The following is a 68,997-nucleotide window of genomic DNA, read 5'->3' on the forward strand; positions in this document are numbered from 1 at the left end:
CTATACCAAACAGTGTGGTTTGGCAATGCTGACCTTTTGTTTACTCTTTCTCTCTTAAAACTAAATGTACTGACACCACTTTTCTTATCCTTTCTGCCTACCCATCCCAAAATAATAATAATATAAATATTGTTTAATGCTTATATTACAGTTAAAAGAAATTCATTTAAATTCATCTAGGCTCCTGCCTAAATCTCGCCTAGGCGTCTAACTACCAGGCCCCAGTTTGCTGCCTAACTAGCACATAACATTTTTTAGAATTTAATCCTAGCAAATTTTAGCTTCTTACATGGCTTTGATATTATCGCTTACAACAACTTTGGTAGAGAGACTGTTTTATGTTATGAATGTTGACTCAAAACTTTTCACTCTTTAATGTAAGCTTCGATTGCACTTTTTTGAATTTTGCCCCTCCCCTTGACAAATCCTAGCTTCACCACTGGGTGCGAACGACGGATGGAAGATGATTTGGAGGGGGGTGGTTATGGGATATGGGATATGGGTTTCGGGGGGGGGGGGTTAATGGGATCGGGGTTCCAAGTTTTCTGGTTTTTTTTTTTTAAAATTTTTTTTTAGGTTCATGGCATGGGGGTGGGGTGATGAGATTTTGATTTTCTAACTTTTTTTTTTAATTTAGAAGATTAAGGTTTTTTTTTTTTTAAAAAAAAAAATTTATTTTTTTGCCACGTGGCACACATTTGGCAGCCATGTTAGCACTTAATGGATTAATGGATGGAAAATGTAACGGAAGTATTATTTTGAAATAAAATAGTACGTGAGGTATGAAAGTAAAATGTTTTAAAGATGTTGTATGGGGTTGTAATAGACCTCAAACCTAAGGAGTTACTATGTAATTTACCCTAGAATTTTTCATGCAGCATTTTGTCCATCTTTGTCCACATGAGAGGTTGAGTAAAAAAAGTAGTCATGTTGTCCCTCCTAACACCATATCCGTAACCAATTCACCCTTCCTCCCTTTTGTTTGCTTGAAGTTAATTATGAGTTAGACAAAATGAGTTGTTTGGCCTCATAAATATTCTCAAGTGGACGAGCTGAAAATTTTGAAAATCTAAACGGTAGGACGAATTTAGCTAATTATAAAAGTTCAAGACATAATTAGCTAAAGTTAAAGTTTATAGGAGAAAATCATAGCGCCTTACAAGTTTAAGAGGCAATTAGCAAACGCGTAAAATACTTAACGCATAGTTAGAATCCACATAACTAGAAATAAAACTACAAAGTAGAGTTTGATCAAGGCTTCAAGGACGCTTAAGTTCAATTTTAAGTGTCACTAATATTAATAAGGGTAGAAACTTCATTTTCCAACTCCATAAGGGCCTGAAACCTATGTGGCATTCCTCATTTACCTGTGTTGATGCACAAAATCAGTGGGGACTTTGGTACAACAGAAAATGTTAAGTTTGTGACCTTCGCTGGATTGCTCCGGTCACTAGTGTGAATAAATATGTAAATGGATAGGGACAGGGAAGCAAACACAAGATGTACGTGGTTCACCCAGATTGGCTACGTCCACGGAGTAGAGGAGTTCTCATTAATTGTGAAAGATTTACACAAGTACATAGATTCAAGCTCTCCTTTAGTCTAGTGAATGATTTAGTACAAATGACATTAGGAAATATTATGAGAGAATGATCTCTATTTATAGAAGAGAGTTTCTAGTTTCATTCTGACATTGACACGTGTCGTGTTGTGATTGGCTTCTGATGTTGACATGTATCGTGCTATGATTGGCTTCTGATGTTGACATGTGTCGCGCTGTGATTGGCCTCCTGGTTGGAGGGAAACTCTTTTGGGTCCTTGACGGTATAACGTTGACCCGTGCTCATTAGTTTCGGGATTGGTCAAGTATGGTACAAACAATGCTCCCCTAAGTTCCCGAGTGAGGGAAGCTCCTCGGTTGGGGACTTACAAGATCCAAGCTATTGAGTAATCACGAAACTTCTAAGAACCGAAGTGTGGTATCATTTTCACTTGCTTTATCTGTCTCATATGTAGATGTGGCATCTTCTCTAGAAGTACTTTTCCTCCATCCAGGGGTGGCATTTTTAAACGATGAAGATGCACAAGGTAATGTATCAATTTTACTTGAAGCTTACTTGTAGTTTCAGGCTTGGTTAAGTGCGATACAAACCCTATAGTAGGAGTCCCCCAAGTCGACGAGCTAGGAGATTTGCCGAATGAGGTAACAGACAAGGTAAGCAATCAGACTTCTAAGTAAGCAACCTGGATCGGAGGTTCGACTTCGGCTTTCTGTTGGTTGTTCTCCTTCTTCTTGTGTCATAAACAGCAACAAGGATAAGGAAAAGTAAATGGAGAAGAGATGATATGAGATACTTTTGCTTTTGAAGAAGTAACTTTCCGCATGCTTATTCTTGAACTAGGCTGGAGGGTTTTCTGGTTTCATTCAGAGTATAAGGCCGACTCAAGAATTTGAGGGTCAAAACAAGTCCATCAAATCTAGAGTACGTTCGACCCTGATGATATGGGATACTTTTGCTATTGACAAAGTAATGGATGTATCGACACGTGTTTTATTACGCTTGTCTCCACATGCTTCCTTGTATCATTTTCACTTGCCCTATCTGTTCCTTAGGCAGATGTGGTATCTTCTCTAGAAGCATAAGATGTTGAAGATGAGTACTCGAGAGCAATGAGAGGTAAGTAGTCAAGTAAGGGGTACCAGGCAGTCAGTTCCTGACTGGAAGCTTGATTCCAAGTGCTGACTGATTGCTCTCTTTCTGCTTGTCTTGTAGGTAAGAACAAGGCCAAAGGAAAAGACAGGGAAAAAGCATGATATGAGATATTTTTTCTTTTAACCTTGATGATATGAGATACTCTTGCTTTGGTGTGGCTTGTTTGCAGAGGTATTATTAGGGGGAAAAGAAGCTGAGTATTTCGAGAGACTTTGCTCAGAGTGCCCTCTCGGATGTGAAGAAAAGTTGAGCCTTTTTTTTATTTGCAGATTTGCCTGGTTGTGGAGGATGAAGGTCGACATATATAGGAATTGTCCCAACAGCAAGTGGTAACGCTGTTCTTTTACCCTTTTCGGTCATAGCAATATAGTGGGAGCTGCAAGATTCACGTGTTTTAACTTTGTCAGAGTACTTTGAAAAAGTGGTATGTGGTATCTGGAAAGTTGATGTTGCGTGTGAAGATTGCAGACAAGCTTTATCCAAGGAAATCTAGCTCTCGAAGTTCCGAGAACGGTGCCTCTTCGATTTTTGAGAAAGCAATCATGTTGAGAGTCTGGTCTTGAGATTCGGAGAGCGGTGCCTCTTCGATTTTTGAGCAAGTAATCCTGTTGGAAGTATGGCTCTCGAGATTCGGAGAGATGTGTTTATTTAATTTTTGAGCAAGTAATCCTGTTGGGAGTCTGGCTCTCGTGATTTGGAAGGCGGTGCCTCTTCAATTTTTTAGCAAGTAATCCTGTTGGGAGTCTGGCTCTCGAGATTTGGATATCGGTGCCTCTTCAATTTTTGAGAAAGCAATCCTGGTGGGAGTTTGGCTTTCGAGATTCGGGGAGCGGTGCCTCTTCAATTTTTGAGCAAGTAATCCTGTTGGGAGTGTTTTCTTGATGTGAGTAAAGGTTGGGCATTTTTGACAGTCTGCCTTGCCACAAAGCACGGAGGTTGACACACACAGGAACTTTCCAGTTATCAAGCAGTGGTGCTGTTCTTTTACCCTTGTGGGTAATGGTAGGGTAATTGAACCTTCAAATTTTATGTGTCTAAACTTTGTCAGAGATCTTTGGCAAAGTTATCTATGGTACCTGATGAGCTGTTGTTGTGTGGAAAGTGGTGCCTCTTCGGAATTTGGAGAGTGGTGCCTCTTCAATTTTTGAACCAATGGCCCTGTTGCCTTTTCTTTTATAAGGGCACCAATTGTGTGCAAGAAGTACATTCAGAAAGTTATTGCTTGTAGGAATTTTCCCCTTACTTCAGAGATTTATTGCACCTCATTTCTCTTTCATCATTTCTAAGAATGTCTAGCCCATCTGACCGTCATTTTGACTTGAACTTTGGTGAAGAGGCAGCCATGCCTTCTCAAGACAACATATGGTGCCTATCCTTCTTATCCCCTACTGGTCATCTTACCGTTGGAGACTCTATGATGAAGAATGATATGACTGCTGCGGTGGTGGCCAGGAACCTTCTTACTCCTAAAGATAACAGACCACTTTCCAAACGGTCTGATGAGTTGGCTGTTAAGGATTCTCTGGCTCTCAGTGTTCAGTGTGCAGGTTCTATGTCTAATATGGCCCAACGCCTATTTGTGCGAACCCTCCAAGTTGAATCATTGGCGGCTGAAGTGATAATCTCAAACAGGAGATCAGAGGGCTCAAGCATGAGAATAAACAGTTGCACAGGCTCGCACATAACTATGCTACAAACATGAAGAGGAAGCTCAACCAGCTGCAAGAATCTGATGGTCAGATTTTACTTGATCATTAGAGGTTTATGGGTTTGTTCCATAGGCATTTATTGCCTTCGTCTTCTAGGACTGTACCGAGTAATGAAGCTCCAAATGATGAACCTTCGGTGCCTCCTCCTTCTGGGGTTCTGCCTAGTACTGAGGCTTCGAATAATCATCCTTTGGTGCCTCCTCTTTCTAGGGCTCTGCCGACTGCTGAGACGTCTCCTGAGCAACCTTTGTGAAGGCTCCCTCTTGTTTGTTTATTTTGATTCATGTAGATGTTCATATTTGTAACTTATTGGAGATATCAATAAACAAGTTTTGCTTCATTTTAACGTATTGTGTTAAATACACCAAGGCCTTCTTTACTAAGTTCTTTGAATTTTTCATTTTGTTGAAGGTTGTATGTTGAAGCTTTGTGAGGGAAGCATGTAAGTTGAGGTAGTGCTTCCTTAATTTCCCGAGTGAGGAAAACTTCTCTGTTGGAGACTTAAAAAAATCCAAGTCACTGAGTAGTCATGAGACTTCCGAGTATCGAGGTACAGTAGCATATGGTAGGAGTCCCCCAAGTCTCTGGTCAAGGGAGTTGACGAAAGAGGTGTCTTGTTAGTAGCAAGTTTTCAAAGTAACAAAACTTCACCATTTTCCTTTCTAAGTGGTAGCCCAAAACCTCTCATTCATATATATTTGTTATGAAAGTTGTTATGACCAAATAAGAGGAGGCCTAGATAATTTTTTTTTTTAATTTTCAAATTTTTTTTTTTGAATTTTCAAATTTTCGAATTTTTGAATTTTTGAATTTCCGAATTTTTGAATTTTTGAATTTCCAAATATATATATATTTTAAGCTTTGTAGGTGAAGCTTTAAGGTTGAAGCTTTGTTGGGTACCATGAATTGATTTTGCTTCACACTATCTTGATCAAGATAGTGTGAAGCTTTTGTAGGTGAAGCTTTTGTGTTGAAGCTTTGTAGGTGAAGCTTTTGTGGTGGGTGAAGCTTTTGTTGGTGAAACTTTTGTGGTGGGGGAAGCTTTAGTGGGTGAAGCTTTTGTGGTGGGGAATCTTTTGTGGTGAGTGAAGCTTTTGTGGTGGGGGAAGCTTTTGTGTGTGAAGCTTTTGAGGTGGGGGAAGCTTTTGTGGGTGAAGCTTTTGTTGGTGAAGCTTTTATGGGTGAAGCTTTTATGGGTGAAGCTTTTGTAGGTGAAGCTTTTGTGGTGGGTGAAGCTTTTGTAGGTAAAGCTTTTATGGGTGAAGATTTTGTAGGTGAAGCTATTGTGGGTGAAGCTTTTGTGGGTGAAACTTTTATGTTGAAGCTTTGTATGTGAAGCTTTGGAGTTGAAGCTTTTGTTGGGTACCATGAATTGATTTTGCTTCACACTATCTTGATCAAGATAGTGTGAAGCTTTTGTAGGTGAAGCTTTTGTGTTAAAGCTTTGTAGGTGAAGCTTTTGTAGGTGAAGCTTTTGTGGGTGAAGCTTTTGTGGTGGGTGAAGCTTTTGTGGTGGATGAAACTTTTGTTGAATTTCCCTTTTTTTTTTTGGGAAACTAGAAATTTGAAAATGTGGGAGAGACAACATATACAAATTTTGCTTCCACACTGTTGAGCAATAGATTGTGATGCAAGCCACACCTTGTAGTAGTCGAAGGTTTGGATGAACCATATAAATTGAATTTGCTTCGAACAGTTTTGAATCCTCATACCTCGGGGTAAGGCCTATCCAGACACGTGCTTGACCCACTATGTTAACTGCCTAGGGTCGGGGATTATCGTGGCGATACCCTTAGTTATCGTGGTAGTGTCCTTTACTCATTTTACTAAAATGAGACTGGTGAGGATGTAAATCTTTCCTTTTTCCCTGAGATTGATATGTCTGTTGACTTGTTAAGTAAGGCAGAGGGAGGCACCACTGCCGTTTGGAAGGTTGAGGTCTTCTCATTTGGTTGGATCTGGCTTCCACTCCCTACTTGCTGATAAGGGGTGGCTGGAGGGGTTTCCCTTGATATGTCCTTGCCTCAGCGGAGGCATGGTTGTAAACTTGTGCCATCACCTTAGAGTGAGTCTTCCAAGTGTTGGCATTGATCATGTACTTGAAGAAACAATCACGTAGGCCTGCCATGAAGGCTTTGAGGGCAGTCTTGTCGTCTGCCTCGGCACAACAGGAATACTCATGGTTGAAGCGGCCAGCATACATACGTAATGACTCGTCTGGCTTCTGGCGAATAGTGTATAAGTCATTCGCAGAGTGCAAGCGATCGGTCTGGAAAATGTGTTGAGAAACAAATAGTTTCCTCAATTCCTCAAATGAGTCTACTGTCTCAGGTGGAAGACGGCAATACCAGTTTAGAGCTCCGCCAGAGAGGGTGGAGGGGAAGAGAAGACATCGCTCTTCGTCGGTGTGCATCCAGTATGCCATGGTGACTCAAAGAGGTTAAGGTGTTCAATCGGGTCCTCCTTTCTAGTATAAAGTTGCAAGCCAAGCTTCTGCTTTGCCTTTGCTTGGAGAAGGGGTGTCGAGGATTCTTCTTGTAAGAAGGCCAGGCCTAGGTTGGTTCCAATCAGGTATCTCAGCTTGTCGTTCGGCCTTCAACTTGTTTACTTCCTTAAGGAGCTGTAAGACAAGAGGGTTCTGAGTGTAGTCATGTACCACTAGAGCTTTCTTTCGTAAATCTCCATCTCCTCTTGGAAGTAGGAAGGTTTGATCAAGAGCATGTGATTTTTCCCTGGACTTGCCGTACTGACTTCCAAGGTATGTCTGTCGGAACATCTTTGAGTCCCCTATACCTTCGTGTTTCTTTAGGACTTGTTGCCCCTGCCCCAAATTGGTAGCTGGCCTGGGGCATGTGAGTGGATCGAGTCTTTCAGAGACCCTCGGGTCATTGATTTTCGAGCTTACATGGATGGGATTGTCTCGACGTTGCTTTAGGAAGTCTCGACAGTCGCGAAAGACAGCTTTCGATCCTTCCAGTCCTTCTGTAAGGAGGTGTCTTCCTCCACTCCTCCTGCTTCGGGTCGAAGCAGCTGGGTTGAGAGAAGTCTCATGTTGGTCACCATTTCGATGAGTAGCTCGCTCCTCAACAGGAATACCCATGTCGAGGGAAAATGACCTTCCGTGTTGGGGGGCACCCAGTTGATGGTTGACTTCACGGGGTGATGAGCTCGTGTGTTTTAGTGTATCTAGCCTTGTGGAGCATCTCGAAGACCTTCTCATACTGCTATTAGAGGATCTCATTATTCATCGCTATCTTGTTATTCTGAGCCTTCAGCTTAACGACTTTAGCCTGAAGAGCAAACTTCTTTTGTTCCTTCTTTCGTTGCTTCGCACCAGGTGCAAGAGGGGTGTCATTTTGTGTGTTGTGGCTTCCTTCGCTCCCCATGTTGGAAAGGGATGCCTGGTCAAAAGAGAGTGTACGAATGATGGAAACCAGCTTAACAAAGTTGAAAAGAGTGGGAATAAATGTCGTTCCCACAGATGGCGCCAAATGTTAATGCACAAAATCAGTGGGGACTTTGGTACAACAGAAAATGTTAAGTTTGTGACCTTCGCTAGATTGCTCCGGTCACTAGTGTGGATAAGTATGTAAATGGATAGGGACAGGGAAGCAAACACAAGATGTATGTGGTTCACCCAGATTGACTACGTCCACGGAATAGAGAAGTTCTCATTAATTGTGAATGGTTTACATAAGCACATAGGTTCAAGCTCTTCTTTAGTCTAGTGAATGATTTAGTACAAATGACATTAGGAAATATTGTGAGACAATGATCTCTATTTATAGAAGAGAGTTTCTAGTTTCATTCTGACATTGACACGTGTCGTGTTGTGATTGGCTTCTGATGTTGACATGTGTCACACTATGATTGGCTTCTGATGTCGACACATGTCGCGCTGTGATTGGCCTTTTGGTTGGAGGGAAACTTTTTTGGGTCCTTGACGGTATAACGTCGACTGGTGCTCAGTAGTTTCGGGATTGGTCAAGTATGGTACAAACAACCTGACTTTAATTAATAAGTACACCCCATTTACCAAGATCAAAATCAAAATTAGCTTTTTATAATGATTAAAAAGCTATATTGATCTTCAATTTAGGGCAGTTTGGGATTGCTGAGCTTTTTTTTTTTTTAAAAAAAAAAAAAGCTTTTATCTTGCTTTAAGAATAATTAGCTACAAAATAAAGCAATTGAGTATTTGATAAAATGTATTTAAAACTGTTGTGAGTATGAAAAACAGTGTAAAAGTATTTGGTAAATTTTAATGTAAAAGTGATATAATTGTATCTAATAACAAAACTGGAAATGATAGTTGGGCGACGACGACGACAACGATGGCAAGGTCAATGGTTGTGATGGTGATGGTGGTGGTGCAAATAAAGGGATGTGGTGGTTGGGCTATAAAGGTAACAATGGTGGTAGGTGTTGAAAATGTGCCCTAACGCCAATCATATGATGATACTTTACGGACATTTCACATGTTAAACTAATCTAGTTTAATATAAAGGGCAAAGATTATTGTTTAAAGCTGTCTCATATAAATGTTATATGCTTAAATGATAAGTCCAAGGAATATGTAATTAGAAGAATGTGATTTAAAGAAGTTAGATTCATGAGACCATTCTCTTTTGTATACATATCCTAAACGTTCTTGATCATAGGATTGCTAATTGGGCATTGACAGTCCGTTAAGATCCAATATGCTGTGTCTTCTCTTAAAGAGAGTGATTGGTCTCGAGTCATTGGTGTGACTGACACCAAGAGAAGCATGTAGGTGCTCAATAGAGAATAAGTCTACTGAACGCGATCAACGAGGAGTTCTCATACTCATGTCACATAAGAACTCATGGTTGAGATAATGCAAAGTAGTCATTTGACCTAAAGCATCATAGTTGTCTTGTGGTTAGGTCATTGATCTTTGACTATATCAAAGTCACTCCGTCAAAGGGTGTCTATGGCATAGTTAGGGTTAAGCCACTTAGCCATGGAGGCAAGTGAATGCACAACAAGGGATCTTTAACCTTCAAACCATTTGAGGGAGAATACTCTGTGATATGATTAAGAATCTCTGGCCAGAGTATGAATAAGATTTAGGAATTCGTTCCAAATCACATTCAAGGTAATCATATAAGTAAGATAATCACATTAGATAGTAGACATGAATAAACTATCAAGCCAAACAATGTGGTCAATCGTATTGTATTAGAGAAAGACCGTATTGCATTGTAATCCTAAACTGAATAGGTTCTCCACCTCTTCTGATTAGCTTGGGTAGCCATGACATACTGCTAGGTGTCACTCATGGTTTGTGGAAGCCCTAAAGGTGTATAATCACTAAAGGGAGAATTGAAAGCAAGTTTCAATTCATGATCAATTTGAAGAGTTCTAATAGCCCACTGCCTCGCTAAAATGAACCTAATGGATCATACACCGTGTAAGGTAGAGATTGAAGAAACAACAGAGATAAGTAAGGATAATTAAATAGTCTAATTATTTATGGCTAGGATTAATTAATATGTTAATTAATCAAACGAATAAGTTCATTTTAGCTTTTGAGTAATTATTGGACCTCAAGGCCTATTGGGCTTTAGAACCATCAAGCCCATTAACTTAAGTTGTATGACAACTTAATGACTAAAGACTCAAAAAGGCCCAAACAGCCCAAAGCCTTTAGACGGCCAGCCATATCATGAATGAAAGGATTTTGGTTCTTTTTGTCACTTAAGTGAAGTGACTATATAAAGGACTTTATAGCCAAAATTCATTAGGGTTCTCCCTTGAGGAAATTGGAGAGAACAAAAGCCCTTATTTTCTCTCTAAGAGGCCGGCCCCCTTGGAGGGGATTTACTAGTATCAATCCTCCACCAAGGTCACTCATCTCTTCCTCAATGCTCTCCTTGGTGTGGAAACTTAGAGGTTCCATTTCTTGGGAACTTGGAGAATCCATTTCTTCATCCATATCCAAGAAGTCATGGAGCCAAGAAGCAAAGTTCCTCCATCCACATCCATGGAGACAAGGAGCAATGAGACTAAGGAAAGAAGGCCCTCACATGGGTGAATATCCTTTGCTAAGCAAAAAGGTGCTTCAAAGGTATAAAAGTTTCTCAACTCTTTTCTTTAAGATTTGAGTTGAGTATTGGTTCACCACAACTACTAGGCCTTGAATTTCATGGGTAAAGTTTTGTTGAGTGCATACAAGCATGATTCCGCCTTTAATTGTTAATTGCATGCATAGATGTTGCTCAAATGAACAAATTATTTCCTTCAGTAGGGGCAGCGATAATGGTGAAGTGCAATTATGGTTGTGGTGGCAGTGGTGACGGTTGTGTTTATGGTGGTGGTGGTGGTAGTAGCAATGGTGGTGACAACATGGGTAGTAGCAATTGTGGTTGTAGTGGTAGTGGTGGGGTGGGTATGGTTGTGGCGGTGGCACGATTGTGGTGTGGTGGTGGTAATGACAATGATGTTGCAAGTGGTTATGGTTTGTAATAGTGTCATTTTATCTCTTAGGATAAAATGTGTTTACATGGAAAAATAATGTTAGTTTTTAAATTAATAAATGTATTATAGGTATTAAAAATATTAAGTAAAGGCTCAACTCAACTTTTTATTAAAGCAGCTTTTAAAATTAGCCTACAAACTGCTTTTAAAAACTGTTGTTTGAAGGTCATTACTTTTAAAAACTGCTTAGTACTACGGTCTAGTGGTATTCATCGTCACTTGTAATTGAGAGGTCTTAGGTTTGATTCTTGCCAAAGGCGAATTTGAACTACATTATTGCTAGCCTATTGTGAGGCTAAGGTATCCCTTCCCCCTTAGTGTAGATAATTCAAAAACCTTTTTTTTATTGCTTAACCTTATCTTGGTAACTTCACCTGTGTAAGTTTATCTTACATTGCCGGTCCCAAGCCCGGATAAAGGAGGAGGGGGATGGCGTCAGGTAGTCGACATCCAGCACTCCTAGGTTACGTCGAATCCTTATGAAAATGAATCCAGAACGAAATCGCGTTAAAGCTAGGGCGTCACCCATAAGTGGTGCGCTATGTGGCCCGAGCACAATGATAAATGAGCAAGGGTCGTTGTATCCCCATTGGCACCCGGATGCAGTGTTAAATGAGCAAGAGGGTCATATAAACTTCTTTTTTAAGGACTCCACTTAGAGTTTTTTGGAAGCATATGCTCATATCAACTTTACACAGGGTACACAAAAGAAGTACTTTGATCCTATTAGATGGGGAAGGGTGAAGAAGCTAGGACAGAAAGGTACAGTTCAAGAGAGTAGAATGCGTTTAGGAACGTGGAATATAGGAACCTTAACAGGAAAATCTATGGAAGTAGTGGGAGTTATGGTGAGGAGAATGATAAGTATTATGTGCCTACAAGAAACTAAGTGTGTTAGTCTTAAGGCAAATGATCTAGAAAACTCAGGTTTTAAACTTTGGTATTTGGGCACAAATAGAACGAGAAACAGTGTTGGCATCATCGTGGACAAGACCTTGACACAAGATGTTGTACATGTCAAAATTGTAGGAGATAGAATTATGGCAATCAAGATTGTAATAGGACAAGAACTCATCAATGTGATTAGTGCGTACGCACCTTAAGTAGGGTTGGATAAGAGTTTGAAGGAGAAATTTTGGGAAGATCTTGGAGACTTGGTGCAAGGAATTGCTCTGACGGAGAAGGTATTTATAGTAGGAGATTTAAATGGATACGTGGGCAAGGAGACAGGCAACTATGGAGGTTTTCATGGTGGCCATAGTTTGGGGGAGAGAAACGAGGATAAGGAAGCCATCTTGGATTTTGCAATAGCATATGATCTCTTCTTAGCCAACATCTTCTTTAAGAAGAGAGAAGAACATATGATCACCTATAAGAGTGGGTCGGCAAAAACACAAATAGATTTTCTTCTAATAAGGAAAGGGGATCGTATAACTTGTAAGGATTGCAAAGTTATACCGGGAAAGAGCTTGGCTAATCAACATTGCTTGTTGGTGATTGATGTACATATCAAAAGAGAGAGAAAAAAGAACAATACCTGGAAGTGCCCAAGGACTAGATGGTGGAATCTAAAAGGAGAAAAGCAAGCCATTTTCAAAGAGAAAGTAATCACCCAATGTGTGTGGGATAGAGAGGGGGAAGCTAGCCAAAGGTGGGATTCCATGGCTAGTTGTATTCGAAAAGTAGTAAAAGAGATATTAAGAGAGTCTAAGGGCTTTGCTCCATACTAAAAGGATTCTTGGTTGTGGAATAAGGAGGTACAAACAAAGGTGAAGGCTAAGAATGAATGTTATAAAGCCCTATACAAAGATAAGACCGATGAAAATGGTGAAAGGTATAGAATAACAAAGTAGGAGGTAAAGAAAGTTGTGAGAGAAGCTAAGCTAGCGGCTTATGATGATATGTATAAGCGACTAGATACCAAAGAAGGTGAGTTGGATATCTATAAACTAGCTAGAGTAAGGGAAAAGAAGACAAGGGACCTAAACCAAGTAAGGTGCATCAAATGAGGGTGGAGAAGTTCTTGTTACAGAGAACGCGATCAAAGACAAATGGAGAGGTTATTTTCATAATCTTTTCAGTGAAGGACATGAAATGAGTACTTTTTTGGGGGAGTTGAGTAACTCAAAAGAGTGTAGAAACTACTCATTTTACTGGCAAATTAGGAAGGAAGAAGTGGTTGTAGCTTTGAAAAAGATGAAACATAGAAAAGCAGTGGGCCCAGATGATATACCAATCGAAGTGTGGAAAGTCTTGAGAGAGACGGGTATAACATGGTTCACAGACCTTTTCAATAGGATTTGAAAACGAAGAAGATGCCAAATGAGTGGCGAAAGAGCACTTTGGTGTCTATCTACAAGAATAAGGGCAACGTACAAAATTGCATGAACTATAGGGATATTAAGCTAATGAGTCATATAATGAAGCTCTAGGAGAGAGTCATTGAGCATAGATTGAGGCAAGAGACATGAGTTTCAGACAACCAATTCGGGTTCATGCCAGGATGCTCAACCATGGAGGCAATCTATCTCTTACGAAGATTGATGGAAAGATATAGAGATAGGAAAAAGGATTTACACATGGTCTTTATAGATTTGAAAAAAACGTATGATAGGGTTCCAAGAGACATTCTTTGGAGGATTTTAAAGAAGAAAGAAGTACGAGTAGCATATATCCAAGCTATAAAGGATATGTATGATGGAGCAAAGACTGTCGTAAAAACTTATGAAGGACAAACCGAAAGCTTCCCTATAACTGTTGGGTTACATCAAGGCTCATCCTTAAGTCCTTACCTTTTTACATTGGTAATGGATGAGTTAACGAAACATATTCAAGATGATATTTCTTGGTGTATGCTTTTTGCAGACGATATAATGTTGATAGATGAAACTCAGGAAGGGGTAAATGTAAAGCTTAACCTTTAGAGAGAAGTGTTGGAATCTAAAGGTCTTCGTCTAAGCCGATCAAAGATAGAATATATGGAGTGCAAGTTCAGTGCAAATGGAGGCCAAAATGAGTGAGGGGGTGAAGATCGGAGATCAAGAAGTACCAAAGAGCGACCGCTTTCGCTACCTATGATTTATCTTACAAAAGAACGGATAATTAGATAGAGACCTCAACCATAGAATACAAGCTGGATGGATGAAGTGGAAGAGTGCATCCGGCATGTTGTGTGACCGTCGTATGCCACTGAAGCTCAAGGAAAATTTTTATAGGACGGTAATAAAGTCGACGATGCTGTATGGCACGGAATGTTGGGCGGTGAAGTATCAACACGTACACAGAATAGGTGTCACGGAGATGAGGATGCTTTGTTGGATGTGTGGGCACACAAGAAAGGATAAGATTAGGAATGAGGATATCTAAGGTAAACTAGGAGTAGCCGAAATTGAAGGAAATATGAGAAACAATCGGTTACAGTGGTTTGGACATGTGCAAAGAAGGCATACGGACGCTCCGGTTAGAAGATGTGACTACATGACAGAGGTCCAGGGCTGAAAGGGTAGAGGAAGACCTAGGAAAACTTTGGAAGAGACTCTAAGAAAAGACTTAGAGTACTTGGATCTAACGGAGGACATGACACAGAACCGAGCGCAATGGCATTCTAAGATTCATATAGCCGACCCCACTTAGTGGGAAAAAGCTTTCTTGTTGTTGTTGCTTAACTTTATCTTGGTAAAAAAAATGGTAATGCCAAATTGGGCCTCAATACTGTTAATATGAAGAAATATAGAAGCCATAAGATGCAAAGTTATGAGAGAGAGTGACAGAGAACAAAGAGAGAGAGAATTCAGTATTATTTTTCTTAATCAAGAAGTTATTACAATCATCTATTTTTAACATATTACATAACAACCTAACTAACTCATTTCTTCATCAATTGACATGTGTCTCAATCTAGACATTCCATACTCTTCATTCCCTAACATGCCCCCTCAAACTCATGTTTAAAAGGACCAAGCATGAGGTTGGAACAAAGAGTATTAAAGAGTGGAGTATTGAGTCCTCTGGTGCTGCACGGGATTGAATGACAAGGCTATAGCCGATAAGTTGTCACAAAAGATCATTGGAGAATAAGGTAATTGAGCTTGTAAAACTTGAAGAAGTTCCTGAATCCAATCCAATTATGTAGCAGGGGTAGACATAGCTGCAACCTAGCAATTAAGAAGGAAGAAATCATTCTCAAAATCCAAGATAAATGCTTCTGAAAGAAAACTTGGGGCCTCCACCTTGGTTAGTAATTAGCATATGGTACGCTAGCTTAAGGTCAACAATACTTGCATGATCATATAGCCTACTCGAGGTATGCATTTCGTCAAGTTTTCCAATGGTCCGACTGGAATGGAAATCTTCAAGGATGTGTTCCTATTTTGAGTCCTATTTGGATTCCCTAGATTTAGGTTCTGTGACGAGATGTTACAGCTTCATATAGTTCATTCGACTTGCATCCAAAGTTGAGTAAAAAATGTCACCAGCACCCTTAGTTGCAACCTCGTAAATGACTTCTTAGCCAAAATTTGATCCAAGTAATTCCCATGCACTTGTAAATGACTTCTTTGCCAAAATTTGATCAACTAGCTTTTCAACCAGCCCACTCTGGACTACCAACACTTGCCTTCAAACGGCAGTATCCTTTTTACCGCCCTCAACTAAGTGGAGGCTATCATCAGGATTCATATTGACTTCATCTAATTGCAAATGATCTAAGCACTGAGATGATGGCGTCAATGGAGTATGGTTGTGTGAATCAGACAACTTAATAGATAAAATAGCTTTCTTAGTATTGCCACCATTTCCACCTTATCCTCAAACATGTTTTCTATTCTTTCCTTATCAGCTCCTTCACTAGTTGTGTAGTTAATCACACCATGTTCTATTGGAATATAATCTCCCTTCCTACCATAAACAATTTTCTATGAACAAATTTGACATGTAGTACTTCTAGGTGGTGGATAATTAGGATATGAAGATGGAAGTGAGCCAAGAACTCCTGGTGAAAATTGAGGAAAAGAGTGAGCCAAGAACTCCTGGTGAAAATTGAGGAAAAGACTTGTAGGTATTAAATCTTGGACCATTATTGTAATGGAACCACCCTTTACCACGATTCTTAGACTAAAAATTTCTATAAGCACCATTATAACCACCAACATTATTACCATAGCTTGACTGACCACCAATATGACCATTGTAAACCCCATTATCATATAGCTAGATTGGCATGAACTAAAATTAGATTGAGCATAATAACCACCAATGAAACCAGCATATAACTAAGAGCTAGAGAGAGGAAAGAGAGAACCTTATGTCTGACAGTCACCAAATTTAGTTACCATAGTAGACATAAGGGGTGCCACAGAAGCATAATCCACAATGGCTTCCTCAGCGAGCAATTGTTGACGAAAGTTCTTGAGTGAAATAACACCCTCACACCTTCACACCCTCTGATTACACATTTAAATGTGTTGTATGTTGCAGGGAGTCCATTCAATGCAATGAGCATAAAGTCTTCATCAACAAGTGTGACACCAAGAACAGAAAGTCTATCCCTTGCTTCTTTAATTCTTCGAAGAAACTGGGAAATTGAATCTGATCCTTTCTTCATGTTGTAAAGAAAAGTATGTAACTTAATTATACTGGTTTTTGTACTTGGTAAGAAAAAATGGTTTTTGAGACGAACCCATATCTCCCGAAAGTTTTTCAAGGCTAGCAAATGAACCATTTGGGAATACTAAATGTACATAGGTTGCTACATACTAAGGATGACACAAATTTGATCCGTTAACGAATCCCATAATGCCATCGCCTTCAAACAGCAACTGCAACAGAAAGTGCCATTGAAGGTAATTGGTCTCATCCAACTTGATAGAAATGGATATAGAGACTGAAGAAATCAAACAGTAATTGGCGATTGCAAGATTTGCAACTAATTCCAACAAAGAACTCAGCAACCACCACGAAAAAGAATCAAAGCAGTAGAATAACATAGGATCGGAGTTGGTGATTAGCCTAGTCCAGCGATGATACCATGTTAATATGAAGAGAAGCCTTAGGAAGCAAAATTATGAGAGATAGTGGCAGAGAACAAAGAGAGAGGATTTAGTATTATTTTTCTTAATCAAGAAGTTATTACAATCATCTATTTTTAACATATTACACAACAACCTAGCTAACTCTTCTCTTCATCAATTGACATGTGTCTTAATCTAGACCTTCCATACTTTTCATTCCCTAACAAATATAACAAGGGCATGTTTAATTGGCTTCCCTAAGTATTATTGGATTGGCTAAGACTCTTAGTCCGTGTTCGGTGCAAGCAGGGACTGTGTTTAGTATATATCTGGTACTATCCATGATGGCCGTGAATTTGACTGCATAGATAATCCATAGGTACGGATTTTGAGCTTGATTATCTTGAATTCTATTGAGCAGGTGCATTTAAACAAACATGCAAACATTGTTTATAGTATTGCAATTATTCATATTTTGCAGTTATGGCTAGACCTGACATTCGTGTCGTGCTTCTCGTGTTCGTGTCGTTTTCGTGTCATACATGATAACTTAATGGGTTGTGTCGTGTAATACCCGTTAAAGTAAACGGGTAATATGACCCAATCCGAAATCAACTCGTTAATATTATCAGGTAATATGACCCGACCCGTTACCCGTTAAGAAAAATATATTTTAAATCAATAAAAATGAAAATGAAAAACATAATTTGACCCAAAAAATTGTAAAACATAATACTAAATTAGTATATACATACTAAATTTCGGAGTTGACCCCTTAATGAAAGTTGTAAAGCTTTTCATTACGAGTGATTACATTTTTCACACGTCTACAATAATTATTATTATTAATTTTATTAATTTTTCACTCAAATAAAAAACACTGTTCATGAGATTTGGAGGATTTTAAAAATCTAAACGATTATGTAACCATTGTCTAAGCGTTGAGGATGCAATTATGAACGTTTATTATACCTTCACATCTTTCAGACTTATACATTAATGATTATGAATTTGGTTTATTTTGAACTCCCTTAAAAATACTATTCATGAGAGTTTGTATGGTTTTAAAAATTCAAACGATCATATACCCATCCTCAAAGCGTAGAGGATGCGACTACTAGTGTTTGCATTTTTTTTTCATATTTTCCGCACATGTAAATTATTTATTATAATTTTTTTAATGTGTTTGGTATTTTTAAATTACTTGATATTTTTATTTTTAATGTGTTTTATGATTTTTATTCTCAATCTTTGCCTATAATATACTATAAAAATAAATAAATAAAACTTAAATTTTAAAATTTATATAGAATAATAATTAATAAACAATATACATATTCATTATATCTATTGTATTTTATAGTAAGTTTTTCTTTAGTAGTTTTAAAAAATTAAAATCATCCAAATAACTTTTTTCTTATCGTGTCGAAACAGGTTACCCGCGTGTCACTTTCGTGTAAACCTGTTAAGGACCCGTTATTAACGGGTTATTATTGTGTGACCTAATAATAACCCGATTAGTTATCGTGTTGATCCGAAACCCGTTATTTTCGTGTCGTGTTAACGAGTCGTGTAAGAAATTGCCAGGTCTAGTTATGGCTTATTTAGTGTCCTCATCTTGGGTCATCACTCATCATCAATGATAGAAATTCAAGTGCAGTTGTTTGTCAGTGCTCAGGACTTTTCATAATACTGCAATTTTTTTAAAGTTTCGGGGAAATAGTTTTTCCTTGGTTTCACTCTCACACAATGAAAGGAAAAGCCTGAAAGAGTCCCCCTCAGTGGTGGCTAATAGGTTTATATGGGTAGTGGCATGGTGCTTTCAAAGAAGTGGTTTATGACATTTAAAATTAATAGTAGTGGTACCTAAGTTTGTTCACCATCAATCATTTTGGTTTGTGAAAAATCTTCATTGACTTGAAGAAACCACGACTTCATCGGTAGGATTGTTTGACAAAAATGCCCTCAAAGAGATTTTCCATTAACATTGAAGTATTCTAACTCAGTGGCAATGAAGGTGGATGTAGCTGATTCATCATGGTTGACACACCTCGACCCGGAATGACCACCTAGACTCCGAATCGAGTTGTGTTGGTCGACACCAAGAGGGTGACGAGCCATAAAGTATAGTGATATGGACAATATGAATAAATATAAACCTAAAGTGCCTAAATATAAGAGCGCGCTTGTGAGCGGGAATGAACCCATTTCACACGTGATGTCAGAGCATAAGTAAAGTACAGTAAAGTAGGATGAGAATTATACCATCAAAGGTAATCTCTAGTACCAAGATTTTCCAAGAATCCACGTTGATAAGAAAGCTCAGCTACTAAAACTTGGAGGGGCAAAAAACAAGGGTGAGTGGGTTTAAAAATAAAGTTTTATAAAAGCCTTTTTGAAAACATTATAACCCCTCGCCGTAAAACAAGTATAGTTTCCAAATATATATATTATGTATAGTATGAAAATACTTACCGTAGCCTGTAATATCTCAAGAATGCCATACGTCGCAATATTGCGTAAATAAACACATAACAACCGATATCACATAATCTCGCATAAATGAACATATCATATTGAGTGCTCATCGACACATGCTGACACGAGTTCATGCAGAGGTATTCTGACATGAACATGACTAGGTGTAATAATGATTTATGCTCTAGTACTACAATCACATGAAGACTAGCGCTATGTGCGTCACATATGAGTCCTAATTGCCTATAGCAATCTAGGGCATAACTGGCACCTACAATGGATCTAAAGTGAGCGTACACTGCGATGTGAACATACACGTGAAAAACTGGCCTTGGCTCGGGCGAATACTAACACCGGTGCATCAATGATGAGCAGATAATGTAAATATGATCATGCCACAATAATTCAACAATTCTAGTCAATAGAATATCATTCCTTACCATAAATATAAATAAGGCATCTCCTTATAGTAAGCTTACCTATGCACCTCGTAGGATTATTTCATAATTTCCCAACAATAAGGCATTCCTTATAAACGTTAATTTAATTATGGTAATCACGTAGAAAATTCATTAATAAAGATCATGTCGTCGGGTCAAACCCACCTCACGGGCATTGAATATCCTTGCAATGCGTTTCACCTAGAAACGAAACCATTTACGGAAATATAACGTACAAACGTAATTACGCATTTTCGTATACAGTAAGGCTAATAAAAGAACTATTTTAAAACAGTCAAATTTTGGAAAACGGACAACGGATCCGGATTTGACACGTCGAGAAACCTAAGAAGGGACCTTGGGTTCCTCCACGCACCATCATATGTGACGCCACAAGGTGGCTGCATTTGTAGCCACGAGCCGCATGCGCCAACAACTAACATGAGCCCACACGCTTGTGAGTACCATCGTACTTGCCTTCCTCGCGAAGGCCTGCGTTTGCAAGTTTTAACTTTGACTTCCATAGCTTATTTTGAACTCGATAGTCAACCAAAATCTATGACTCAAAGGCCATATTGAAGCTAGAAACGTGGAGAACAAGTCCATATCAAAGTGGGGCTAAGTTATCGTCGGCGTTGGTCGAAAAAATGATCTGAAGGTGGCCAAATGATCATGGGTTCATGCTGGAAATCTAGAGAATTTCTTCCCCCGTGTCAGCTTCATTTTAAATCTTCACCAAAACGGTTGAGATGGGTCAAAACTAGGTTTTGATCGATCTATAATGAAGATTAGATAAAGTCCCGAGGCTTACCTATGTCAAAAATGGGGAAACTCGCCAGAAAACATCGCTCCGATGTTCATTTCAGAGCTCGAGGGAGAACATGCGAGGCATGGTAGTGATATGAGATCGATAAGGTAATGGCAACTCCACCACTCCAAGGTCTTCTGTAATCCCAGAGATGAGGGAAACAAGGGAGAAATGAGGAAACCCGATCCTCTTGTTTCTAAGTTTTGGGAATGATGACGGGGTTGTGATGTTTAGATGGTGGTTCAGTGAGGCTTGTCGGAGGAGATAGAGTGATAACTAGTGTTGGTGGTCCTCGACATGGGTTGTATAGAGAGGGTAGAGAGTTTGAAAAAAATGAAAGGTGAGGGATGAGAGAGTTAAGGGAATCCGAGAGAGAGAAAGAGTGAGGCGCTCGAGAGAGTTGGAAGACACGAGAGTGAGGGAGGAGTATGGGGTGTGGGCCCCATGTGGTACACAGCCCAAGGCCAAAAAGACAAAATTAAATTATCTCCAGTAAACACAAAATTACTAAAACGCCCTTTAAGATCGTAGTTTGTAAAATTTTAACTGTAGCTCCGATTTTGATTCCATTTATGCCTATGTGTTCATACCATTTAGTACTTCGAGAATATGGTAAAATAGTATCTCGTACGTGTCATGAAATGATGGTCAACGAAAGTCAACAATCTTACCTCAAAGGGCATTTTCGTCAATTCACTCTTTTAAAATGAATAAAATTGTAAAATTAGGGATGAGTTGTCACAATGGTTATGGCATCGGAGGTTCGGACTTCTCAATTTCCGAAGTTTGAAACATCTTCAACAACATGCCATGGTATATGGGCTCTCTACCATATATGAAGCACAAAAAGCATGTGAGGGTTTTGCTATAGGAAACAACACCGAGACTCATTTCCAAGAAAATGAGCATGGAGAGCATCTAAACCTTTGGAGCTCGTTCACTCGGATGTTTGTGGACCAATGAAAACCACCACTCATAGAGGTGACAAATACTTTCTGATTTTTGTAGATGATTTTTCAAGAATGACATGGCTTTATTTCTTGAGGCATAAATCAAAAGTATTCTATGTGTTTAAGAAGTTCAAATCTATGGTGGAAAATCAAAAGGGTTTGAAAATTAAAACTCTTATAAATGATAGAGGTGTTGAGTACACCTCAAATGAGTTTGGAAGATCCTGTGAAGATATGAGACTTGAAAGGCAACTGACTGCAGCTTATTCACCGCAACGGTGTAGCTAAGAGGAAGAACATGACTATTGTTGACATGGCAAAGTCTATGTTATTGAGAATGGGATGCCTTATGAATTTTGGGGAGAAGCCGTATATAATGTTGTCTACCTAATCAATAGGTCTCCTACTAAAGCTTTAAAGGACAAGAATTCATTTGAAGCATACAGTGACCAAAAACCATCTATAAATCATTTAAGGGTGTTTGGGTCGATTTGCTATGCTCATGTTCCTAAGAACCTCATGCACAAACTTGAAGAAAATAGCGAGAAATATATCTTTATGGGGTACAGTGGTCATACAAAGGGTTATAGGCTCTTTGATTTGAAGAAGAAAATTATAATTTCAAGAGATGTTGTTTTCAATGAAAAAACATCTTGGGATTAGAAGAACAAATCCACCCAAAATTCTTCACTTCAAGTTGATGATAGCAACAAAGATAAAGAAAACGAAGTTGAAGTTGAAAATGAAGTTCCACCACAATCTCTTCCTCAAGAAGCAAGCTCTTCATCACCACAGTCACATGCAAGCCCTTCATCCCCACAATCACAAGCGTCTACACCTAGCTCAACTTCTATTAGAATGAGACGTCTTAGTGATGTGTATGGAAGTTGTAATTTTTGTGTCATTGAATCAGAAATTTTTGAAAAGGCTATGTAAGATGTAGCTTGGCAAAAAGCTATGGAGGAAGAAATCTCAGTGATTAAGAAGAATTCCACATGGGAATTGGTGGATAGGCCTAGTGATAAAGATGTCATTGGTGTCAAGTGGATTTACAAGACAAAGTTGAATTTGGATGGTTCAATCCAAAAGAACAAGGTAAGGCTAGTTGAAAAGAGCTACTCACAAAAACTTGGAGTTTCGATGATACTTTTGCACCGGTGGCAGGACTTGAGACTGTTCGGATCCTAACTACATTGGTGGCTCAGAAGGGTTGGTATTTACACCAGCTAGATGTCAAGTCAGCATTCTTGAATGGTGTTATGAAATAAGAAGTCTATGTTGACCAACCAGAAGGCTTTGTCATAAAAAATGAAGAAATAAAACTGTACAAATTGAAGAAAGCTCTTTATGGGTTGAAGCAAGCACCCCGTGCATGGTATGGGGAGATTGATGCTTACTTCATCAATAATGGCTTTAAAAGGAGCAAGCGTGAGGCTACTTTGTACACAAAAACTAAAGGTAATTCAAAATTTCTTATTGTCTCCATCTATGTTGATGATTTGGTGTTTACTATAAGTTGTGAAAATAAAAATGATTTTTAATTTCAAGAGAGATATGATGAAGACGTATGAAATGAGTGATTTAGGCTTGTTGCATCATTTTTTGGGAATTGGTGTGTGCCAAACCAATGAAAGCATCTTTATCTCACAAGAAAAATATGCTAAGAATCTCCTTGAAAAGTATGGAATGATAGGATGTAAGTCTGTATCTACACCTCTTGTGGCTAATGAGAAGCTACAAAAAGAAGATGGAAGTGATGAGGTAGATGTCTCATAGTTCAGGAGCATTGTCGGAAGCTTGATGTATTTAACTGCTACATGACTAGATATTATGTATGCAAGTTCACTGTTGTCTAGGTTTCAAAGTAAACCAATTTAAATTCATCTTGGGACTACTAAAAAGAATACTGAGATATATTCAAGGTTCACTGGATTTTGGCATTCTGTATGAGATAAATGTTAAGCCGAAACTAGTTGAATTTTGTGATAGTGATTGGGCAGGTAGCATGGATGACATGAAGAGTGCATCGGTGTATGCTTATTTATTAGGTACTGGTGTTTTCTCATGGACTTCAAAGAAGCAAGACAATGTTGCTCTATTGACTGCGGAAGCTAAATATGTATCAGCTACTTTGGCAAGCACTCAAGCAATGTGGCTGAGGAAAATCATGAATGATATTGGTGAGAAGTAAAAGGAGCCAACTCCTCTCCTTTGTGACAACAAATTTGAGATAGCAATGTCCAAGAATCTTGTCAATCATGGTGCTACTAAGAAAATCAAACTGAAGAATCATTGCATCAGAGATACTATTGAAGAAAAATATGTTAACCTAGTATATTACAGAACAGAAGAGCAAGTTGCTGATATTTTCACCAAAGCATTGCCAAAGATCAGGTTCCTATACTTGAGAACACTCTTGGGAGTTCAACAACTTCACATTAAAGGGGAGTGTTAAATATATATTAATGTTAAGTTGTAATTATAAGAACTTCAATTGTCCTTTTGTGTAATATTACATTAGGACTTGTGTGGCTTTGTGAAGGCCACGTTGGTGTTTTGGTTTTGTCTTGAAAAACCAATATGGCTGCAGATAAGTTGGTCGAAGGGTGTTAAGGAAGCCATGGCATTGTAAGAAGAGAAAATCTCTCTCTTGAAACTCTCTCTCCGTTGAAATCAACAAAGAAAGCCAAAGGCCAACTTTCTGGTTTTGTTGGCAATGACCATTTTTCACAGAATTCTTCTCTTCTCCATTTTTATCCAAATCTTGCGCATCTTTTATGAAATCTTGTGAATGCTCTAGCTTGATACAAAAAATCCAACATCTTCCAGTAGCACTAGGCGAGAGAGGGATGGAGGTGTAGTTTCAGTTTGGTCTCCTTCAACTCAAGTTCTAGCTACTCATAGAAGTTTGGCAGTGAAGACAATAACATTGGAACAAGTTCGTACTTGCAGAGACATCCTCAGTCTCACCAAACAATGAATTGGAGACGGCTATCTCAAAGTGGGTAAAAATTCTTGAACGATTCACCAGTATCCATGATGCGTGAATTACTTAACACACAAATTAAACCCTCTTGTTGACAATTGTAGTATAGATGTAAGTAGGGTATCGTTCTAGGCCGGGGATTAGGAGGGATTGCTAATCTATTCTAAATTAATTTAAAAATATTAAACAAGACTCAAGGACACAAAACTAGGCTAAAAACTCTAATAACTCGAAACACACTTAAAATGACTCAAAATAATGAAAACAATTAAATTAAACACTAGGAACTGAAATGGACGGAAATTAAATTAAAAGACTAACAATAAAGAAAACTAAATAAATAATATAATTTAATAATGGATGGGTGTTTGGTTTTGATGAAAAATAAATTAAACTTAATTAAATTACAGAATTGACAAAAACATGAAATTAAGGTGAAATGATAAATGACGGACTAGCTAGAGGGTTCTTCTCCACACATGTTATACTTGCATACAAAATGATTTCCAGTTGTTCTTTTAATAAATTGTAAATTTCAATACTCCAGATTAACCGTGAACAGCACTTTTTTAATCTTCAAGTTTTCCTTAAGTTATTGAATTGGACGGGAAAACGCATACACAATTCAAAACATTCTTCAAAAGTCCCCTACGTGAAAAGCACAATAGAGATACAATCAAAGATCATTAAACTTTGTGAAAACTATAAGCATTGACGAGGCATTCGTAACTATGAAAAGCATGATACTCTTGCCAAGAATTTACTTAACGTGATTGTGACTAGCAACCTTTACTACTTGTGAAAATAAGTTCATAACGATTAGGTGAAATTCACTTATATTCTAGCATCAAATTCATGCATGTAAATTAAGCGTGCACTCTCAACCAACATACACAAATCAGTTTTTATACGAACGGATAAGTAAATTGAATTCACAACTTATAAATCACAACTGAAGGTAATCAATTCATATTACAAATATAATCATGGTTTCGAATTAACCTCTAACCAACATAAATTTAATTACACATTATTAAAAACAGAAATAAAAGAGAAGTTTGGAAAAATTAAACCGAAAGTAAAACATAAGTTGGAAAGATTTAACCGAGAGAGAGAAGGCTTGCAGCTTCTGTCCACCTGACGTTGTCTCTGTCCTCCTCCCATCCGCGCTACTCTCTCCTCCCGTCCGCGCAAGCTTTCTGTTTTTCAAGGCTGCAAGGGCAGCTTTTTCTTCTCTGACCCTCTCTTGGCTGTCCCGTATATATTCCTCTGCATGCCTTCCAATCCCGTGCCTGCTGTCCTTTCCCACGCTGGTTCTCAAAACTCTCACGCTGCCCAAAAGGGCAGCTCCCTGTGCTCACCCTGTCCCTTGCGTCTCTGCGAGCTGCCCAAAGGCAGCTCCCCCTTTTTCTTCTCCTTGGTGTGCTGCAAGGCAGCTTTCTTTTATTCTTTTCTTTCTGGCAGCCTTGCTGCCTTTTTCCCTTGGATCCGTAGCTGTCTCCCACTATTTATTTCTGTTTTCTTTCTTTTCTGCCTTTCAACCCCGTGAGTCTCTCACTTTCCTCCTATTTTTATTCCATTGTTATGCCTTTCTTCCTGCCACAAAACATGAATCATGATGATGTTTCAAACATCATCATGATTTATCATTATTATTATTTTTTTAATTAATTTTATTTAAAAGCTGATCTACACAGACAGTTTGACGAATTTATTACATAAAATTTCACTTGTTCTATTTTTATTTTCTTTGCATAACAAATCCTATAAACACAAAAATAACGTAAATAGCTCAAAAATAAAAGAAACTAACTAAGAAAAGACGAGTGAATTCGAAGTAAAAATATATATAAATATGATCCGATCAAATACCCCCACACTTAACTTTTGCTAGTCCTCGAGCAAAACAAAGAAAATAAGAACAAGAAGTAACAAGAAAAACATTAGCTTCCCTCTATGTGACCCTCATAGAATTTCATTCAAGAAAACAAATCATCAAGAACCATAGCTAGCATCAAGGAACTAATCCAAGTTCATCTTCCTTATTCAAATATTAGCAGTAATCTTTAAATCATCCTTGAAGTGTAGTGTGTGAGATAGCCATGCTAATGCAATTTCAAGTTTTTATTTTTAAAATCATCATATGCAAACTAGCGACCTTCTCACGGGATATGCACTGAATCACACATGTGTTTAGTTTTAATGTGTTTTGCTCAAAGAATCAAATGTGAAATTTCTACCATAAGCTTGCATAAAGATCTCATCTCCACAATCATAATTGCAAAACTTAAATCAAGAGGACTTTTATTGGATGTAATGAGGCTTAGGGATAGGGTTATTGAAACGAAAGAATAGGAAAACACAAGTTCCAAGCTACATTGCAAGCAATTCTTTTGTTTAGATTTATAAGAACTCAATCTTTCCAACGATTCTTCTGAAACCTCCAATCACACCCTTAAACTGAAACTTTAAAAACATTATTTTTTTTTTCTTTTCTTCGTATACAATCTTTCTTTTTCTTTCTTTTTTTTTTTTTTTTTTTTTTTTTTTTTTTTTTTAATACAAACATGAAATACCCCCACACTTATTTTTTTTTGCCAAACACCTTCAAAGTACTTTACAAACATTTCTCATAAGACAATCTCACATTGCTCGCTTGGAAAGGGTAAGGAAAAATGTTTCAGGTATAAGGGTAGACATATCTGGTGATAAGAAATAAAAGGCTCAACATACACGGCTCAAATTGGCAATCTAATGATATCAATTTTCTTTGGGAAACATGGTTCTTTGGGCCATAGTGGTAAACCTAATGCCTCTATCATTTCCAAGTTCATGCAATCGATGACAAACATTTCGAAAGATCGTTACGCAAGTTCTAGAGATGTATCTCACATAAGTTCATCACACATGAAAGAATAGGAGTGTATGAAAAATGCACACACTTTCAATCGGCTCAAAAACTCACATAGGATGTATATGGTCACTAAATTCACATATGAAGCTTTAAGTCATACTTTAGTTTCACATTAACAAGGCTATGTGCATTTGGTTTTTCAAAGATGATCAAACATGTACAAAACTAACAAGAGAATTAGGAATTTCACAAAACACATGTTAACTAAGTTCTTGATGATCATGGTTCAAATTTGATCCAATTATATCATTGGGTCGGGAAACTAACAAAAATCTAATTCAAAACAATAAGGGAAACAAGACAATATTTTTAGATTTTTAAATTTTCCGATTTTTTATTTAAATTTTTTTTTTTTTTTTTTTTTTTTTTTTTTTAAAAGAAAACAAAACTAATTAAGAACACAAAAAACAGCAACACAGAAACAAATGAAATTCTGGAGATTTCTACCCCCACACTTAAACTGGACATTGTCCCCAATGTCAGAAAACACTATAATGCAAATAAAAAAATAAAATAAAATAAATAAATAATAAGAAACAAAATAACGCAATTGGACTGAAAACTTCCCTAATTTGCAGTAAAATCAAGCGATGACCCCCAAGCTAAAATTCTGCAATCAACTTCAAGGGTGGAAATAACCAAAAGTTCCTGCAAAGAAAAGGAAAAATTCAGTTAAGTACGCAAGAAAATTAATTAAAAAAAATTGCAAACGAAAAATTGAAAATTACGATAAAAGATAATGAATAAAACTAATAAATAATCATTGGTCGTGCTTGTTGACTTTCCACAGCTTTCCTCTTGAACAGGGTGACACTTAGCTTTTCACTTGCAAGTGATGATTTTATGATATTGTACGGCGAAGCTTTGCTCTTTGGTTATGTTGCAGTTCCTTATTTGTTCTCCAAGCAGATGTGGCAGCTTCTCTAGTTCCTCAGTTCGGACTCCTTCCGCTGGGATGATTGTGCAAGCTGCATTCTTCTCTGCTTGTTTCTTCTGCACAACGGGCAGGCACGAGGGAAAGGTGTTGGTCCTTATTTCTTTCTTCAATCTTTCCAAGTGCCCACCTCTTGCTTTCTTTCTCCTTGTCCCTAGCTGAATTGTCTCCACATGCTTCGAGGTCTCATTTTCACCTCCCTTACTTGTCCCCCAAGTAGATGTGGTAGACAAAACGGAAGCATAAGATGAAGAAGATGAGTACTCGAGAGCAAGGCTAGGTAAGCAATCAGGAAAGGGTTCCAGGCAGTTGGCTCCAGATTGGAAGATTGATACCAAATGCTGGCTGATTGCTCTCTTTCTCCTTGTCGGAAAACAAAGACAAGGAGAAGGACATGGAGAAAGCATGATATGAGATACTCTTGCTTTCAACCTTTATGATATGAAATACTTTTGCTTTGAATGGGTTGTTCGCTGGAGTATCCCAAGGAATGAGGAACACAGAGTGACTCGAGAGGATTCTTTGGGAATGCATTTTCGGAGATGAAGAGGTGTTGAGAGGGTGTGCTGAGAGAGTGTGCTTTTGCTGTGGAAGGCGAAGGTAGAAACTTATAGGACTTGTCTTCACAACCGGAACTGTTCTCTCACTCATTGTCGGCAGCCGGTGGATGGGTGAAGAATACAAATTACGCGCTTTCTGACAAAGCTGCCCGTAATTTCCGCAAAGCTGATTCCTCATTGATATCTGTAATCGGCGCTTCGAGCTCTGAGCATCGTCGATTGTAGAGGTAGCATGTGACACGTGCGGATAAATCTGGAAAAGAAGATTTTCCCGTGGGTTGAAGCCCAGCTTTTGAGAAAGCTAGCGTGTCTTTGACTGTTGAATTTCCCTCTTCGATTTCTGAATTGGTGCTTCGACAAATTGCCCGAGATTTCCGCAAAGCAATTTGCGTGTGACAAGTGACGACACGTCTGGACAAATTGATCTTTTGAAATCCGGGGTTCGGCTCGTGGTTTCTGAGCAAGCCCAGCCTTTAAGAAATGAAACGCCTCTTTTGAGAAAAGAATCCGGCTTTTGAGAAAGGAAACTCCTCTTTTGAGAAAAGAATCAGACGTTTGAGAACGGAGCCCCGACTCTTCGATTTGCGAGAGGACGCTTCTCTGAGGAGCGCCTCTTTGATTTCTTCCTTTTTATAGAGACGTTAAGCTTGTTCCACAACACACTTGAGTACCCTCCTGTAAACACTCCCTTCTTGCACTTGTTTAATCTTGATCATTCCGACTCTCTTCTTTCTTTACCACCTCTGAAAAATGTCTGGCCCTTCTGATCGTCGTTTTGACTTGAACATTGGTGAAGAGGCAGCTCCGCCTTCACCAGACAACATATGGCGGCCATCCTTCATATCCCCTACCGGTCCCCTTACCGTGGGGGATTCGATGATGAAAAATGACATGACCGCTGCGGTGGTGGCCCGAAACCTTGTCACTCCCAGAGATAACAGACTGCTCGCAAGGCGGTCTGATGAATTGGCGGTCAAGGAGTCTCTGGCTCTCAGTGTGCAGTGTGCGGGTTCCGTATCCAACATGGCCCAACGCCTATATGCCCGAACCCGTCACGTTGAATCCTTGGTGGCTGAAATACAGAGTCTCAAGCAAGAGATTAAAGGGCTCAAGCATGAGAATAAGGAATTGCACAAGCTCGCACACAGCTATGCCACCAGCATGAAGAGGAAGATTGACCAGATGCAGGACACCGATGGTCAAATTTTACTTGATCATCGGAGGTTTGTGGGTTTGTTCCAACCGCATCTGCCTTCGTCTTCTGGGGCGGCACCGCGTAGTGAAGCTCCAACTGATCAACCTCTGCCGCCTCCTCCTTCTGTGGCCCCGCCGACTGCTGAAGCCCCGCCTACTACTGAAGCACCACCCGACCAATGAATACTATTAGTTTACATCATTGTAAAATATTTGTACTTTTTTTTTTTTTTTTTTGAATTTTTTTTTTTTTTTTTTTTTTTTTTTTTTTTTTTTATGTAAATTAATGTAAAGAGACTTTGGTTAATCTTCCCCCACACTTAAACTAAATAACACAAACTCACAGAAATCAACCAAATAACACAACTAACTAAACAAAACAAAATGAAAGCAGTAAAGATAAGGGTGGAAGAATGCAAAGCTGATTGGGTTAGTGATTCCAAAGTCTCCCTTCGTTGAATGCTTGGGTTGCCTCCCAAGAAGCGCTTGATTTAACGTCTTTAGCCGGACGCATCTTTCCTTTAAATTTCTCTCGGCTCCATTTGAACCTAAAATCAAAGAAAGAAAAATAAATCAAATATCAAAAGTAAAATACACAAACACCAATATAAACATAAACAAAAACAAAAATAAAAGGATTAGCAAAGTTACTAATCCCCGGCAACGGCGCCAAAATTTGATGCGTGAATTACTTAACACACAAATTAAACCCTCTTGTTGACAATTGTAGTATAGATGTAAGTAGGGTATCGTTCTAGGCCGGGGATTAGGAGGGATTGCTAATCTATTCTAAATTAATTTAAAAATATTAAACAAGACTCAAGGACACAAAACTAGGCTAAAAACTCTAATAACTCGAAACACACTTAAAATGACTCAAAATAATGAAAACAATTAAATTAAACACTAGGAACTGAAATGGACGGAAATTAAATTAAAAGACTAACAATAAAGAAAACTAAATAAATAATATAATTTAATAATGGATGGGTGTTTGGTTTTGATGAAAAATAAATTAAACTTAATTAAATTACAGAATTGACAAAAACATGAAATTAAGGTGAAATGATAAATGACGGACTAGCTAGAGGGTTCTTCTCCACACATGTTATACTTGCATACAAAATGATTTCCAGTTGTTCTTTTAATAAATTGTAAATTTCAATACTCCAGATTAACCGTGAACAGCACTTTTTTAATCTTCAAGTTTTCCTTAAGTTATTGAATTGGACGGGAAAACGCATACACAATTCAAAACATTCTTCAAAAGTCCCCTACGTGAAAAGCACAATAGAGATACAATCAAAGATCATTAAACTTTGTGAAAACTATAAGCATTGACGAGGCATTCGTAACTATGAAAAGCATGATACTCTTGCCAAGAATTTACTTAACGTGATTGTGACTAGCAACCTTTACTACTTGTGAAAATAAGTTCATAACGATTAGGTGAAATTCACTTATATTCTAGCATCAAATTCATGCATGTAAATTAAGCGTGCACTCTCAACCAACATACACAAATCAGTTTTTATACGAACGGATAAGTAAATTGAATTCACAACTTATAAATCACAACTGAAGGTAATCAATTCATATTACAAATATAATCATGGTTTCGAATTAACCTCTAACCAACATAAATTTAATTACACATTATTAAAAACAGAAATAAAAGAGAAGTTTGGAAAAATTAAACCGAAAGTAAAACATAAGTTGGAAAGATTTAACCGAGAGAGAGAAGGCTTGCAGCTTCTGTCCACCTGACGTTGTCTCTGTCCTCCTCCCATCCGCGCTACTCTCTCCTCCCGTCCGCGCAAGCTTTCTGTTTTTCAAGGCTGCAAGGGCAGCTTTTTCTTCTCTGACCCTCTCTTGGCTGTCCCGTATATATTCCTCTGCATGCCTTCCAATCCCGTGCCTGCTGTCCTTTCCCACGCTGGTTCTCAAAACTCTCACGCTGCCCAAAAGGGCAGCTCCCTGTGCTCACCCTGTCCCTTGCGTCTCTGCGAGCTGCCCAAAGGCAGCTCCCCCTTTTTCTTCTCCTTGGTGTGCTGCAAGGCAGCTTTCTTTTATTCTTTTCTTTCTGGCAGCCTTGCTGCCTTTTTCCCTTGGATCCGTAGCTGTCTCCCACTATTTATTTCTGTTTTCTTTCTTTTCTGCCTTTCAACCCCGTGAGTCTCTCACTTTCCTCCTATTTTTATTCCATTGTTATGCCTTTCTTCCTGCCACAAAACATGAATCATGATGATGTTTCAAACATCATCATGATTTATCATTATTATTATTTTTTTAATTAATTTTATTTAAAAGCTGATCTACACAGACAGTTTGACGAATTTATTACATAAAATTTCACTTGTTCTATTTTTATTTTCTTTGCATAACAAATCCTATAAACACAAAAATAACGTAAATAGCTCAAAAATAAAAGAAACTAACTAAGAAAAGACGAGTGAATTCGAAGTAAAAATATATATAAATATGATCCGATCAATCCACACAGAAACTATGACTGAAAATAAACAGTTTGTTGGGTTCTTTGTCGAAACAAACAATTTTGAACCTGCATCTTGCCTTAGCAGTTAAGAGCTTTGAGACGTATCACAAAATGGAATCGATCTTCTGGTCTCGTATGCATTACTAAAATTTCTCAAGCTTCTAAGCTTTGAAATGATATATCACAAAGCAATGAGTGAATGCCAATTTGTTTGAGATAGAGTTAATCTTCACATTCACACGCAGGCTGTCTCATTTTTTTTCCTCATTGTTTCTTCTTTTACAGGTGAAACATATAGATGCAAGTAGGAAAACGAAAACAGTGATGTGAGGCGTAATGATGCACGCAGCACACTATCTAATGCAGCCGGGTAGGGAACTCGCCGTCCACATTGAACTTCTGACCCTTTCGCCGCCACGAGTGCCCTCAACATCAGTAGATCTGTGAATGATATTTTCTAATTAATGCAGGCAACTTATTAGCTATCTTTGGTTTTTTTGGTGTAAAGCATTGTTGTATTTATAAAGGAAGAGAGTGAAATAAGATATGTAGTCATTGAACAAGCTCAGGGTTTTTTCTCTCATTCTATTGGTAACAGATGCTTGTAACATATTCTATATATCCACATTTACCTCTTCTTAGACCATCTCCAAACCTGGGCTATAAGCCAAATTACCCCCCAAATTACCCCCCAAACACTCTCCAACCCATGTTAAAATTTTAGGTTAAATGCCAAATGTTATTTCTGGGCCAAATACCCCCCCTCAGCTTTCCCCCCGGGCTAAATGTCAAATGTTTATCGGAATTTAAATTTTTTTAGATTAAAATGTTCATAAAATTAATTTACAATAATCTACATATTTATTTATTTTTTTTAAAATTGATTTAAGAAAAAAATTAGCCTAAGTTTATTCTTTAATAATTCCGGACTAAATTTTAGGGCAGAAGGGTTGAAACAGAAAAAATGTTTCTGGGCTAAAAGCCAAATTTTTCTGGCTAAAAAATTTGGCTTTTAGCCAAAGGGTTGGAGATGGTCTTATAGGTTTGAAATTTTACTGGTCTGTTAACTTGGATTTTGCAGCACAATTATCTGCTTATTTTCTTACATCCTAATGCAATTTGGATGTGAAGGAGATGAACTATCCGAACAATCCACGACTTTGTAAGAATGATATAATTTTATTGGTTGTGAGAGTTGAGCAAATAATATTTATACAATTAATTTTGAAAACTGTTATTGACACTCCAAAAATCTCATTTAGCACTCATTACAAGTGTATTTTTTTCTTCTAAATATAGAAAATTTAACGTGCAAAATAAGAATTTTAAATTATTAATAACAATTCTCTTAATTTTAGCTTTATTGCATTTTCATCAGCCTGAAAAGTAAAAAAAGTGGGGGAGAAAAGACAATGCCTCACTCATAAAATAGAAGGTTAAATAATGAGATGCCCAATTGCTCATAGTAGAGATTATATGTATCATCACGTGTTATTATATAAATGGTGAAATTTTTTATCTTTTAAGTTGTTAAATTTTTGACACAAGTATATCACTACTTATATAGTGACACATGATGTACTGTCATGTGTATAATAAAAAATCCCTTGTCTAGGGCATAAAGCCTATCAAAATATGTATTTTACTGTGCCTTTTTCTCTCAGTTTTCGTAGTAGGAGAAAGTGTGTGATTCAGAAGTCAAAACAATATATCTATTACTCATGAGAAATAAAAGGTAATGGCCATGGTTTTCTTTTTTTTTTTTTTTTTTTTTTTGAATAAACGATATTATCAATACTAAGAAGGAGGAGTGAGCTTAGCCTCAAAATGGGCTAACAATAATATAGTTTAAATTCGTTTTTAGCCAAAATCGAACCTATGACCTTACTTACAAGCGAAGAGGAATACCACTAAACCGTACTACTAAGTAGTTGAATTTCTTATATGTTATCTCTTAAGTTTTTTATTTCCTTAAACCAAAATAAAAGATTACAACGAAAAGCTCCTAAAACAGCTAAGATTAGTTAAATTTCAAAAACCACACTGCTTTGGCTTAACTAGGCAAAGTATTAAGCCAAATAGAAGGATCCGAGCTAGGAAGAATATCCCACTGCCGCCAATGCATTCACAACAAATCTGGTTCCCGGAATATTATTGTTAAGAAGATGCTTAGATATTGTTATCTCTTAATTTTATTTTATAGGAAGAAGATAATTTTTCTTAATAAATTAGATTAGATGTTGCACCCCATTTACAATGCTTGTACTGGAGCACAATTAATTTGAGTATTACTCTACAAAAGGCTTATTGCGGCTAGAGAAAAGTAAGAAAAAGAATCTCTAGCTGCCGACTCCTGTTTTGATTTTGGGGTTGGCGGCAATTCCTCTTGATCTCTTCCTTTTTTTGTTTCTTTGTTTCTTTGTTTCTATTGTAGTCCCTCTCTCGTTTTGTGAAGAGATCATTCAGTTCGTGGTTGTGGTCACTCTCTCGCTTGATCGATGAGAGCTTTTGTAGTCCTCATAACTAGTCACTAGGATTTAGGACTAAGGTCATCTCCAACCGAAAGAGGGTCAGAAGGCTCGTTTTAACCCTTTGGCCCTCCAAGAAATTAATATTTTAATGAACAGTGCATGGCCATATTTCTTACCATCTCCAACCGAGGGCCAAATGGTCATAGGGCCAAACATAGCCTTGTGACAAAAAACCATCTCCAACCGAGGACCAAAGGGTCATAGTGCCAGACATAATTTATTATTTAAATTGAAAAACTACAACCTATATTTAAAAACTACAACTTAAATTTAAAGTCCATAATCAACATCATCTTCGTCATCCGCCATTGTAGGAGTATAGTCAGAGGTAAACAAATGCCGCCGGATCATAATTTCCCTCCTTTTCCTATCAAAATAGGCCTTACTCATTGGAGTGTAATCCGAAGTGTTCATTTGCATATTCCTATCATCCATCTCTTCTTGTATTTGTTTGACCCGTTCTTCATGTCTACGGTTCCTTTCTTCCGCGGCAAAGGCATTTTGTTCTGCCATTAATCGCAATGAGGCCGCCACTTCCTGTTGAGTGGTGTAATCATCCTTTGCCTTGCCCTTTTCCTTCAACCTTCGGGCCTTGTTTCGCCCCATAGCTCTAGGTATGGAACCTTCACCAGAAGACGGATTTTCTACCCTTGTTTCTTGAATGGTCGGAGATCCATCTTCATCACCATCTACAACTGAGGATGCAGTTCCGAACACCAGGGTAGGACCTACTCTATGTTGAGGGGGATCTTGAAATAACACCCACCCTTTACATATTTCCCAACAACCATGAAACTGAAAAGGTTTCGAGCTGCCCTCCATATACAATTTCTCCACTTGGCGTACCTAGAAAATATAAATACACAAATTAAAGGTAAATAATTTATGAAATTAAATGTAATATAATTAAATATAATTACAAAAATTAAAGGAAATTAAGTTATGAAATTAAATGTAATATAATTAAATATTTAAAATAAATTGTGAAAACACTTACTTCGTCGTAGCAATTGGCGCTGCTTTCATGTCTACTTGTGGCTGCTAACAGTGCTTGATGCTATTTATTCAAACTTGGATGAAGATGTTTCTTCCATCTTGAAGAACAACTCTCGTGGTTTCGAGTATTCAGTGGAGTGGTGTCTTCGTAGAACTCATAGTATTTTTTGGACACACGAGTTCAAACACCTTCGCTTGTTTGAGAAGTCTCCCTCGCACTATGTTCCGAGACCCATCTATAAGCCTTGCAAAGAACTTCATCTTCTTTTCAGGACCAAACCCTACCTTTCATTGCAGATGAGGCCATTTGAAAATTATTGAAAAAAATGAAGGAAATATTATTGGAAGATGTAAGAAAATATGAGAATTGAATTGGTGTAGGAATGGTGAAAATTATGTGACAAATGGTGTAGCAATGACTTAGGTATTTATAGGAAAACATGAGAAGTTTTTTAAAAAATTTGGCCCAAAAAAGAAAAGTCAAATCCAATAGTAATTGACGTCAGCTAGCCGTTGTGTTTGAAATTATGGCTCGGCTCGGGCTAGCTGGTTCCTTTAGGCTAGCCGGTTGGCCCTTTGGCCCTTTTTTATCTAGTGGGCCCCACATGCCTTTTGGCCCTTTTTTGTCTAGTGGGGCGCACAAGCCCTTTGGCTTGGCTCTTGGTTATAGACGGTTTTCGGGCTATTTTCGACCCTTTGACCCTCTGGATCCTTCGGTTGGAGATGGCCTAAGGTTCCTCCATGTTTGAAAAATTGTATTGTATTTTTGATGTGTTTTGTAATGGTAGGGTTATGATGTTCTTATAGCATTGTAGTCTCTTGAGTTATTCTAAGATACGTTTAATATGTTTGTCGTATATACTTTTTTACTATTTCTAATGAATTTTTGTTCTCTAAAAGAAATAAGTAAGCAAATGAAAAAACCTTACATGCTACAATTGATTTTTCGTTGTAAGAGGGATAAATCAGAAATCATTTTATTGTTTATTTTACTTGGCACTACAAGAGTGATTGAAGTGCTTTTCGTGACATTTTCTGTACGCCCAATTCTACTCCTGTTGAGCCAGTTCCTTAGTACATAGTTGGATTTGAGGATGTCGAATGCAATAGGTCCTAGGATCGAAACTGACAGAGAGAATGGACTTGTCTAGTTTGGAAACTCCTTTTGAGATCCTCTTAGCATGGCCAACTTTGAGGTGACAAAGAGTCAATGGAGAGTCCATTTAGCGTCCCCAATGGGGGCTTTATCCTCCACGAGACTACCACATTTCTAGCCTTAGCGAGAAATTTCATCCTCAATGAGCCGGAAAATAGGGTTAGATCTACCACTGAGGCTAGCAACTTCCTTTCTTGAGTAGCATAAAATCAGGCTACATCTAGCTCCAAAAAACAGTGGGTCCCACAAAAAAAAGTAGCAACCTATATGAGGAAAATTCTATCACTCTCCCTCCACTTGCAAATACACTTATACTCTATTTTTATATTCTTTTTTTATTCTTTTTTCTTACTTATTTGTCTTGCAATTTGTTTAATTAATTATTTTTTTTAATTCTATAAGAATTAAAAATTCAAATTGATTTAACGTTCATGGGCATTGATGGGTGAAAATTTCAAATAATTTTTTTTCAAAATTGTATGATACAAATCTATCAATTGGTGCTAGGTAAATTGTTGTGTTATACGTGAAAATCAAATTATTTTAGAGACCAAAGTGAGGGTTTGTTTCTTTCAACGGATGAGATTGAGATAAGGAAATCTAATCCAACGAACGATTCATAAGTGATGAAATCTAACTTTGCCACAATTTGAACTTTTTAGGTTGAAGAGTTCACAAAAAAAAATTTAAGATAGCACGTCCAAAAATCAACTTAAGAAAAACTAACACAAAAAAAAATAAAAAATAAAAAATAAATCATCATTTAATTAAATTACTACATAAATAAATGTATATAGCCCCATATAGAGCCTGAAAGATATAGTCCCTCATTGGGAGAGATTCTTTTATAAAGCCCCAAAGATTCCTCGGAGCTCTAACATAGGCCATATCCACCACTTTTCTAGCCCCATATAGAGCCCCTCATTAGGGATGCTCTTAGTATTTTTATATTCTAAAATATGAGGTATTCTACACTACCTTTGTTAAAATAAAATTCTACTCCTGTTGAACATTTCATACTTGTGATAGGGTTCTTGCTATTATTGGATCAGCCTTTTCATCAGATTTTACTGGCTTAGGTACCCTGAGCACACTGTACAGCACAATAGCAGCAATGGCTCCAGGCAGAGGCGGAGCCACAGTGGGGTCAATGGGGTCGCACGACCCTTTGGAAGCCATGGAAATAACCTTAGACGTCCCTTGGAGCTGCTGGTGCGACCCCTTAAAACTGCGGGTGCGACCTCTTGGAGCTGCTGCATTTTTCTGGGTTTCTTCTGGTTTTCGTTCGGTTTGGCGGAAGAGGAAGACGAAGACGAAGACTCTCTCTCTTCCTTTCACACCACATGACCACACACTCCTTATTTAATTTTTTTTCTTAGTTTCTCTCCAATCAGATTTGTACAGCTAGCATCAAATTGCTTGCTTTGTGTAAAAAGCCATAGGCTGTCAGTTCACCATTAAGTCTTGGTACAGATTGCAAAGTTCCATGCGTCCACATCCACATATTTGACATAAATTAATGGTAATGATGTGTGTGCCCCCTTTCCAGATCCACATATTTAACAACTTTATTTCTCTTTATATTCAACATAAATTAATATGATCTCTAAAAAAATATTATTATGAACCATGACATCAGAATTTTATGTTTATTATGAACCATCCAATCCAATTTTATGTTTATTTTTTGTTGTCAGGGAAAGTAAAGGCACCTTTCAGTATGGTAACTATCGGCGAGAGGCTGATCACGCTATCCTACCAAGACCTGATGAAATGACGATATGCATGCCGTTTTTGTTAAAAAAAAAATTTGCACTGCGCGCGCTATCCTTGTTGACCCCCCAAACATTATTTCCTGGATCCGCCACTGGCTCCAGGAATAGGGGCTGCAATATAAACCCAAATGTTCTTATAAACTCCGGTAACGATAGCCGGTCCAAAACTCCTTGTAGGATTCATGGAAGTTCCAGTGATTGGCCTGCAAAATCCAATACATAAGAAAAGGGCATTTCTCATGTTCAAGAGTGACGATACATACAATGCAAATGGTAATAAACAGGATTTTTAGATTACTAGTGAGGAGTTTATTACCCAGCAATCATGACATTCACCACAAATGCAGCACCTATTGCAATTCCAGAGAGAATTTTGGCCCTAATTTTATCAGTCAAGCATAGGGTTAGTGCTTTGTCAACGAAAAAACAATTTAACACTCTTTTTTTAGCCTTCTGCACTACACATACTTAGTTTTGACGTAGCCAGCTAGTAAAATAGTGCTAAAACCCTAATCGAACGAAGAAATAGACTGACAAAAGTAAAGTATAATACCGCTCTGTCATCAGTGACAACACCACAAATGGTGAACATCAGTATAAACGTGATAACGAATTCCCAAGTGAGGGCTTGCAGGTAAGTTGTTGGATCAAAGAATTGAGTCATGGTTGCTTGAATACTGTCTTGATCGTTCAACAACAGCTTGAGGGTCAAGCTTGCTAATGTTGCACCAGACAATTGTGACATCACATACATAGGTACCTATAGCACAACAATATTTACGAAGCATTTTTTAGCAAGTTGTAATTGAAAATGTTTATAAAGACACTTGAAAAGTAGTAATTCTTTAATTTTATGTTTTAATTAATTTATATTCACTTTGTAGAGTTTTTGTCATGATGCTTTCAAAAAACGACTTTGACACTCATAATTTAGCTTTTGTGGCACTCTAAATTAATGCTTTTATTGTTTTTTATACTCATGCTGAACTGAAAGTGAAAATCACTACCTATGTTTTGTGGTGGATCATTTCTATTAAAAAACTTAATCCAGTTCGCTAGCTAAAAGACTCTTTTGAAAAACCAAACCAAATTTTGAAACTATACGCTGTGTAAGGATAGGATACGAGAACTCAACCCCATCTTAGTCCTTTTTTTTTCATTACAAGTGATATTCTACACTAATCTACACTAAAAGAATAAGAAGAGTTTCAACTTGAGACACAGTGGGTGAAAAGTCCTTAACCATCATGGAACCCACATCACTTGCCCCATCTTAGTCTTTTTAAATCTAAATAAGCCAATTTTCTATTTTATAAGAGAATAAAGGTCATTAAACTTTTATAACTTTATGTAAAGAAGTTATTTCAATGAAGAAGCCCTCAAAAAATTTCTTGTAACAAATATAGGAAGGTGTGCAATTGTGTCTCACATGTTTGTTTGACTGGAAATCTGCGGCCAGCAGCCAAGGCAATAGTAACTGCAGGATTGAAATGTACGCCGGAGACATGCCCAACTGCATATGCTGCGGCCATTAAAACAAGACCCCATGCGATTACTATTCCCACGATTGTAAGAGGTTGTATTTTGTTGACGAGAGCAGCCCCACAGCCTATAAATATAAGAATGTATGTGCCCACAAGCTCCGCCATCATTCACATAAACAAAGACATCGATCCCATGTATATAGTAAAAAACGAATAAATTAATTAAACTCTTGATGAGTAGACGATCACAACATTTAGTTATCGTCATGCCACCAAAGGCTGTTTAGTCTACTAAAACAAGGCTCATGAACGATAGTTGTTGAACATAAAAAGTTGCTATCATGTAAACACTAGTAGAAAAAACAGCTTGCGCAAAGAACAATATTTCGTCGCACAAGAAGTACTTGCGCAACGGAAAAAAAACTTCTCATGCAAAATAGAAAGGATAGGGAAAAAAAGAAATTGTTGTCGTCGCAAAATAGCAAGAAGTACTTGCGCAACGGAAAAAAACTTCTTGCGCAAGAATACTTAGCGAGACGAATACTTGTTGTCGTCACGTAAAGTCAGCAAGAAAACGCGAGGTAATTTGTTTGGCGCGAAAAGCTTGCGCTACGAAAAGGGGGCATTTGCACGACCAATGATTCGTCGCACAAGTTCTTGTCAGTTTTGACCATTTACTACAGGTAAATAAGAGGAATCAATACCACATTTAATACAGATGTTTGCACGATAAAGCCTTCGTCGTACAAAGGTCCTAACCTTCCTATAAATATGCACTTCTGTTGTCCTTATTCTTCATAATTATGTTCTCCTCATTCTTCACAATTCTGTTCGTGCTGGGATGGCGGATAAAAACAAGGATGAGAGTGTGAGCGATGCTAACTCGCATGATTTGAAGGAACATTTTGAGTTTGCGCATGCGATTGCTGTAGCCAATTAGGAATAATTGTCCCACTACTGAGTGGCGTTCTTGGGAAGATGTGCCCGGGAATGTGAAGAAGGCTATGATGGATGAACTATTAGTAAGTATATTGTTGATGAATCAATAATTAAGTTTGTGAAATTTTTAGTTATATGTTGGAATTAATTATTTGTATATTTGTAACAGTGTAAGTATACTCTTGATGATGATACGAACGAATAGTTGATGTATTTGAATTTATGAAGTCTTGTGGAATGGACTAGGACCATCCAAATAGTAGTTTTAAATTTATGTTTTGTATGACAATATTTAAATTTAAGATTTTTATCTATATATATATATATATATATATATAAGTTATGTATTTGAACTTAATTAGGTTTCAATTCCTGTTGGGTTTTTTTTTATTGAGATCTAATGCAAGCACCCTATCCTCGGTTTATATGTGTTTTCAATCTTCAATGAATATCGTATTTATGCTGAAAATAATTGTATGGATTGAGGCATTAATTATTTATAGAATAAATATTTAAGGTATTAATTATTTATAGAATAATATTTCAGGTATTAATTATTTATAGAATAATGATTTAAAGTATTAATTATTTTAGAATAAATATTTTCTGAATATTTGTTTGTAATTATAAGGTTTACGTAAACATAGATATCTATGTTTACATAAACTTTATAATTACAATCATTTCATTCGTCGCGTAAGACAGCTTTGCGTGATGAACATCATATGTTTGTCGCGCAAAGCACAGTCAGACTGCATTTAAACCTTCCCATTTATTGCACATTTATGACGCATTTTGCGCGATGAGCATGGAGATTTGCGCGACAAATGGGTTTGTCGTGCAAAGGTGTCCTAGTGTTATATAAACACAGTTTCAAAACCCTAGTTTTCAAAAAAAAAAATTGTTTAAAAAAGGATGGCCGATTCTGGATAAGGTTCTGGCAAAAAGAAACTTGTAGTCCGATTAAAGAGTTATTGATGAGAAGCAACAAATATATGTGGATTGGCTTTTCAAGCAGAGTTTCCAATAGTGGAAGTTTGATGTGTTGCGGGCGAGGGAGGATTAAAGTTGAGGAAGGTTGTTTTTAAAAATAAAAAAAAAATAAAAAAAGATTTTTGGACTTTATATTTAATTTAATTAATAAATTTATGTTATATGGATGAGTATTAATATTTACATTAATTATATTTTCTATTTGGGATAGTAAATTAGTTTTGTTAATTAATTTAATATTTAATTAGGTTTGAGTTTTTGATTTATAATAAAATAAAAATTTACAATACATACAAATAAAGCATAAAAACATAAAAAAAAAATTTAAATATGCATTGTGCAACGATACATGTTTTCGTCGCGCAATTTGTTGAAAAGAATAAATTGTAAAGTAAAGAAAATAAACTAAAAAAATGGTAAACTTGTGCGACGAATGTTTCTTTTTCTTTTTTTTTTTTGTCGTGTAAATAACACTTGCGCGACGAAGACCTTGTTTGTCGCCCAAAATCATTCGTCCAAAAGTGAACTTTTTAATCTGGATTTAACCACGTGCAGAGGCAAACTACAAAAAAAATTGCAAATTGTGCCTTTGCACTCATCCCTTCAATTTTGCTTAATCCGGCATCCGTCATTTCCATTTTCTCACAATTTCATCATCTAATACTCCCTTCATCTTCTTCTCTAGGTTGTGTCTGGTAAGTGTTTTTTGTCGTTAAGGTAAAAGTATTAATGTAAATTCATACTAACGTCATTAATTTCGTTGTCTATAAGGATATTGTGTGTGATTAGCGATTGGTGGAGAATGATTGAGAAAGTATTTTCTTCGTTTTATTTTTCAAAAAATATAAAATTAATTAAATTATGTTGAACTTAGTTTGTTATGTTTATATTGTGTTGTGAAATTATATTTATATTATGTTGTTAAATTTATATGTGATGTACAAATATGTGTTGTGATGTATGAAGTTAATTGAAATTAACTTCGTACTTGTTTTTTATTTTTAGTAAAACTTAGTTTCCCATTCGAGGATTAGTTGGTTCGCACATGGATGCGAAAGCATGACTGTGATCTAATTAATTCTTGAATTGTCCCATTATTTGGACAATTTGGGAATGCACAGTTATGACACGTAGTTTATGGTTAAATGATTAGGTTTCGGTTGTAGAGATTTTGGCGTCATCTCTGTATGTTCTTCAAGTGGTACATAGGTATTTTATACCTACGTCGTACACCTAAAGAACTGTATCGAGATGCTGCCGAAATTCATCCACGTCGAAATCTAATTTGATGTAGCTGTAAATTACTTGACATGACTATGCATTCTCGAATGGGATAGGGCCCTTACCGGAGGCATAAGGTGACATTATCATTTTGTATGAAGTTGTTGTGATTGTTGTATTGTTATTGTAGTTCCAGAAATTATGGACAAGATGTGGATACAGAACTCGAATAAATACGCGGATGAATACTTGGATTGAATTGAGGATTTTATTGACTTTACATGTACACACAACCCAGGTGCAACTAGAATCTGGTGTCCTTGTAAGAGGTGTAACAACACATTAAGGGAGACAACTGAAAATGTTCAATTTCATTTAGTAAGGAATGGAATGATTAAGACATATAATACTTGGAACCATCATAGGGAACAATTAGACAATGCTTCGTCTTCAAACGCCACAAAAGTGAACAATGTTGAAACTATTGTGGATCCTAATAAACAAGTTATGGATATTATAAATGATGTTTTTCCATTTGCATCGACAAACACCAATCAGGAAGGGGAAGATGACTTGCCTACACCAATAGAGAGTGCAGAGTTTGAACAATATGAAAAAAAATATTAAAAAATGCCAGCTAAGAGTTATACCCAGGGTGAGAGAGCTTTTCCGTTCTCACGACCATTATGGAACTAATGCATGAAAAAATAAAGTATCATATGTCAAACTAGTGTTTCGATTACTTTTTGGGGGTTTTCAATAGAATGCTTCCGAAGGACAATTGTTTGTCGAAAGACCACAGACATGTGCAAAAGGTGTTGCAGGGTCTTGGATTGGGTTATAAAAAAAATTAAGGCTTGCAAAAACAATTGTATTTTATTCTACAAAGAGAATAAAACGTTGGATAAACGTTCTATATGCAATGAGTCGAGATTCAAAATGACTTCTCAAAATAGAACGACTAAGATCCCACAAAAAGTCGTGCATTATCTGCCCTTGAAACCTAGGTTACAGCGATTGTATATGTTAACGCATACTGCCACAAACATGAGATGGCATAAGGAAAAATGGGTAGACGATGATGTAATGAGGCATCCTGCAGATGTGGAGGCATGGAAAAAGTTCAATCGAACGTTCCCCGAGTTTGCTGCTGATGCCCGGATTGTTTGATTGGGACTTGCCACTGACGGATTCAATCTGTTCGAGGTTCTAAACCAACACCAAATAACTTGGCCAATTTTCATATTCACACATAATTTGTCGCCTTGGAAATTCATGAAAAAAGAATACATGATGATGACTCTTTTGATAACTGAGGATCCAAGCAGGTCAGTCGATGTTTACTTAAGGCCTTTAGTTGATGAGCTAAAATATTTATGGACAAACGATGTGTGCACGTACGATAAGTCCACTTGGAAGATGTTCACTTTGCGGGCAGCAGTTATGTGGACTGTGAATGATTTTCCTGCATATGCAATGGTTTCTAGGTGGAGCACTAAGGGTTATATGGCCTGCCATATATGCAAGGATGATGTAATATCTGGTTGGCACGCTGGAAAAGTTTGTTACCTTGGTCATCGGAGATGGTTGCCATGGGACAATGAGTGGCGAGAAAAGGATAAAGAGTTTGATAGGAACATAGAGCATCGCCTCAGACCTACAAAATGGTCCGATGATCAGATTTTGGAAAAGCTTAACCGTTTGGATTTTGCTCCGTTCGAGAAAACAGTGAGTCGAACTAGACCTTCTACACATATGAGCTGGACGCACACACCTATGTTTTTTGAGCTCCCGTATTGGTCGAAACTAAAATTGAGACACAACCTTGATGTTATGCATGTTGAGAAAAATATCTTTGAAACATTAGTGAGCACGATTATAGATATCAAGGGTAAGACAAAGGACATGATTAAAGTTCGTCTTGATTTGGACAGAATGAGCATACAGAGGGGTTTATGGATGAATATGGATAGTGATAAAGCCAGAAGGGATCTTACATTTTTTTTCCATGAAACCGAATGACAAAAAAAAGTTTTTAAAGTTTGTATCGTCTGTAAAGTTTTCCGATGGGTATGCTTCTAATATCGCTCGTTGCGTGAATGTTGACGAGGGTAAATTTGCTGGACTAAAGAGCCATGACTGCCATATGTTTATGCAACATCCTTCCTATGGGTATTCGACACCTATTGTCGGATGATGTAGTGAAGCCAATCATATTATTGTCCAGATTTTTTTCCCAACTGACAGCAAGAATGTTGCTAAAGATTGACGTTAATCAATTGCACCATGACATTGTCTAAGTCCTATGCAAGTTTGAGATGATATTCCCTCCAGCTTTCTTCACAAGTATGATCCACGTGATGGTTCACTTGCCCGAAGAGGCATTGCTTGCTGGTCCTGTCAACCATCGCTGGATGTATCCAATAGAAAGGTATATAATCATCATCGTTTGTTTATACATCATTAGCACACGCTTACTAATTTATATCGTATCGTTTTATATGAGTCACAACAGGGCGAAGCCCGAAAGATCAAGTATAGAGGCTTGTGTTCAATATGAGTCGCTTACCTTCTATGGAATGTATTTAAAAGATGTGGAGATGACTTTCAATTGTTCTCAGCGCAATAATGACGGAGGTATGAGAAAGGAGAAACTTTTTGTCTTTGCCCAAAGCGCACGATCCTTTGGAGATTTTGTACGAGGCGAGTCGTTTTCCAAAAATGATATGGAGGTAGCGCATTGGTTCGTATTGAACAATTGTGACGAGATAATGACTTACTTGGATGAGTATAAAGAGATGATGAAGCGAGAACATCCATACATTTGTATGCCAATAAACACCAAGAATTGTTTCCATAATGGTTTCTTGAATATGTAAATTATAAATATTTTGTATTTGTGATATATATTGTAGTATTTAATTTTCTCATACTAAATATTTTACTGCTTTGTTTTTATTTCTCTGAAAAAAATGAAAAAAAGCATCCAAAACCTGCATTTTCTCAATTTTTCTTAGCAGAAAAGAAGTATCGGATTCAGGGCCACTAGTACAGAAGTCAACACCAATACATTACCTAGGCGGAAAATACGCAAATGATTTGATGGGGGATAAAGAAAGCTATATACCACCACAATATATGAAAAGCTTAAAGCTATTAGAGTAATAAAGCATAAAGTATTGGTCATGAATTTCTTATGTTTATCTATTTTAAAAGATTATTATATGTATAGACGATGATATGTAAGATTAGAGATGCTGCATCCCTTTACAATTTATACTTTTTCTTCGGGACTCAGGACCTTATAACTGCTTATAAAGGGCGCACATTTTAAAAATGTCATTTTACATTCTTTTTTATAAAAAAAAAATTCTTGTGATTTTATAAATTGAAGTGTGGGGTGACCTCTTTTTAAATACATACGATATTATCTATACTTGGGATGTGGAGGAGTGAACTAAGTTTTACAATGAGGTAAGCATAATAATTTGATTCGAATTCTACTTTGCAAATAATTGGAACTAAGACCTCTTACTTACAAACGAAAATGAATAATACTAAACTGTAGTATTAAGTGGCAGTGCAGAAGAAAGCGGTAAACCAATCAAATTTACTAAAGGATAACTAGACTGTAAACTTGTTTATTTTTCTTTAAATAAAGAATTATACTATTCGTACACATATTTTTATCTTCCACACACCCTTGTTAATTTTATATTATTAATCTTCTTTAATTTTATTTTATTCAGGGATTGAAAATTGAGAAAAGTGTGTGATAGCACTAACCTAGATAAATAGTAAAACAGATAGCAAATGCAGACTACAAAATTCACGAGGAGTATAATTATTTGTAGTCTTTCTGGCATTAATATGACACCCTTTATATCTTTGTGATTAGGTAAATACACATACATCTTTAGATTTCTGAGACTCGGTCAAAATCATTAGGCTATGAGATTATTAGACATTTGCGGTTACTATGGCTGTTAATGTGGCCAATTAGAACAGAATTACTTGCATCTGTCATAATCTCAAAGTGGATCAAATCTTTAATTGCTAGCAAGTTCTATATTCATATCATTGATTTGTGGTTAATTTGCTCTCAAAAAAGGTTTACGAGACCACGTGCCTTCTAAGGATTACCTGATTAACCAAGTTAAATCTATTTCTCTATAACAAAATAAACCTAATTCTCCCTCTCCCTCTACCAGAATTATGATGATCCAACTCCAACTGAAGCAAGAGCTGCTATTGTAAACCAGCTTCATTTAGACAGGAGTGACCACTTAGATCATCTCTAAAGGAAATGTCAAATTATAAGAGTCAAATTATAATTGATGACTAATGTGGCAATCTGAAGCCTTATATCAAATTTTGTACTTTTCAACCAAATTTTCAAATATTATTTTATTATTTAAATAGAACTTTAAATGATTGTAATTATTAAAAAAATGTTGAATTTTTTATTGGTTGAAATGTTAGTGGAATAAGGGACCCACTATTAAAATGAATTAAAAATAAATTTGACATTGATGTCAAATTTGACATCAAATCACTAAGTCTTCAAATCCAGTCCGCAAATAACATTTCGGTTAGAAAGACTTTTGATGTCAAATATGTAAAATGACATTCCACCTAGGATTTTGACATCTCCTTTGGAGATGCTCTTACATATTTATTTTTATTTGATTTGATTTTACATGTATAGTGCTCCAATTGGCTATTAATTAACTAAATAAAGATGTTAATTTGAAGTTTGTGAGTGTTTTTGGCTCGCCATGCTTAACACCCTATTAATTACCATTAAATTAGTTTAAATTTTGAAATTTGTGTAGTTGATAGATTAAATAAAACTCATTCAACGGTAATCAATCGGGTGGTAAGCATCACCATTGTCACATCCCAGTCTCGACTCCGCCGTAGCATGATATTGTCCGCTTTAGGCCCCGGCCACGTCCTCACGGTTTTGTTTATGAGAACTCACTTTCCAAGGGGTCACCCATTCTGAGATTGCTCTCACCCAAACTCGTTTAACTTCCACGTCCTCACGGTTTTGTTTATGGGAACTCACTTTCCAAGGGGTCACCCATTCTGAGATTGTTCTCACCCAAACTCGTTTAACTTCGGAGTTCCGATGGAATCCAAAGCCAATGAATTCCCAAAATGCATCATGCTATAGGAGGTGGGCATGTACATATAAGGCACATCACCCATTTTCAGTTGGACGATGTGTGATGTTACAATCCATCCCCTTAGGGGCCCGACGTCCTCATCAGCACACTTGCACCACACGGCAGAGTGGTTCTGATACCATTATGTCACATCCCAGTCTTGACTCTGCCGTAGCACGATATTGTCTGCTTTAGCCCCGGCCATGCCCTCACGGTTTTGTTTCTGAGAACTCACACGAAAACTTCACAGGGGGTCACCCATCCTGGGATTGTTCTCGTCCGAACTCACTTAACTTCGGAGTTACGATGGAACTTGAAGCCAATGAGTTCTCAAAAAAACCTTGTGCTATAGGAGGTGAGCATGTACATATAAAGCACATCACCCCCTCTCCGTTGATCGATGTGGGATATTACAACCATCACCTTAAATGGTGAGTAAAAATATTTCCAAAGTTTGGTGTAACTTAAAAACATACTATCTTCGAGTTGTAACTATATTTTTTTAGAACAACAATCAATTTCATTGATAACCACACGGGCAATTACAAGATTTGAAGTTAATAAATCTTTAGACACTCAAGAATGTCAAAGCTTCTTCTAGCCACCAGAAGGTCTCAAATTAACAATAAATCTCAGATCTGCATCTTCCTTAGTTTAACCTGAAAGATCTACCAGATCGACACCATATAGCCACCAACATGCACAGTCAAAGTGATCAAACAAAGTAAATCAAACAATATCTAACCCAAAAAGGTCGTTATGAAGCCCTTAGACAACTAAGGGATCGACAAAACAGCCCAGCAACAAAACTGGGGAAAACAAAAGCTCTCTACAACGGAGGAGAGATTCGGTCGGCACTAAGAGACTTAAGAAAAAGATACCATAAGGAACAATCCCCCCCACCCTCTCTCCTCCCTCCCTCCCTCCCTCCTTCCTCTCCTCCCTTTTAGTTTAGATTTTTGAAGTTTGATGACATATTAAAGTTTAAGGATGGTATGATGGCAAGTGGTGGATTGCGCAGTTGGTTAAGGCAGCCTTCTCTAAAAAAGATGGTTTGGTTCAGCAAGACCGCCCAAATCAAATTGATCAAAATCAGCTTGGTTTGGTTCAGTTTCTCAATGATTTTTGTTACAGCTGAACTGCGCCAATTGTGTTGTAGTTAGCTCCTTAAAAATCAATGTAATAGAATCATGCTTACCCCTACTTACTGCAGCACATTTGGACAATGTGCTTCATCTCATCACTTACCTATCAAGCTCCGTAGTCGCATTTTTTTTGTTCTAAACTCTGACTGGGCAGTAGTTTCGTCTTTTCTTCTGCTTATGTATCTTGCTCACAAACCAAAAGGAAAAGTTTAACGTTAATTTGTCTTGGAATAAGGTTTGTTTCTCCATTAGACTCGAATGTTATAGTGAATTTTGATACAACTATGAATGTGAATGTACCTACAATACTAAAAAATGTCGTACCCAGTGCACAAGGCTCCCGCTTTACGCAGGGTACCTACAATACTAATCAACTAAAATCCAAATCCAACGGTACAACCAATGCAAATGACCCTAAAACGAGGAAAGAACTTATATAAATGGGTTCACCACCGTTCTAACGTTCTGTTCCATATAAGTTGCCCTCTTAAGACAAGTATTAAAAATTAAAGTGTTCAACATTATGGTAAAAGCCACTAGCACTGCGTTTCAACAACTTAATTATGACTGAACTATTATGTCGCTTAATCGAAATCTCTTGTTGTACCAAATTAAAAACATGGAAATTTGGTTTTAGTGGTCAATAAATAATTTACCTATTTCGTTGTGGGTCAATAAACACTACATTTTCTAACAAAAGCCTATTAAAAACATTTTGATCTTCGACTAAGACCAAAACCACTATCCAATTTTTTTTCTTCATTTGTCTCCTCGTAAAGGCAAAATTGAACGGAAATACTTGCATCAACCCCGTAGGGTTCACCACATTACGAAAACCTATCTTTACCGTACAAATATCATAATTGAAATTGTTCTTTTTTTTAATTTTATCTACTTTCTATAAAATATCAATCAAATCGGTTATCGTTTATTCATGATGAATATATACACGACACACCTTGTGACCCGGGTATCCAAATAGATACCAAAATCAAGATATGTTAACCAAGACCTGGAAGGTGACGAAACCACATGCAAATGATGTGTAAAAAGTACGATTAAAATAAAACCAAAGTCTAGAACTAAACTAAAGTGAGAGTGAAAGTGTGAAGTGTAGGGTGAACCCTTATTACAATGCATGCGGTGTCAGAGTATAGCTAAAAAGTGCAGCAGAAATGAGAATATTCATATCCTGGGTAGGATGAATATTATACAAACTAACAGGAAATAATTTTCCTACATTAAGTGAAATTGATGTCAGAACCACCAGCGATCCCTTGTTTGCCACATAATTCAACTTCTAAGCCTAGAGGAGCACAGAACAAAAAGTGTGAGTTGGGAATAAATGATTTACCAAAAACCTTTGCTTTTCGTAACAGAGTAACCCCTCGCTTAAACTTGTATAGTTTCCAAAATTATATACAAATAAGTATGAGTATGAAAAGTCAAGGTCAATATATATTGTAAAAGCAGTTATGCTAAGGATATGGATAAATCACAAAAATCTTAACAATGTAATACAAGGTGCTCATAAAAAATGCAAACACACAAGTCCATTTAGAAAGTAGCTACATGAACAGGTTGGGTGTGATAATCCACACTCGACTATTACATACACGTGAAGTTGACGCTAAGTGCGTCACATACGAGTCTTAGGCTGACACCTCCAATGTATCTAATGTGAGCGTAAGTTAACGGTGCAATGTGAACATACATATAAAGCTGATCCTAACCTGAATGATTATTATAGATACCAGTATAAGCATGCATGATAAACACATATAATATGTATGATTATGCCACCATAATTTCATAAATCTCCACAACATCACTAACACTTGTATTTATAGTAAAAGCATGACATGGTGTAAAGCACTTCATAAAAGCCATTGTAGGAACACTAACACTTGGAATTCCTTTCTTTCTCTCGCCGTTGTGTTTGGTATTGGGAAAGTTTCGGAGTATTGAGATGAGTCAAAGTATATATTTGGGTTTGACAGAAGAGAGAGAAAGAGAGATGGAGAGGCAGGGAGAGGAGAGATAAACAGGAGGGTGAAAAGATAGAAGGGAAGAGAAAGACATGAAAATTGGGAGAGAATCACGTAAATAAGGACGAGAGAGGGGAGGGGATAAGGAATGGAAAAAAAAATAAAGAGAGAAGCATAATAGTTATTTTCTAACTAACTTAAATCTATATGGCAATGCTTCATTGACTTATGCATAGTCATCATAAATATTTCATTGATTATGTCAAAAAAAAAAAAAATTGGACATTGATATATGGCTAATTAGTAAAGATTTTATTGACCTTTGGCTAAATATCCTTTAAATAAATATGTTGTATAATAAATTTAATAAAACTGTAGTATTTTATAGTCTATGTATTCTTATTTTGCATTTTATTCATATACTTCTATTTTGCATTTAGTTTTCTAAATTTTCAGTACAAGTATAGTTCTTTTTTAGTGTAAATTGACACTTATTTATATGATATACAATAAATTTACTTAAATTTACTTTGACTCCAGCCCGCCGCTCTACTAGCAGCTAGCGTTTTTTTAAACCAATTTAGAATATGCGGATTGATTTGTCGTTAAAATCAGCTTTAGATGTCCAAACCTAATTTATGTCTCTTTAATTTTGTTTAGGCCTTAAATTTGTTTTCAGCCGAAGACAAAATGAGCTGTTTTTGAACCGGTCAGCAAAAACGTGAAGTAAAAGATTGTAAAATTTTGTTTTTCTAAAACAATTTTGTGATCCCTCAGCCTAAATTGTAGAGATTCTTTAGTCTCTAAAGTGATTAGCTTCTTTAACTGCAGAAGCTCTACTGTGTCAATAAATTAAAGGTATATTATTTGGATGGATGCTAATGCAAAGTCTTAACCGTTGACCTGTGTGTCTAGTTCGGTAGAATTTCCTTATCTCTCAAAAGAAGTCTAGTGGAGAATATATTGGTCAAAAGGTTCTTTCTTCTGCCAAAAGGCGTAACCCCTCTGCATTCAAACAATATTTTTTATAAGAATATTAAGCAATATTTGCCCTAATTTGTATATAACCAAGTCTCTGTATGCTCACCTAACATACCCATGCGACACCCTTTTTTGTTTGGTGAACATGCAATAACGTAGTTCACTTAAAAAGAAAAGAAGTATTCCTGGACTTTCTTTCCGAATTTGTAAAATCCCATTAATTTCTCTGTTTTAGCAAGTTACACCTTTGAATTTTTATAATTAACCAAATTCGTCTGCAGTTAGGTATTAGAATTTTTCATCCAACATCTCGTTCATCTTTGTCACGTGTTGTCCAATGAGAGACTTGGGAGTTTAAAAAGTAGTCATGTTGTCCCTTACTAACACCCATACCAGCAACCAATTCTACCTTTTCTCCCATTTGTTTGGTTAAAATTAATTATGAGTCAGATAACAGAATTGTTTGGCCTTATAAATTTCCGAAAGTGGACAATGCTTGAAAAAATGGACGAAATGTTAGTTGAAAATTTTGAAAATCAAACGGTAGGATGAATTTGGATAATTATAAAAGTTCATGAGAAAATTAGCTAAAGTTAAAGTTTATAGGAGATTCACAACGTCTTACAAGTTTAAAGAGCAAATTAACGAATGCGCAAAAAAATTAACGTATAGTTAGAATCCATATAACTATAAATAAAAACTACAAAGTAGAGTTTGATCAAGGCTTCAAGGACGCGCAAGTTCAATTTAAGTCTCAATAATATTATTAAGGCAGAAAATTTATTTTCCTAACCCGTTATACGGGCTGAAACCTATGTGGCATTTCTTATTGGCCTGGACTTAAATAATAAATGCATCCCCATTGACCAAGACCAAAATCAAAATTGGCTTGTAATTATTATAAAATTATATTGATCTTCTATATAAGGTCAGTTTGGGATACTGTATTCTTTTTTGAAAAAAAATGTTTTTGTTGTGTTTTAAAAATAATCGGCTGGAAAAAAAAAAAGCAATTGAGTGTTTGATACATTATAGTGTGAGCGATGACAATGACAATGGTGACGATGACAATGGTTGTGATGGTGATGGTGATGGTGGTGGAGGTGGTGCCAATAAAGGGGTGTGGTGGTTATGCTACAGAGGTAACAATAGTGGTAGGTGCGACAACAACCACAATGGTGACAGTGTGGTGGTAGTGGTGGAGGCGGTGCCAATAAAGGGGTGTGGTGGTTATGCTGCAGAGGTAACAATAGTGGTAGGTGCGACGATAACTGCAATGGTGGCGGTGTGGTGGTAGTGGTGGCAATTGTGTTTTATGATGGTAGTGGTGGTAGTGGTGGAGGCAACGATAATAGTGGCAGTTGTGGTCGTAGTGGTGGTGGTGGCTGGTGTGGTGGTGGTGATAACAAAGGTGGTGGTAATGGCAATGGTGTTGTGAGAGGTTAGAGTTTGTAGTGGTAAGTACTAAGTACTGATAGCCACTTTGTTCTCTAGTGTAAAATGTGTCTGCAAGGATAATTAATGTTATTTTTTTTAATTAATGAGCTTAATATAGAAATTAAAAATATTCATTAAAAGCTCAGCTTCGTTTTTTATTAAAGTAACTTTTAAAATCAACATATGTATTGTTCTAAAAACTGCTATGTGGAGACCATTATTTTTAGAATAACTTGGACATTTTACATTGACTAAACACTTGTAGTTTTAATAAATAAATAAAAGTAAACCGAATTAGGTGTTAATACTAAAATAATAATATTTATATTCAATTGTAAAGATTAAATTCCTCCAAGTAAGTTGTGAATTACATTACATAACCAGGTTATGAGATCTTTATAGGATCTCTAGGCCCATATTTGGTCTAATTTAATTGTTGTTTAGGTTTACCTATAGCTATATAAATATTTATTGGTCAAAATTTCCTATTTATTATTAATACTCAGGTACAAATATTTCGTACCAAAATTCCGAAATACAAAAGCGCGTGTCCTTATTGAATATTAAGAAAAAAGAAAAGTACAAAACCGCGTGTGTAAAAAAAAAGAAGCTAAAATTACGAAAAAGCAGTCTACGAAGAAACAGACTAGAGAGAGAGAGAGAGAGAGAGAGAGAGAGAAGAAGGAAGGGAAGCAGGAATCAAAAGTTAACAGCCAACAAGTCTTTTATGGCAGCCTTTTCCCACTTTCCTTTAAGACCTTTCACAATATTTAATTAAATTAAATTAAATTTAAAAAAAACACACAATTAATTAATTAATATCAATTCCCAGACTCCCACGACAGCAGTTATAAATCATCAAACACAATTCCTAGGACTCCCACAAAACTTCCCAAGAAAAACAATTTTTTTAATGTTTTTTATTTAATTTTTTTGAATAAGAAAAAGTTGAAATGTTCTCTCTTTTATTTATATTTTCTTTATAACTCGTCATCATCACCATTCTGTTTTTATTATCTTGTGTGTACGAAGTCATAACAAAGAAGAAGAAGAAAAGGAAAAGCAGCCACCACCGGCAAATAAGAGACCGCCAAGCAATTTCTACCTTTGATTGGATGGGTATGACCAAAATCTCGGACACCCACTTTCTGATTTTACTCGTTTTTAAGATTTTTATGGGTTTTTACGGATGTTTATTTATCTATATATTTTCTGAAAAGGGTTTTTGGTTGGTCTGTTTATACTGATTGAATTCGGGTCTGATCGTGCAGTTTGAGAATCTGGGCAATTTTTGTTTGTGGTTTTGGAGGTGGGTTTGGTTTGGAATTTGGATTGGAGGTGATTACAAGTGGTGGATGCTGCAGATTTAGCTCCAGTTTTCTTCCTTTTTTTTCTTTCTGTTTTATGGATAGGTTATGCTGTTTTAGTTCTTCCCACTCTCAGGTAATCATTTTTCTGCACTTTTTATTTCCCTTTTTTGGTGTTTATTTGCTCAATCATAAGTCTTATGAATCATGGGTTTCAATTATTTTCTGGGACCAAATGTTGAGTCCAGTTGACTTGTTTTTTTTTTCATGTACTTTGTTTTCTAGTAGTATTTTCGTTAGATTTTAGGTAGATGTGAAAATTCTGTGTTATTATGATGAGATGGATTGATAGACTCTTTTTGGGATTTTAGAGGGACCATGATCCTTCATGCATGTTTTTCTTATTTGTTTGATTTTCTCATGTTTCTCGATCGATTGTTTTGTGTATTTTGGTTTTCTGAGCTGCTCTTAATGGATTGCTATGGAATATTTGGTAAATTGAACTGCTTTTCGTGTTCTAGTTGACTGATAATTTTTGTAGCTGCAGCTGATGTTCTGAATAACTAAAACTTTAGGGCCATAAAAAACCGAATCAACATGTATCTAAGTGGCTGCTGTTGTTAGTCTGGTGCAGTTAGTATAAGTATGTTGTCTTATACTCTATAGGCAGAGAATAGAGTTATGTTTCATTGTTGTTAAAAGAAGCTTACGAAGGGAAAATAAATTGTAAAAAAATAGATTCAAGCTCAATTTTCTTCTATGCTAGCCTGCGCGCTTGAAACTAATATTCCAATCTATCCCCACTAAGTGGATTAGGAACTGAAAGTTTTTCAGTTTTCTGAGAAAAAGAATCGAAAATAGTTGTTTCCTTCTGAATATTTCCTGTCCCTGATACACAAGATTGAGGTTGTATTATGTTAATTTTTCTGTGCAGTATGGGGGCCATTCATCTGGCTCTGGTAAGGGAAGAAACAACGATGGGATAATAAAGTATGGCTTCAGCCTGGTAAAAGGAAAAGCAAATCATCCAATGGAGGATTATCATGTTGCTAAGTTTGTTCAGATCCAGGGACATGAGTTAGGATTGTTTGCTATTTATGATGGCCATTTGGGAGATAATGTGCCTGCATACCTACAGAAGCATTTATTTTCAAATATCCTTAAGGAGGTATTGCTACTAATTTCAGAGAGTTTAATCTATTGGTATTGTTTAGGTGCATTTAAGTGGAATGACACTATCTTACACTTCTCATGTAACTATTCTAGGAAGAGTTTTGGGTTGATCCAAACAGATCTATCTCAAAAGCCTATGAGAGGACAGACCAGGCAATTCTCTCGCATAGTTCTGACTTGGGCCGTGGCGGGTCTACTGCTGTTACTGCAATATTGTTAAACGGTCGGCGGTTATTGGTTGCAAATGTTGGAGATTCACGGGCAGTTCTTTCAAGGGCGGGTCAGGCAGTACAGATGTCTATAGATCATGAGCCCAACAACGAACGAGGCAGCATTGAAAACAAAGGTGGCTTTGTCTCTAACATGCCAGGTATTTACAGCACCGATGTCTAAAATGTTCAGCAATGTGTAAATACTCATAAAGATGTAACTACTAGAATGGACATTGCTGGTTTTTCATGAAGGAATGAGTTGTCAATCTTCACTACTTTCATTTTAAATTGTTCTTCATCTTTTCATATATTGTATGCATACTAGTTTTCTGCTGCAAGGTTCTCCCCTTAGTTGTGAACTCCAAAGACTCTTTTCACCTCCTTGCATTACAGTTAAAATTGTTGATGAGTTCTTCCACCAAATAGATATAAGCAATACGATGGACTATTTTCTAAATGTAGATACTTTGTTTCCTTGGAATTGTCTCAGCAATATGGACATCTTGCTTGTCCGATGTTATTGTACATCCGAGCTTAGAAGTAGGTAGGATGACTTTCAAATGCACCAACTCTTCCTATATGTTCTGAAGTAATGAAATTCTTGAAGTAACAAAATCAAGATTTCTCTGTTCATATTTAACTATCGAAACACAACCAGTGAAAGACATCTTGTACTGTTGGTTGTTCAACTGTGATGTTTAGACATCTTCTAGAAAAACTGTTATTGTGTCCTTTCAGTGTTTTATAGGTTATAATCATCCCCTGCATTATTTTTTATCTTTACGGTACTTGTGATGCTTTACATGTTTTAATCATTTCCTGCAATATTTCTCTCTCATTAGGACACTTTTCAAGTGTGGTTTAATGCAATCCTTGCTTTCATTTTAGCCTAGAACGTTATACTTTTGTTTGCTTGTTCATTTGTTTGTTTGTTTGTGTATAGACATGGTTATTACAGTAATAGAACACTTGTATGCCACAAAGTAGTGAAAAACTCACAAGTTCCAATTAAACAACAACGACAACAACAAATCTTTTCTTGTAGTCTCTTTCCACTAAATGGGGTAGGCTATATTAATCATAGAATACCTCTGCACACGGTTTTGCGCCAAGTCTTCCGTTAGCTCCAAGTAATCCATATCTTTTCTTGTAGTCTCTTTCAAAGTCTTCCTAGGTCTTCCTCTACCTATTTTGCCCTAAGCCTCCATCTCATAGTTGCATCTTCTAAACGGAGCATTCTGTGGGTCTTAGGTTCACATGTCCAAACCTTCTCAACCGATTTTCTCTAATCTTATCTTCAATTGCGGCAACTCATACTTTACCTTGGATATCCTCGTTCTTAATCCTATCATTTCTCGTATGCCCACATATCCAACAAAGCATTTTCATCTCCGCTACACTCAATTTTTGCACGTGTTGCTATTTGACCGCCCAAGATTTCATGCCATAAAGCATCACGGGTCTTATCGTAATATAAAATTTTCCCTTGAGTTTTAGTGGCATACGATGATTGCACAACACACCCGATCCACTTTTCCACTTTATCCATCCAGCTTGTGTTCCATGGTTGAGATCTCCATCTAATTCTTCGTTATTTTGCAAGATAGATCCAAGCTAACGAAAATGTTCACTCTTTGGTACTCCTAATCTCCAATCCTCACCTCTACCTCATTTGGGCCGCCACTGAACTTGCACTCCATATACTCTTGTCGTTGACGTACTTAGAAGAAAACCTTTAGCTTCCAACACTTCTCCCAAAGGTTAAGCTTCGCATTTACTCCCTCCTATGTTTCAACTATCAACACTATATGATCTACGAAGAGCATACACCAGGGATATCTTCTTGAATATGTCCTGTTAACTTGTCCATTACCAATGCAAAAAGGTAAGGACTTAAAGCTGAGCTCTAGTGTAACCCTATGGTTATGGGAAAGCTTTTAGTTTGTCCTTCATGACTTGGATTCTTTTTTACCTTAATATTAGTTTACCATCTGTGCGAAAGGGATTAAGTCTTGAAATACTTGTCTGACTCAGCTCTAAGTTACAACAGCCAGTTATGAGCCTTTTCTGTTAATGAATATTCAGCGCATTGGTATTTATTGCTGTAACACGAGGTTGCAATTGAGCTTATGTTAAGTCTTTCATTGAACTGACATCTATTGAACCCTTTTCTTTGCAGGAGATGTCCCTAGAGTCAATGGGCAGCTAGCAGTTTCTCGTGCCTTTGGAGACAAAAGCCTCAAGTCACATTTGCGATCGGATCCCGACATACAAGATGTCTACGTAGACAATAGTACTGATGTTCTAATCCTTGCCAGTGATGGTCTTTGGAAGGTGAATCATTTTACCCGATCCTTCTTCTTCTTGGTGCATTGTGCACTCTAGAAAAAGCAGGAAGAATTCGCGTAAACACTGCATGCTTTAGTTTCATAGCAACAAGATAAAATTGAAAAGTCTCTTAGCAATGACTTATTTCTGTGATAATCCAGGTCATGGAGAATCAAGAGGTGGTTAATATGGCAAGAAGGACTAAAGACCCTCTGAAGGCGGCAAAGCAATTAACCGCCGAAGCACTGAAAAGAGACAGTAAAGATGATATTTCATGCGTTGTTGTTAGACTAAGGGGATGATACCAGTAAAACCGTATTGCTTTCTGGGTGCAGTATATAGGAATAATTGAAGTTTCTTCATATGCAAGGGTGATTTACGAATGGATTACACAACAACGAATACTTACCTGGTTCGGGGGGTTACGGTACAGCGAATTTCTGCAGAGCACGGAAATGGCGAAAGAAAAAGGAAGAGAGAAATAGAGGGATGCTTGTCAGTGTAAATTTATGCTTCTTCTTTTTATGTTTGGTGTTTTGATATTGTTTGAATTCTTTGAGAAGGTGAATTAGTCTGATGTGTATATGGCCTTCTACTTTACACAAATGACCAAAAGCGGATATGTGATGACGTGGACGTACTTCTGTTTGTGATTGGAGGAATGCATTTTGTTTTGGACCAGGTTTTTCCCATTTACTCTATGGAATTGTGAAATTTGCCTGCCATTGAACACGCATCTTAGCTGGAAATGGAGTACTGGGATTCTTCTCCTTCCCCTTTCATGGTAATTTGATTTAATACAACGATATTGAAGGCAACCGCTGGGGTTGGGGTCAGGCCATATGATAAGGCAACCCCTTGGAGCTACATCTGCCTACTCTTGCACAAACATTCATGCTACCATGGCAAAATTACAAAATCAAATACAAAGATTAGTAAAAGTGAGTCCATAGTTTGGTTGAGCGTAAGCAACAAAGTTTGCTTCTCGGTAAACATGACACATTTTTCGACATTGAAAGCTCTCAAAAAGGGTGCAAACATTTGTCATCTCCATAATAAGTTGATAATCTCCTTCAATAAAGTTGTTAGATAATCCAAGACGTTTAACCCACTTAAAGCCAATAGAATATATCTTTGTGCTATAGAATTTGGAAGAATGTCATGACAACTCTCCTACATTTTGAGAATTCTTAGATGAGTAATGCTAGGTAAATTAAATTTGTAGGCTAAATTTGTAAACTAAATAATGCGTCACCAATAAGAAATAATCACGTTAATCAACACTTAAATAAAAATTCAACCATCAACATCCATGTTATTTAGTTTGCAAAATTTAGTTACAATTTTAATCTTCCTAGCATTATTCGTCTCAGATATGTCCACACAAGACACACATCCTCTACATTCATGTTCCACATGGGCTCGTATGGAACTTGAAATGTATGAAATTCCTTTATGTGTGCATCTTTGGCGAATATGTAGGGGACATATACGATTGTATCCATAAATCTTATGTATGTTCCTTTTTATACTAAGAGGCGACTCTTAGTAATATTGTCCAATGGTATTCCTCTTAACAGAGGTGTTAGGTTCGAATTCCGAAAAAAAATGACTTCGCAATTAAGACCATCTCCAAATGAGATGTTTAATATAATATAATCTTATTTGATGATTGATGTGACCAATTGATTAAATATCAAATTTTCTTCATTTTTAATGAATGTGTCAAATATTTATTTTATTAATATATTGGACTTATGGTTATATTAACTATTCAAAAATAATTAAAATTGATTCTAGCTTTCATCATATTAGTTGTTTTTTTTATCATATTAGTTGTCAATGGAACCCATGATAAATTAAATATATTTGACTTTATCTTTGTTTGTTGTACAAAAAGTCAACTAAAGAGTCAAATGACTCAACTGCCACATCATATATTACATCTCCACTAAAGAATACCTTGATGCCTTTTAGTCTTATTATTTAACATCTCCAATGAAAATGTCAAATTATATAATAGTCAAATTACAATTGATGGCTAATGTGGCAATCTGAAGTCTTATGTAAACTTTTGTGTTTCTCCAACTAAATTGTCAAATATTATTTTCTTAATGTAGCACTTGAACTGGTTGTATTTATTAAAAAAAAAATGTTAAAAATTTTATTGGTTGGAATGTAGTGGAATAAGAGACCTACCATTTATTATTATTATTTTTAATAAACGATGTTATCTATATTGACTGATATCGATTGAAGGGTAGCATTGTCCAAAGACTAGTCATGCTGATATGGCAAAACAGTTAGACATCTAGCTGATGTGGCAATTAGTTAGAGTTGTTGGGGCTAATAGCTTATAGTGCAATATAGCTAATGAGCTATATAAAGTGTGTAAACTGTCATTTGCATTTCAGTTAGTGAAATATACACCGAAATTCATACCCTTTTCTCTCTCTACAATTCTCTCTTCCTTCTTCTTTCATTATTGCATTTCTTTCTTTTCATTGGTAATTTCTTGATACTTGTAGTACTATTATCATGGTATTGTGAGCCCGTCGATCCTCGGTGCCGATTCCATTGTGCGATTCCTTTTGGTCGATCGAAGGTTCTTTGCTAGTTGATTGAAGTTCTTGATCCTTCGTGATCAAGATTGCAGTGTATATCAGTTTCTATGCTTCTGATTTTTCTGTGCACGCCAACTGTTTGCTTTAATGCTTCGGTATCAAATTTCTGTCATTTGTGTTCAAGATTGAAAGGCCGATAGCCATTTTATGAAAGATTACAAAGCCAATAGCCAAAATTGTTAAAGTTGTATAAGAATTGTTGAAGATTGTTAATTTTTTACTCGAAAAAGGCCGATAGCCAAATAGTGGTTTCTTGAGAAATTTGTAATTTGGTTTCAAGAACATAGCTTTCTGTGAAGAACAAGTATTGTGTGATCAAAACTAGTTGCAATTGTATTCAAATGGCAGATTCTACTGTAAAGATTGAAGGGTTATTTGGTATGCTCATAGTGAGATTACAAGATGACAACTTTGTTAAATGATGTTTTCAATTTCAGTCGGTTCTTAGAGGTTATGATATTTTTTATCATTTCACTAGAGATGCTCCATGTCCTCCAAAAATTGTGATCAATACAGAGATAGGAGTTACAAAAGAGGTCACTTCGGCTTACAAAAATTGGGTAAAGAAAGATTTGGCTTTGTTGAGTTTGCTCATAGCTACTTTGTCTGATGATGATATGGAGCATATTATCGGTTGCAAGACTTCTTATGAGGCATGCACCTATTTACAAGAAAGGTTTGCATCAGTTTCCATGGTGTGAATTAATCAATTGAAAAGTGAATTTCACACCATTCAGAAATGTGGGGAATCGATAGATAAATTTTTGTTATGAGTCAAGACTATTAAAGATCAACTTGTATCTGCTGGAGAAAAGATTACTGAGAATGACTTTCTTATAGATGTCTTATTTGGATTACCACCCGAATTTGAAATGATCAAAATTGTCATACTTGCTCGGGATTCAACTATTTCATATAAAGATCTGCGAGCTCAACTTCTTGGAGTAGAAGCGAGTATTGAGTCAAGAATGAAACCTTTTAGCACTTGTATGGCAGCAATGTATGTTCAAGGAGAAATATCCGATTCTAATGGGTTTTTAGGTGGTTACAATAATTTTGAAACTGGTAAGAGTTCTAATTCCCAAAGATCTCAAGGTGGTTATGAAGGAGAGCAACCACATGGTTATCAATCTGGATTTCAAGGTGGTTCTAGTTTCATAGGGAATGCAAGCAAGTCTTTTCGCAAACCTAATTTTTCTGGAGGTAACAGGAAGTATACTAGGAGTAATAATAATAATTCAAGACCTTTTTCGAGCAACTTTGGTAATATGAGTGGTAATGGGAACACTAATGGTAATTTCTCTGGGAATAGGAAGAGTCTGCAGTCATAGAGTGGTAATTTCTCTGGAAATGGTACTTTCTCTGGAAATAGGTTTCAGAAGGGTAACAATTTGAATGGTAATACGAATTACAGGTTTGGTATTTCACATGAGTGTCAGATATGTTCTAAAAGAAGACACACTGTTACCAATTGTTATCATAGGGCTGATACTGGAAACATAGGTTTCATCATCTGTTAGATTTGTGAAAAAATGGGGCATATTGCTCTTGAATGCTACCATCGAAATAATTTCACTTACCAAGGAAGTCCACCACCACCATCTCTAACTACAATGATTGCACATGCTCATATTGGTCAAGGTCCACCACAGTACAATGGACATGGTTTTTCTAATGGTGATGCATGGATCTTAGACATAGTGCTACACACCATATGACAACAAATGTCAATGCCTTATCTCAAGTCAATCCTTACAATGGAGATGAGAAAATTACAATTGGAAACGGTGAAGGTTTGGCAGTCAAGCATATTGGTTCTACTTCCATTATTACTCCTTCTAATGCCCTAATATTGCATAATGTTCTACATGTGCCTCAAATAACTTTGAATCTTCTTTCTGTTAAGAAATTATGCCGGTTTATTTGTGATGATGTGGATTTCTTTATATAGGACAAGGCAATAAGGGTGATTTTGTACCAAGGAATGAGTGATGGTGGGGAACTCTTTAAGATTCTAGTCAATGTGTTTGCTAATTCTTTTACTGCAAGCTTGAGTATATGTGCTGCATTCTTGGGACAGAAAGTGGGAACTGCAGTGTGGCATAAACAGCTAGGCCATCCATCTGAAGAAGTGTTGACTTCAATGCTGAAGAGTGCTGATATTCCAGTTAATAAAGATTCATGTCAAATTGTATGTTCCTCTTGTATTAAAGGGAAAATGTGTAGACAAGTGTTTCCTGTTAGATGTAATAAAGCCAGTTTTCTATTTGAGAAAGTCCACTCTGATATATGAAGACCATCTCCAACACAGTCTGTAAAAGAATATAAATACTACATCACATTTGTAGATGAATTTTCACGATACATGTGGATATTTCCTATGATCAATAAATCAAATGTCTTTCCAATCTTTGTTAAGTTTGTAGCATTTGTGTTTACTCAGTTTAATGCTTCAATTAAAAGTTTTCAATCTGATGGATGAGGTGAATATATGAGTAAAGAGTTTAAGGAATTCTTAGCAAGAAAGGGTATTACACACATGGTTTCATGCCTATATACTCCTTAGCAAAATGAAATTGCTAAAAGGAGACATAGACATGTCATAGAGACTAAATTACCCTATTGGCTAAGGCAAGCTTGCCACAAAGCTTTTGGTATCATGCTTGCTCTCATGCAATATTATTAATCAATAGAATGCCATCTAAATGCTTGGATTTGAAATCTCCATATCAGCTTTTATTTGGTAAAGTTCCAGAGATTCATAATTTCAAAGTTTTTGGAACTGCAATTTATCCTCTTCTAAGACCAAACACTATGAATAAGCTTCAAGCTAGATCTTCCAAATGTGTTTTCCTTGGTTATGCTTTGGGATGTAAAAGAGCTATCTGTTATGATTTGGAAAGTAAAAGGTTAATTCTATCAAGACATGTAGTTTATAATGAAGATGAATTTCCATATAGAACTGCATCAGTTCAAGATTTCAATATTTCTACACAATCACAAAATGCAAGAATTAATACTGTTGTGATTCAAATGCTAATTCCTGCAACTCAAAATCAAGTACCACAATCAAACAGTGTTCCAATTCAGGAATTACAGAGTGAATCTTTAACAGAGACTACTTCTCAACAGCAATCTTCACATATGCAGCAAGAATCTGATATTGGGAATGTGGCAATTTCACCTATCAATGATTTAAATATGTAACAACCATCTTCAACATCAACTTCCCATCACCATCACTCTACTCCTATAACAAATGAATCACCTTTGATGCATGTCCATCATAGTTCTCAATTAGAGGTAATTCTTCCTTTCTCACCTTAGTTGAATGCAATTTCTAAAACTCATGCATCAACTACAGATCCAGTTCCTCATCATTCTATGGTTACAAGGTTGAAAATTGGGGTTATTGAAAGATAGAATTATGCTACTTATCTAGCAACTTTTTTCAAAGTTGAAAACTTTACAACTTACTGAAGATGAACCATTCTCTGGTGGTTATTCATTTGTCACTGCGATTTCTAATACCACAGAACCATCCAGTTTTCGAAAAGTTGCAAGTGTACCACATTGGCAGAATGTTATGCAAGAAGAATATGATTCTCTCAGGGCACAAGGTACTTGGATATTAGTGCCATCTCCAACTAATAGGTCGATTGTTGGAAGTAAATGGGTCTATAAGGTGAAAAAGAATCATGATGGCAGTGTTTCCAGATACAAAGCTAGGTTGGTTGCTCAAGGGTTCTCTTTGGAGTATGGAGTTGATTATTCTGATACATTTAGCCCGATTGTTAGACATACCATAGTACGAATTATTCTTGCAGTAGCTGCAATGAATCATTGGGAATTAAAATAGTTAGACATTAAGAATGCATTTCTACATGGTGATTTGCAGGAGGAAGTTTATATGAAACAACCTCAGAGTATTATTGATTCTACATATCCTAATCATGTTTGTAAACTCATCGAATCCCTATATGGCCTTAAACAAGCACCAAAGGCTAAGAGTTCTAAATTTACAAGCTATTTGAGTGCTATGGGATTTTGTGCCTCTATGTTTGATACAAGCTTGTTTATGAAGAAAGATGGGACTGATATTATCATACTTCTTCTTTATGTTGATGACATCATCTTGACAGGTTCTAACTCTGTCAAAGTACATCAGGTTATTCATGAGTTGTCTGAGCTGTTTGATCTAAAGGATCTAGGAAAACTTACCTATTTTCTAGGCCTTCAATTACATATCAGTCAAATGGTGATATCTTTGTCAATCAATCAAAGTATATCAAAGGCTTAATTCATAAAGCTAGTATGGATTCTTGCAAACCTGTTTCCGCACAATTCACTGCTAGTGACAGAAGCAATTCCTCTCAGTGATCCTACATTTACAGAAGTATAGTGGGATCCTTGCAATATTTAACCTTCACTAGGCCAGATATTGCATTTGCAGTAAATTCAATGTGTCAATTTATGAAAACACCAACAGATATTCATCTTGGGGCCGTGAAACGAATACTAAGGTATCTCCAAGGGACATTGAAGTATGATATTGTGTACTCATCGGATGCAGAACTAACTCTTAATGCTTTTTCAGACTTAGATTGGGTTGCAGACTTGAATACTCGAAGATATGTGACTGGATATATTGTCTTTCTTGGCAACAATCCCATATCTTGGCAGTCAAAGAAACAAAGTTCAGTATCTAGGAGTTCTACAGAGGCGGAATATAAAGCATTGGTGCACACTGCTACTAATATAGCTTGGATTAGGAGTATTTTGAAAGATTTAGAGTTATTTCTGCATACATTGATAGAAGCATATTTATACGACTTAGTGAGCCTATTTTCTTGCATTTACATAGCTAATTTCTACTTATTAGAGTGTTTTAAACTATTTTCGTGTGTTTTCAAGTTCAAATGACAAAGTTAGCAAGAAAGTGCAATTTGGAGCATTTTGGAGCAGTTTTGGGCCAAGAAGGGATATCACATGCATGGAGTAAGGTGGATGGACGTTTTTTAAGTTCAAGATGCTAGGAATATGCTGAAGAGATGAAGAAAATAAAGTCAAGACAAAGAAGATAAGGAATTAGCAAAAAACAAGGAAACATTATCCAAAAACCTTATCTTACATTATCCAAATCTTATCTTATCCTAACCTTATCATAATCTACCTAATTTCCAGCTACAAGGAGGACATCTAAATGACATTAGGATACCTACAAATCAGGTTTCTAGAAGCTAAGCCCTTTCCCTAAAATCATGCCGCACCTAGCCCTTCAAGAAGGTCTTTTCCCTATTCCTAAAAGGGTGCTGCATCCACCCCTTCTAGAAGTTATGTTTCTTGCCGCAAGGATCATTCCTTTTCCTCCCTAGAATCTGAATGAGAAGTGTCCTTTTTCCTTGTTGATTTGGAGTCATAATTCCTCTCATTCTCAGCCTTTTGCCGTGTCTTCCCTTCTCCCTATAAATACATTGTGCCGCATCAATCATAAATAATCCATCTCTCACCACAATTCGCACCACACATCCATCATACACAGAAAACTCTTTAGTGCCCCAGCCTTGCAAGGAGAAATGAGAGAAGACCCTTGGAGCCGTGCCCTGCCCTTCAAGCTTGGATTGCTGGAATGTTCCTAGGTATATTCTATCTTTTGTTTTCAATGTTTAATTTAAGTTATCTTTGTTTAAGTGCGAACATGAGTAACTTAATTTGTTTTAGCTAGAGGCGGATTCAAAGCCATGAACATATATTGCATATGAATTGATTACGTTCAGTTATTATTTTATAAATCGTGAATGCAATTTGCTTAACTGTTTGATTCCGAACTTATTCTTGTATGTTGATTAAGGATGCCTACTTAGTTTGCATGCATGAATTTAATGCTAAATTATAAGGGAGTTTCACCTAATAGTTATGAACTTATATTTATAAGTAATGGAGGTCACTGGTCATGATCGCATTAAGTAAAAATTTTGGCAGGAGTATCATATTGTTCATAGTTACGAATGCCTTGTCAATGCTTATGATTTTCACCTAACTTAATGATCTTTGATATGTATCTCTATCATGTTGTTCGTGTAGGGAACTTGATAAGAATAATTTGGTTGCGACGTTGAGTCCAATTTAATGAACTTAGGAAAATATGAGGGTTAATTAGTGTTGTCCACGGTTAATTTGGGGTGTTGTCATTCATGGTCGATAGGAATAATAACTGGAAATCGATTTGTATGTGTGGAGCCAAAAATATTCACAAGGCGACACGTGGGTTTTTTGGACAAAAAGGACAAAAATACCCTCAAGGCATACCGGGTCTCCTACACGCGAGCAGTGGAGAATCATCCATCAACCAAGTCAGAAGTACCCAAAATGGGTAACAATTCAAAACCTATTTCATATATGTTTTTACCTCATTTTTTCCTTATTCAATTAGCCATTTATTTCAAACATTCCATAACATCCTCAACCAATTAATATAATCAATATATTAAAGGCTAATTACATCACCAAATCACCCCAAAATCACACCAAGGGCCGGCCATTCCCATCCAAAAAGAGCCTATCATATTCTCTACCTTTTCCACCATTTTCCCTTTTTAATTACACTAATTAGCTAGCCAATTAAACCCATAACCATCAAAACATTCCTTTATGTTTAAATTAGCCAATTAATCATAATAAATTGGCTAATTAAACCTAAATTAAACCTAAAAACCCTAGCCACCTCCTAACTCTATAAATAGGCACCTATTCTCACCAAAAAATCAATTCCAACACTTTGGCAAAAATCCCAAAATTCTCTAAACACTCTTTCTCTCTAAATTCTAACTTTGGCATCGGAGG

General features: G+C 36.7%; 2 protein-coding genes and 2 long non-coding RNA genes across 5 annotated transcripts; 2 read left to right on the plus strand and 2 right to left on the minus strand.

Annotated features, from left to right (window-relative positions):
• Window positions 1–19,935: 19,935 nt before the first annotated feature.
• Window positions 19,936–20,997, minus strand: LOC139197928 (uncharacterized). The gene is made up of 2 exons (XR_011583327.1): window positions 20,662–20,997; window positions 19,936–20,580 (listed from the first exon to the last, which is right to left on the minus strand). It is a non-coding gene; the product is annotated as an uncharacterized lncRNA (long non-coding RNA).
• Window positions 20,998–24,228: 3,231 nt separating this feature from the next.
• LOC103446582 (uncharacterized) lies at window positions 24,229–33,256 on the plus strand. Its single transcript, XR_530894.4, has 2 exons — window positions 24,229–24,609; window positions 32,979–33,256. It is a non-coding gene; the product is annotated as an uncharacterized lncRNA (long non-coding RNA).
• A 5,968-nt stretch (window positions 33,257–39,224) lies between these two features.
• LOC103446638 (nodulin-26-like) lies at window positions 39,225–40,800 on the minus strand. The gene is made up of 5 exons (XM_070826368.1): window positions 40,594–40,800; window positions 40,331–40,339; window positions 39,707–39,911; window positions 39,468–39,531; window positions 39,225–39,354 (listed from the first exon to the last, which is right to left on the minus strand). The coding sequence occupies exons 1-5, from the start codon at window positions 40,798–40,800 to the stop codon at window positions 39,225–39,227; spliced, it is 615 nt and encodes a 204-aa protein (XP_070682469.1).
• A 14,345-nt stretch (window positions 40,801–55,145) lies between these two features.
• Window positions 55,146–60,211, plus strand: LOC103446581 (probable protein phosphatase 2C 10). Of its 2 annotated transcripts, none has more exons than XM_008385713.4 (6): window positions 55,146–55,629; window positions 55,782–55,953; window positions 56,752–56,985; window positions 57,084–57,360; window positions 59,382–59,536; window positions 59,692–60,211. In XM_008385713.4, the coding sequence occupies exons 2-6, from the start codon at window positions 55,915–55,917 to the stop codon at window positions 59,830–59,832; spliced, it is 846 nt and encodes a 281-aa protein (XP_008383935.1). In that variant the 5' UTR covers window positions 55,146–55,629; window positions 55,782–55,914; the 3' UTR covers window positions 59,833–60,211. The 2 variants fall into 2 exon arrangements, with proteins under 2 accessions (XP_008383935.1, XP_070683351.1); XM_070827250.1 differs by having other exon boundaries at window positions 55,392–55,629; window positions 55,782–56,460.
• Window positions 60,212–68,997: the final 8,786 nt, after the last annotated feature.

This window comes from Malus domestica, chromosome 08 (genome assembly GCF_042453785.1).
Source record: "Malus domestica chromosome 08, GDT2T_hap1".
NCBI classification, from domain to species: domain Eukaryota; kingdom Viridiplantae; phylum Streptophyta; class Magnoliopsida; order Rosales; family Rosaceae; genus Malus; species Malus domestica.

Bases quoted from the DNA above. Each gene is read 5' to 3' on its own strand.
- LOC103446638 (XM_070826368.1), bottom strand. From the start codon at position 40,800: ATGGCGGAGCTTGTGGGCACATACATTCTTATATTTATAGGCTGTGGG. The intron at 39,532-39,706 runs CGGTATTATACT...CTGATAAAATTA, and splicing joins TGTTGTCACTGATGACAGAG to GGGCCAAAATTCTCTCTGGA. The intron at 39,355-39,467 runs GTAATAAACTCC...TGGATTTTGCAG, and splicing joins GTGAATGTCATGATTGCTGG to GCCAATCACTGGAACTTCCA.
- LOC103446581 (XM_008385713.4), top strand. From the start codon at position 55,915: ATGGATAGGTTATGCTGTTTTAGTTCTTCCCACTCTCAG. The intron at 55,954-56,751 runs GTAATCATTTTT...TTTTCTGTGCAG, and splicing joins TTAGTTCTTCCCACTCTCAG to TATGGGGGCCATTCATCTGG. The intron at 57,361-59,381 runs GTATTTACAGCA...TTTTCTTTGCAG, and splicing joins CTTTGTCTCTAACATGCCAG to GAGATGTCCCTAGAGTCAAT.